Below are 72,089 nucleotides of genomic sequence, written 5' to 3'. Positions count from 1 at the left end.
ATCCCCTTCAAGCTTACAATCTAAGTGACACCATGGAAAGTGACACCATGATCATAAGATCATAGAGTTAGAGCTGGAAGGGATATTAGAGTTCATCTCTTCCAACCCCGTCAATTTATACATGAGTAAACTAAGACCTAGAGACATTCAGGGCCTTCCTAAGGTCACACAGGCTAGGATTCAAACCTGAGCTTCAGACCCCAAATTTTCCACTCTTTCTACCATACTACACTTCCACAAAGACATCCAGACACTGCAGGAACTCTGAATGAAAGGCGTTTTATTTTCGTGGAGACTTCTTTATTTTTTTTTAATGATCAGAGCAATTTCCCTCATAGATTTTCTTTTTATTTGTCTGAGAAAGTCACTCCTTCCTGCCTGAGCAAGCTCCTTCTCTTTGGGTTGCATTTTCCAGACCTGAAATAAAAGGATTGGATTTGGTGCTCTCCAAGGTTCCTTACAGCTCTCTTATTACATGACAATAACGAGAATCCCTTTGAGAGCTCCTGAACTTCTGAGTCCTCATTCAAGGGGGTTCCCATTCACTAGTGATTGTGTTGTTGTTGTTGCCCAGTTGTTTTTATCAGTCATGTCTGACCCTTCATAACCCAATTTAGGGTTTTCTTGGCCAAGATACTGGAGTGATTTACCATTTCCTTCTCTAGCTCATTTTACAGGTGAGGAAACTGAGGTAAATAGGATGAAGTGACCTGCCCAGGGTCACACAGCTAGTAAGTGCCTGAGGCTAGATCAGAAATCCTGAAAATGAGTCTTCCTGACTCCAGGTCTGGCATTCTATCCACTGCCCCACCTACCTATCGTAGTGATTAACTGTTCCATTTGAGTGATGAGCCCCAGTACCTTCTCAGCATTGTAATATTGCCTTCTTTCCTAAGTGTGCATTGCAGGCAAGGAACATTTGTGAAACTGTACAAAAGTTGATGTGGTGTCAAAAAGAAAGAGGAAAGACATTAGAGGAGCTGAAATACTCCTTGGAAGTCAAGAAACTCCAGCTGGAAAAAATAAAAGCTGTCATGAGCACAGAATTAAAGGCAGGAAGCTTTTGAATAAACTTTCTTTTTGATTCTGAAATTCATTTACAATTTATCTGACCTTTGTGTGTATGTATGGGGTGTGTGTGTGTGTGTGTGTGTGTGTGTGTGTGTGTGTGTGTGTGTAAGCATTATTATTATTTTTTTAAGAGCATAGAGACTTTCATTCCCTAACTGATAAATGGTCAAAGGACATGAATGGGCAGTTTTTAGACAAAGAAATCAAAGCTATCTATAGTCATAGGAAAAAATGCTCTAAGTCACTATTGATTTGAGAAATGCAAATGAAAACAAGCATACAGTTCACACCTATTGAATTGGCTAATATGACAGAAAAGGAAAATGACAAATGTGGGAGGTGATGAGGGAAAATTAGGACACTAATGCACTATTGGTGGAACTGTGAACTGATCCAACCATTCTGGAGAACAATTTGGATCTAAGCCCAAAGGGCTATAAAACTGTGCATATCCTTTGATCCAGCAATACTGCTACAAGTCTGTTTCCCCAAAAAACATTTGTGGGGGGGCTAGGCAATGGGGTTAAGTGACTTGCCTAGGGTCACAGAGCTAGTAATTGTTATGTGTCTGAGGCTGGATTTGAACTCAGGTACTCCTGACTGCAAGGCCAGTACTCTATCCACTGTGCCACCTAGCTGCCCCCCCCAAATTTTTTAAAAAGGAAAATAATCTATATGTATGAAAATAGTTGTAGTAGCTCTTTTTGTGGTGGCAGAGAATTGGAAATTGAGGGGATGATTATCAATTGGGGAATGGCTGAACAAGTTGTGGCATATAATTGTGCTATAAGAAATGACAAGTAGGATGCTTTCAGAAAAACCTAGAAAGATTTACATGAACTGATGTAAAGTGAAGTGAGCAGAACCAGAAGAACATTGTACATAGTAACAGTAATATTGTAATGATAATCAACTGTGAATGACTTAGTTATTCTCAGCAATATAATGATCCAAGACAGTTCTGAAGGACTCATGTTGAAAAATGCTATCCTCCTCCAAAGAAAGAATGGATGGAGTCTAAGTGAAGACTGAAGCACACTTTTTTTTTGACTTTCTTAATTTTTCTTGGTGAGTTTTCTTTTTTGTGGGGAGGGAGGAATCTGTGTTTTCTTTCACATGATTAATATGGAAATACGTTTAGCAGGATTGCAAATGCAGAACCTATATCGAATTGCTTGCCTTCTCAATGTGTGGGTGGGGGTGGAGGGAAGGTTAGGTGGGAGAGAATTTGGAACTCAGAACTTTAAAAAAGAATGCTAAAGATTATTTTTACATGTAATTGGAAAAAAAATACTTTTGATTCCTTTTTTCCAGTTCCAAAATCTCTTCCCTTCCCCCTTCCCATCTGAGAAAGCAAGAAAAACAAAACTCATTACAGATATGAAGTCATGCAAAACATATTTCCACATTAGCCACGTTCAAAAAAATAACAAGAAAGAAAGGGAAAGAGAAAAAATATTCTTCTGCATTCTGAGTCCATCAGTTTTCTATTTAGAGATAGATAGCATGTTGCATCACGAGCTCTTTGGAATTGTGGTTGGTTGTTTTGTTGATTAGTGTCTTTCAAAGTTGATTATCTTTACAATATTGCTGTTACTGTTTAGATCATTCTCCTGGTGTAACTTTGCTTCAGGCCTTTCCAGGTCTTTCTGAAGTCATCCCCTTCATCGTTCCTTATTGCACGATAGTATTCCATCACATTCATGCACCATAACTTGCTCAGCCATTACCCAGGTGGTTGGCAACTCCTTAGTTTTCAATTCTTGGCCACCAGAAAAAGGGCTTCTATAACTATTCTTGTGCATATGGAACCCATTTCTTCTTCCATAGAGCTGGGGGTACCTTTTGTGGGGTTTTCAAATGAAAAGTTAAACTCAAGTGATATACATATTTTCTTTTGTTTTTTTTCCCCCAACAGACTATACAAGTAGAGGATAGGAGGGTACATCACATGTCAGTCCACATGAAAAACCTATGGACTTCAGTGGATTATAATTTTAATATGAGCAAATAGCATGAAATGGAGCCAAGACAGTTAATGCTACCTTGGTATCTTGGCCAGTGTTGTTGGAGGTGCCATTTCCCAAAATAAGGAGGTGATAATCTTGGTAACCTTCCCTGATCACTCTACATATGAAGTATTTTGTTCAGTTCTGGAGATTTCATTTTAATAAGGACGTTGACAAGATGGAGCCCCTCCAGAGAAGGTATGATGAGAGAGCTGGAGACCATATTTATAAAAACTGGTTGAAAGTCCTGTGGGTATTTGTCCTGGAGAAAAGATTTAGGGGAAACATGACAACTACCTTCACGAATGTGAAGGGCTGTCGTGGAAAAGGGATTAGCCTTGTTCCACTTTGCTACACATAACAAAACCAGGAACAATGGGTAGAAGTTGTAGAGAGGCAGATTTCAGTTCAATGAAAGGATAATAAAACTGATAATGATAATAATAATAATTAGCAATTATTCATGACTTTAAGATTTGCAAAGCCATTTACTGTTCCTAAAGTACAGATCCAATCACATCACCTCCCCTACTCAATAAACTCCAGTGGCTCCCTATTGTCTCCAGGATCAAACACAAAAAGTTTTGCTCAATGTTCACAGCCCTTCCTACCTTTGCAGTCTTCTTATACCTTACTCCCTAACATGTACTGTTTGATCCAATGACACTGGTCTCTTAGTCATTCCATGAAGAAGAGACTCCATCTCTCTCCAGGCACTGTCTCTGGCTGTCCCCAACGTCTGGAATGTTCTCCCTCCTCCCCTCTGCCTACTTACCTCAACCCCTTCTTAATTCTCATGCCCTCCCTCTATTAATAACTTCCTATTTATCCTGTATATAGCTTGTTTTGTATATATTTGTTTGCATGTTGTCTCTCCCATTAGGTTGTAAGCTCCTCAAGGGCAGGGATTGGCTTTTGCTTCTTTTTGTATACCCAGTACATGGCACAGTGCCTAGTATGAAGTAGGCACTTAATAAATATTGTTTGATTGACTGATTATCTCATTTGACCCTCAGAGCAACCTTGGGAGATAGGTGTTATCATTACCATTAGATTGTAAGCTTCTTTAAGCCCAGGGACTATCTTTTGCCTCATTCTGGATCCTCAGCACATAGCACAGTGTCTGGCATGTAATAGCACTTAATAAATGTTTATTGACTGATCGACTTTACAACTGTGGTTGGGAGAGGATAAGTGAGTGACTCAGGATCATACAACTAATAAGTATCCAAGGCAGGATTTTAACTCAGATCATGATTCTGAGTCCAGTGCTCCACCCACTATACCATCTGCTGAACAAAGAGGTAATTGCCCAACTCATGAGTTAGGTATACTCCCTGTCACTAGAGGTCTTCCAGTGGGTGGTGAGTGGTCTCTTATTTGGGATGCTGTTTGGGTTACTCCTGTTCAGGAACTAGTCCTTAGAGATCCCTTCTAAATCATAGGTCTAGAACTGCAAGAGGCCATCTTGTCTAATCCCTTCATTTTCCAGATGAAGAAACTGAGGTCCAGGAAGATTGTATTATTCACTCAAGGTCACACAAGTAGTAAATATTAGAGGTGAGATTTGAATTCAGGTCCTCTAATACAGAATTAGTGATCTCTCCCCTATATAAGGCTTCTATGGCAGGGGCAAGGAATATGTTGAAAAAGGAACAAAGTTGGGACCAGCATTTTGATTATCTACTATTTAGTCAATTACACTATCAACTGTATCCACCCTGCATCCTCTACCACAGGAGAGGTTTATAGATTAAGTCCCAGCTGGACCAGGTGAGAGAAGGAGAATCCTAGAGACTTCATGGCAGACCTTAGGGAAATAATGGGACACAAGGTTGGGTGGAAATAATTTGGAGAAAGTCTTGACTGCCAAACATTAATTAAGAAGTTTGAACTTTATTCAGTAGGTAATAACCACTGAAAATTCTTGAGCAGAGGAACATTATTATTAGGCCTATGCTGTAGGAGGATTAATCTTGTATCAGAGACAGCATTTATTATGTGCTGGGGTAGTAGATAGAGAACTTACTTCAGACCTGGGAAGACAGGTTCAAGTGTTCCACATACTGACCCTGGGCAGGTCACTTCAACTCTTAATGTGTTAGGCATCTCTGATTTGCAGAGAAGGTATAAACTTGCTTTGGCAGAGGGAATTTCCTCACCTAGGGAGTTCTCCATACCCACAAATCACAAGCCCAGTTCCGGTCCTTATCTCTAATCTGGAGTCACAGTAGGAGCAGGGCAGTTGGTCAGGAGGCCACTATAACAGTCTAAAATGATAGACCATGAGGGTCTAGAGTGGAGCAATGACAACAAAGTTAGTGACATTAGTCTGGCATGATCTGCTGTTTTTCTTTTTTTTCCCTAAAGCTTTTGTTTTTCACATCATAGTCATTTCCTGATGTACTTCTCAGCTTCCCACCTAGTGAACCCTTCTTTATAACAAAGAAAAACACTGAAATAAAACCAAAAAATCTAAACCAACAAAACAACCATCATATCTTACAGTGTATTACCTTTCTATTTAGAGGAGGGAAGTGTGCCTTGTCATTTATTTCCAGGAACAATTAATGGTTCAGTGGATAGATCACCAGGTTTGGAGGCAATAAGACCTGAGTTCACCGACCTCAGATACTTCTTAGCCGTATAACCCTGGGCAAGTCACCTAACCCTGTTTACTTCAGTTTCCTCATCTACAAAATGAGTTGGAGAAGGAAATGGGAAACCACTCCAGTATCTTTGCCAAGAAAACTCTAAATGGGGTCACAAAGGATTGGACACAACTAATTCAACTGCCTTTTTGTATACATTAATATTAATGTAGTCATTATGTAGACTTTTCTTTTGATTCTGCTCACTTGGCTCTGCATCAGTTGATATGAGTCTTCAGGTGCCTTAATAATTTTTGTATTTAAACCATGACACAGCACCAAATTCTGGGATCATACAGAACAAATGGGAGCAGTTATAAAAATCATATTTCGGGCTCATTTGCTCTCATCTAGAATTTCCTCTGAGAAATATATATATACATATATATATATATATATATATATATATATATATGACATACATAACTATATATATCCTACATATAATTATATATATATAATATAAAATAGAATAGAATATAATTTATGTCCAGGTTTCCACTGATGTGGGTCAAAGGTCCTCAGTTCCTATGCAAGCATTCAGCTTGCTTACTGAGCATAAGATAACCTTCATTTCATCCAACAGGAAATTCAGAAAACACCCAAAGGATGACAGTAATCTATAAGCAGATAAAACTCAACTCCTTTTCAATGAGCCCCACCTCTCCCCCTCCCTTTCTTCAATGATGTTTGTAGTCCTCCAAATTCCTATGTTTGAGCTCCACTAGAAGGGAAACCAAATTTAGGACTGCTTGAAAGATAGTCCTCTAACATTTTACTGAGTTTCATTTTTATCCCAGATATTAAAATTATTTGGGGAAGCTAAATGACACAGTGGATAGAGCACCAGGTCTGGTGTCAGGAAGACCTGAATTCAAATCCAGCCTCAGACACTTACTAGCTATGTGACCCTGGGCAAGTCACTTAAGCCTTTTTGCCTCAGTTTCCTCATTTGTAAAATGAGCTAGAGAAGCTAGAGAAGAAAATGGCAAACCACTACAGTAACTTTGCCAAGAAAACCCCAAATGGGGTCACAAAGAGTTGGACACAACTGAAAATGACTGACCAACATAACAACAACATTAAGATTCTTTATGGTATGAATCTAAAGGCTTGACTCCCTTCAAAAGGAAAATGAACTTGGGGTTGCTGGAAAGGCAAAACTCTTCCCACTGGATTTACATCATCCAAATACTCATAATAGTAGTAGATGGCAGAGGCCAGGTCTTTTAGTTCCCTCCATTCTAGCTGAAGTCCCTTGCTAATCTTCCAGCTACAGGGCCATGTGCACGATCTAATTCTCTCTAATGCGTTTCCCAAGAATCACCCCTGACCTTTCTCCTTCAAGCAAGTTGAGTCTCAGACCTCTGCAGGATTCATTATTTCTACAGACCCGCAAACACTGGCTTTTTCTTTCATTATCTTTCACAAGAAGCGCTGTTGTGGAGAGGGCAGAAAGTAGGTCCTAAAGATAGAAGGACCTAGGTTCAAGTCCCAGCTCTGACACATACTGGCAGTATTACCCTTAGTAAGTCACTTAAACTCTCAGTATCTTAGGAAACTAAGAATATGAATTTGCAAAGAATGTACCAATTTACATTGGAAAAGGGAATTTCTTCATCTGAGAGTTTCCCAGTACAATGAAATCACACATCCAGTCCCTATCATCTTTGATTTAACTGATGCTTAGTGGATCATAGAATTATAGATTTGGAACTAGAAGGGACTTTAGAAATTATCTAGTCCAACCCCTTCATTTTTCAGATAAGGAAACTGAGAATCAGAGGATCTGCCTTGCCCAGAATAATGAAGGCATGAGTAACAGAGTTGGTACTTATTCCTAGCTCCTGTGATACCAAACTGAGACCCAGAGAGTCTAAGTGACTTGCCTAATAGTATGCCGGAAATCAATAGAGAGAGATATAATAAGTCATATAGCAAGAACAAGGAATGATCAATGGACAGCTCCAATCCAAAGGTATTCATCTACTATCAAAGGATCTAAAGAAAATACCCTGAAAGGTTGGGTAAATGTCCTATGTAGAACTTATGGGAAGATATGGCCAACTCACACAACCCTAAATTTGGTTTCCCTCTAGTGGAGTTCAAACCATAGGAATTTGGAGGACTACATATATCCTTGGGGAGGAGGAGGGTGAGAGGTGGGATTCACTGAAAAGGAGTTGGGTTTTATCTGTTTATAGATTACTGTGATCCTTTGTGTGTTTTCTGAATTTTCTATTAGATGAAATAAAGGGGTTGAGATCTATATTTCTCAAGGAAATATCCACATTGATGACAACACATATCTGTAAAAGTAAGCAAATTGATCAGTTGATTAATGGATGATGAAAGTCATGCTACAGGATAAATTAGGAGGTGAAGAGGCTGGTGGCAGGAAGACTAATAAAGAGGTATTTGCAAGTATTGAGAACCTGCTAGTGTGGCACCAAGTACAATGGCCAGGAGGAAATTGATATTAGAGATATTCTGAAGGAAGAATGGGCAGAATCAGTGAGGAGATACAGTGGATAAGGAGACAAATGAAATAAAGTTGACTATGGTTATAAGCCTGAGCACCTAAGGCACTGCTGACTCCACCAATAGGATGAAGGAGGCTGCTAGAGAGAGCTGAATTTCAATAAGAGATCATAGGAATTAAAGCTGGAAGGGCTAGTCCATGCAGCTTAATATCCTCATTTTATAAAGAAGAAAAGGAAGTGACTTGTCCCAAATCATACAGGTAGTATCAGAGTTAGGATTCAAATGCAGATCTTCCTGAGGTAACTGAATAGCACAGGGGATGAACTGTTGGACTTGAAATCAGGAAGACCTTGGGCAAGTCATTGAACCTCAGCCTTGCTTTCTTCACCTGTAAAATGGGGATAATAATAGCTCCTGTCTCATAGAGTTTTGTGAGAAACATATGAGATGACGTATGTACAGGAGTACTTGTGGTCACAGTCCAGGAAAGGAGTAAACACCTCGCCCCTTATCATACCTCCTTGGAAGAACTGAAAATTTACAGGTCCCTACAAGTATCTCTGAAAACAGCTGTACAAACCCCTGAAGCTTGGGACAGTACACTCTCCACATTGGAAGCAGACTCTTACCTTAACAAAGAGTTTAAAACTCAAGTAATTAGCTGGGATCATAAGCAAGCAGAGCAAAAAGAGTCAGACTATATTATCCTACTTTGGTGACAAAGAAGATCAAAATATACAACCAGAAGAAGACAACAAAATCAAAGCTCCTACATCCAAAATGATGGCTATAATTTTCATTCTGACTTCAAAACCAGTGTTCTTTCCATTACACCACACTGTATCCCTTATTGTTGAGGTTTAGAGTTGGGAGAACTGGTTCAGATGTGAAAGAATTCACTTAGACCTTCTCTGCAACCTTTGGGAGCTTTACTGATGCAAAAGCAACAGGCTAGCTCTGCAAAGAGGACTAGCAACTTACAGAGGGATAGGAGTCTGTTTTATCTTACAAGACAAGGGTGGGGATTGTCATGACACAGGATGAGGAAGATGGATGATAGGATGGGGGACCCAGGATAAGGAAGACAGGGGAAATATTATGACTCATGATGAGGGAGACGAGGCTTTTTATGGTCCAGGATAGGGAGGAAGTTTTATGGTATCTCAAGATGAGGGAAAGAGGGGGGCAGAGCCAAGATGGTGGAGTGAAAGCAGTGACTTCCTTGAGCTCTCCCCCAAACCCCTCCAAATACTCATAAAAAATGGCTCTAAACAAATTCCAAAGCAGCAGAACCCACAAAAAGACAGAGTGAAACAAATTTCCAGCCCAAGACAACCTGGATGATTGATCAGAAAGGTATATCATGCTGGGCTGGGAGCGCAGTGCAGGTGCGCAGGCCACAGTGAACCTGGAGCAGGCCTCAGAGGACTGAATCTCGGGCAGCTGTGGAGGTTTCCAGACTCCTCAATCCACAAATGCCTAAGACAACTTAGAAGGTCAGTGGAAAAAGTCTGTTTCTGTCAGTGCTGAGAGAGGAAGGCAGGGTTTCAGCTCCATTCACCAAGAGCGTGGCCCTGGGAGGGGCAGCTGCTTCCTGAGCTTCCGGCCCACAGACTGAGGGGGAATCCAGTGGCTGATCAGAGAGGGACTGCAGGGATCTCTTTGCCAGTGCTCAGGCAGGAATCTCTTGCTTTCTTGTGTGTGGATCTGGGTCACAGTTCTGGGCTGAGGTGCTGGGGTGAGGAGGAGCACTGGCGTGGTAGAGCTTGTAGTGGCTGTAGAGAGGAACCCCTCCTCACAGTTACAGGACAGAAAGGAGTACTTGTAGTCACAGGCCAGGAAAGGAGTAAACACCTCACCCTTATCATACCACCTTGGAAGAACTGAAAATTTACAGGTCCCTACAAATATCTCCGAAAACAGCTATACAAACCCCTGAAGCTTGGGACAGTACACTCTCCACATTGGAAGCAGACTCTTACCTTAACAAAGAGTTTAAAACTCAAGTGATTAGCCGGGATCATAAGCAAGCAGAGCAAAAAGAGTCAGACTATATTATCTTACTTTGGTGACAAAGAAGATCCAAATATACAACCAGAAGAAGACAACAAAATCAAAGTTCCTACATCCAAAGCCTCCAAGAAAAATATGAATCAGTCCCAGGCCTTGGAAGAGCTCAAAAGGGATTTTGAGAAGCAAGTAAGGGAAGTAGAGGAAAAACTGGGAAGAGAAATGAGAGTGATGCAAGAAAATCATGAAAAACAAGTCAACAGCTTGCTAAAGGAGACCCAAAAAAATACTGAAGAAAATAACACCTTAAAAAACAGCCTAACACAAATGGCAAAAGAGGTACAAAAAGCCAATGAGGAGAAAAATGCCCTAAAAAGAAAAATTGGACAAATGGAAAAGGAAGTCCAAAAGATTACTGAAGAAAATACTTCCTTAAAAATTAGAATAGAGCAATTGGAAGTAGTGACTTTATGAGAAATCAGACACAGTAAACAAATCCAAAAGAATGAAAAATTAGAAAACAATGTGAAATATCTCATTGGAAAAACAACTGACCTGGAAAATAGATCCAGGAGAGAGAATTTAAAAATTTGGACTATCTGAAAGCCATGATCAAAAAAAGAGCCTAGACATCATCTTTCAAGAAATTATCAAGGAAAACTGCCCTGATATTTAGAACCAGAGGGCAAAATAGAAATTGAAAGAATCCACAGATCTCCTCCTGAAAGAGATCCCCAAAGGAAAACTCCTAGGAATATTGTAGCCAAATTGCAGAGTTCCCAGGTCAAGGAGAAAATATTACAAGCTGCCAGAAGGAAACAATTCAAGTACTGTGGAAACACAATCAGGATAACACAAGATTTAGCAGCTTCTACATTAAAGGACGCAGGGCATGGAATATAATATTCCAGAGGGGCAAAGGAGATAGGATTACAACCAAGAATCACCTACCCAGCAAAACTGAGTATAATCCTTCAGGGGAAAAAATGGTCATTCAGTGAAATAGAGGACTTTCAAGCATTCCTGATGAAAAGACCAGAGCTAAACAGAAAATTTGACTTTTACAGGACTCAAGTGGAACATGAAGAGGTAAACAGGAAAGAGAAATCATAAGAGACTTATTAAGATTGAACTGTTTACATTCCTGCATGGAAAGATGATATTTGAACTCATGAGAACTTTGTCAGTATTAGGGTAGTTGAAGGAAAAAAATTATATGTATGTATATGTAGATAGATAGATGGAGGGCACAGGGTGAGTTGAAGATTAAGGGGTCATATCTGGAGAATAAAATTAAGGGATGAGAGAGGATGATACTCGGAGAAGAAAGGGAGAGGTAGAATGGGGTAAATTATCTCAAAAAAAAACAGAAAAGAAAAGTCTCTCACAGTGGAGGGGAAAAGGGGAAGGTGAGAGGGAATGAGGAATCTTATTCTCATAGGATTTGGCTTAAGGAGAGAATAACATACACATTCAATTGGGTATGGAAATCTATCTTACCCTGCAGGAAAATAGGGGGAGAAGGGGACAAGAGAGCAGGGGGGTGATAGAGAGGAGGGCAGAATGGGAAAGAGGGTAATCAGAAGTAAATACTTCTGAGGAGGGACAGGGTCAAAAGAAAGAATAGAATAAATGGGAGGGCAGGACAGGATTAAGGGAAATAGAGTTAGTTTTTCACAACATGTCCACTAAGGAAGTGTTTTGCATAACTGCACATGTACAGCCTATATTGAGTTGCTTGCCTTATCAATGTGGGTGGAGTAGGGAGGGAAGAAGGGAGAAAATTTGGAACTCAAAGTTTTAAAAACAAATGTTAAAAAAATTATTTTCACATGCAACTGGGAAATAAGATATACAGGAAATGGGATATAGAAATCTATGCTGCCCTACAGGAAAATTGAAGGGGAAGGGGATAAGAGAAGGGAGGGGGGAGAGATAGAAGAGAAGGCAGACCAGGGGAAGGGGTATTTAGAATGCATGCCATCTTGGGGTGGGGGGAGTGGTGAGAAATTTGGAACTCAAAAAATTGTGGAAGTGAATGTTGAAAACTAAAAATAAATAAATTTATATTTTAAAAAAAATAAGATAAGGGAAAGAGACTCTAGGATGCCCTCAAGTTCAGGAGGGGCCTCACAAGGTGCTGGAAAAACAACCCTTAATTAAAATGTGTTTCTTTAAAAAGCTTTTAGCTTTTAGGGCACTGTTTGCTTTTACATCATTATTACATAATGCTTTAATTTAAAGGTATCAATTTCCTAATGGAAAAAGGTAAGGATAAACAATCCTTCATAGTTCCCTTCAAACCAAGTATGAAGTGACTATATATTATTTCAACCTTTTGAGCAAGTGTTTAGTGTGCAAGAGGGCATTTACCCTATACCAGGGCTGGGGAACCTGTGGCTTCAAGGCCACACATGGCCTTCTAGGTCCTCAAGTACAGTTCTTTGATTGAAATGAATCAAGATTGGATCCAGTCAAAGGGCCACATGTAGCCTCAAGGCAATGGGTTCCCCACCCCTGCCCTATACCATGTGGGTAGACTGGAGAGGGATCAGGGAGGAATCAGCAGTGACCTGCTATCACAAAAATTTATATGTCCAGCTTTGCTGAGCTAGCTCAAACACTGCAGGATCTAAGGTCCCCCATGTCCACTAGACTGCATCATGCTTAATCCCTTTGTTTATTAAAGTTGGACAAAGTGCTGGCAAATTACCTTTTCACTTTTGGGAAAGGCTTGGCAGAGGAGAAAAACCAATGATTGCAACATCTGTTATCAAAGATGCTGGCTGGCTTGAGAAGAAGGGGAGTTAGCAAATGTTGCTTCTTTGTTTCTACAGTTAATCTTTTTTTTTTATTTCTGCTGTTAATCATTTATGAGATAACGATGCTTGACCACCCCATACTCCTTTCAATTCAGCCCTTGCTTTCCCACCCACACACTCATACATCCTCTCTCCACTTTCTTGGATCTCAGCAGTGGAAGAATAATACGTCAACTAGTGGATATTCATATAAACTCCACCCTACAGAGCTAGGGACTGGAAAAGATCTCAGAAACTCTCTACAGTGAACAATCAAGACCTCTTGCTCCAGGTCTCCTGACTCTCAACTGGCTAACTGCAGGTTAGTAGTTTGTTATGAATTAAAGGTGCCCTGGAAGAGATGAGGGCAGAAGGGTTCGGGGAGGAGGAAGGAGCAGATCATAGCTGCAGAATTCAAGTTGCCAGCAGGAGACCAGTAAGTGCTGTTGGAATGGGAGTCACCTGGTTGATTTTTCTGCCATTTTATGCAGAGGGGGGCTAAAACCCCGAAAGGTAATGCGACTTTCCAAAGTCTCCCCTGTGATATACAGGAAGCTAGGAAATCAGAGTAGCTGTCAGAGAGCCACCCCATGTAAAAATGTAGAGTTGGGGAAGTTGGTCATTGATGACCCCACCTCTCCCTTCTTCATTCTTTCCCTGTCAGACCATGCCATTGGGCCCTGCTGCACTTGGTATAAGACAAACACTGCACCACCACTCTCATGCAGCCAGCCCCTTCACCCCCAACCCCCGCCCTTGTCACAAAGTAAAATGACTTGAAAAAGGTAATTCCTATAACAGTGCTAGTAACAATCCGTTGTTCATCCAACAGAACTATTGATCTCCTATGACCTTTTTATCCCTGTATGAAGTATCATGTAGTAATCAATCAATAAGCATTTATTTGTTTATTGAAACAATTATTTGTATTTTTCTTTAAATTTTTTTTCTACTAACATATATCTATTTTTCTCCTTCCCACATTCCTCCATTTCCTCCAGAAAAAAGAAAAAACAAAACCCTTGTAATACATGTGTATAGTCAAGCAAAACAAATTCATTGATTATGTCCAAAAACATATCTCAAGCTACACACTGAGTCTATCGCCCTTCTGTCGTAAGGTGGGTAGCATGCTTCATCTTGGGTCCTCTGGATTAGTGGCTGGCCATTGTGTCGATCAGATCAACAGGCATTTATTGAGCTCCTGCTGTGTGTTAGGAAGTATACCAATGCAAAAGAGGTTTCACATTCTAACTATAATAATAACAAAGTAATAAAAGTGCTAAGGTAGGGTGCTGAGTGAGAGCAGTAAAGAGAGCATTGAACCTGGAGTCAGGAGTGAACTAGGTTCAAATCCTAGCTCTAACACTTTTTTTTGACAAGGCAATCAGGGTTAAGTGACTTGCCCAGGGTCACACAGCTAGTGAGTATCATGTGCCTGAGACTAGATTTGAACTCAGGTCTTCCTGACTCCAGGGCCAGTGCTCTATCCACAGCACCACTTAGGTGCCCCTGACAACCTCTTTAAATCTTTCTTCTCGTTTATTGAACAGAGATAATGCTGGTACTCACGGGTCAGTGAGAGGGAAATACTTGTACCCTTAAGGCATAATATAAACATAAGCTACTATTATATTCTAGGATTTCAGGGAAAGGAGAGCTCAGTGAAGTCTAGAGTAGTCAGGGAAAGCCTCATGGAGGAAGTGACTAATCCAAGATAATTAGATAATTTATTGACAAAATGGGGACTAGAACCCCATCCACTGATTTTTGACAATAATGCTATTTTTGCTACATAGCACTACCTCAGGGGATCACAAGGAATACTGCTAACTGGGGCTAAGAGTAAATGTTGGAGAGTAGAGAGAAATCTAATTACTAGGTAAGAATGGGACTAAGTTATGGAATCATATTGTTAAACTCACGTAGAAGGATTTAGACATCATGTCATAGCATTTAGGGAGCCATGGAAGGTTACTGAGCTGAAGAGTGACAAAATTAAAACCATATTTTAGGAAGGTAAATGTAGCCAGAGCAAGCTGGAAGGAGTAAGAAAGACTGGACTTCGTGAAGGTAGTTAGCCTGCTGCAGTCATCTCTATTTCAAGGATTCGTAGTTTGGCATAAGTTGTTCCAAGTGGGAAATAAGAGGAAGGGATAAATCTAAGACATATTTGCAAAGGAAGAATATGGAATTTGCAAAGGACAGATACGGAAGGTGAATGACAGATATGAGTCAAAAGTTATTTCAAGGTTTTATGCTTTGGATAACTGAAAGAACTAGTGATATTATCAAAAAGAAGGAAATGTGGAGTGTTGTTTAGAGCTAAGAGCCAACAATCAGGACTGGGGATTTGCAGCATAACAGGCCCCCCCCCCCACAATTTTCTGCAACACTATCATACTCCAATTTTGACCACCAGATGGCCTACCAAAATGGCAAAGAACCACCCACTGGACTTCCAGCTTCTGGAGGAAGGCCATGACAAACTGATCAAATTAGTTTTACCTGTATTTTGGGTTTGTTTTTGTTGAACCTGTGATTTCATTGGTATAGGGAACTCCCAGGAAGAAAACTCCCCCTATTAATGCAGAGCAGTATCTCCTGTTCAACTTAGAAGTCTTCACCTGTGGTCAAATATTGAGAGCCATGCTCTCACAGTCAGAGGTGGGATTTGAACCCAGGTCTTCTTAATTCCAGGCTGAGTTTTTTCTACTCTGGTCATGCTGGAAGAATATCTCATGCAAGTACCAGTTTTGTTGGAGGGCTTTCTTTTCTATTATCCTCAGGTTTCTGGTTGACATTTTAATCAACTCTGGATTAGAAGAAATGACTTGCTGTTCTTTCTCATTTGGATTTCTTGATCATTCTCCGGTCTAGTTCAAATTTCAGGGTTTGCAGGAATAGGCACACGGGAGTTGGGCAGCCTACCTCCCATCCAAGTGGGTGTCTTGGCAAGAAGCCTAATTTTCCTTTTAAACAAATTCAGCATGTAACTTTCTAAGCTGCCTTGCTTTTCTGTAATTCCTTCTGGCATTTCTTCTTCTGTGTTTATTTGAAAAGAAATTCCTCAATGACCTTACTCTTTTTTTTTTTGGTTCTCCCTATCTTTTCCTCTCCTTTCTCTCTCAAACCTCAAACTCATTAAGAAAAAAAAAAGGCATTGTGACAAATGTTAATAACCAAACAATACCAATTCCTACATTGACTGTGTCCAAAATGTGTGTCATATTCTGTATCTTGTGTCTATCATCTCTCCATCAGGAGGTGGTTGATGTGTTTCTTCATCAACTCCCTGGTGTTGTGGTTGGTTATTTCTTTGAATAGAGTTCTTAAGACTTACAAAGTAAGTCTTACTTAAGTCTTACAAATCTTGTTTTATTTTGCAAGGTTGTTGCTATTATATAAAGAGTTCTCCTGGTTCTGCTCACTTTATTATATGTCAGTTCATACAAGTCATCCCTGGTTTTTCTGAAACCATCACTTTCATCATTTCTTATGGGACAATAATATTCAGTTACATTCATATACCATACTTTTTTCAGCCATTCCCAAATTTATTGCTGCCTTCTTAGTTTCCTATTTTTCACTATGACAAAAAGAAACCTTATATATATTTTTGTACATATGAACTTTATCCTTCTTTCTTTGATATCTTGGGTTATAGGCCTTGTAGCAATATAGCTGGACCAAAGAGTATATAATAGCAATCATTTTAAGGGAGCTCAATTTCTGCTTGTAGATGGGTAGGATTTAGATAGGAGACAAAAGCACTGCCTAGGTGGAGGAAACTATATTAGGAAAGGCACTGAGGTAGAAGTGAGCATGAAACTTTGGAGGGAAGGGGTAGTAAGGGGACTATCCAAAATGAAGTGTTTTTAAGTATAAGGTTGGATAGGAAATGGGTATAAAGTTGGGTAGGAAATGATGAATATGTTGATGATGATAGCTCACATTTGCAAAACCTTTTAATATTTATGAATCTCTTTCCTAAGATCTAGCTCTATCAGTCAGCATCATGGACTCAGAGTCAGATGACCCAAGTTTGGGTTTTAGCTCTTTCATTAGTTTTATGTCCTTGGGCAAGTAATTTTATCTTTCTAGCCTCAGTTACCTCATCTTTATGATGAGGGGAAATAATAAAGGCACTATCCATCTCCTAGGTATTGTTGTGGAGGGTTGTTGTGGAGACCAAATGAGATAATGTATGCAAAGCATTTTGAAATCCATCCTTTCCCCCAATTCTAGAAAAATCACAGTTAGCATTGCTATCTGGAAATACAGCATGGTGTGATTGATAGAGAGTTGGGCTTCGACTCAAGAAGATCTGGGTTCAAGTACTGCTCTGACACATACTGGCTATGTGACTCTGAGTAAATCACTTAACCTCTCAATACTCTAGGCAGCTCTTTAGGAGTATAAGTTGCAGAGACATGCTTTGGTTGTGAGAGTTTATTCATCTAGGAGTTTGCTGCATGAGTGAAATCACATGTCTATCTATAGTCCTGAGGTCGTCATTATTATCTAACTTAGGGGATAGGTGTCACATAGCCAGAGTCACATATCCCTTAGGTAATAGATACTACTCTTTGTCCATATATTCTGCTTAGGACATTGTGAATACCTTTTCTCCACTTAAGAATTAAAAATTATCCTATGATGAATTTCTTTTAAAGAAGAAACTTTTTTAAATGCTTTGAAGAATTATTGTCCATGAATAAGTTCTGAAGCAGGAACAAAATATTGCCAAGAAAATGCCATTGTTTCCATTTCTATGGGGAAAGCAAATTTTCAAGACTGCAAATTATTTAAATGAATTTATATTTAAGGCTGGTACATGACATGAGAGATTAATTTTCTATTCTATAATAACTAATCTAGTTTGTTTTGTTTTGTTTGCCTGAATCAAGAGGCCAATTTCCAACTTAATTTACCAGAAAAACTTGGAAGAAACACTTGATCACAGACTTCCCAAGGGTTATAAAGGAGATGGCATATAGGAGAGAGAAATGGAAAAGATATGGTCCAACTCTATTTCAAATAATCTTGTCTTTTGCTCTGCTGGCCAGGGTGCATGGTAAGTGATGGGAAATGGGGGAAAAGGTCAGATAAACATCAATCATTTGAACATATCAGTACAACTCACTTCCAATCCCCACCATCATTTAATCATAATCAAAGGAGGACCAAATGTCTGGGAGAATCTCTCTCTAGTATTACCAAAGGGGTTTGTTGGATAGCATACTCAAATATAATAATATTACATTAGTGTTATGCAATGACTGTTTTCTACACCTTTCTTCTTAAACTCTCAGGTAGTACCCAGGACCATTCAAATCCCTGGAGTCAACCAGGACTAAAATCAGGGATTTAACTAGGAAGTTTTGTACCTGGGGCAAGTTGGGATGGAGAGGGCTCATCAGGAGTGTGCCACTGGTAGGGAGGAAGTGTTTTCCTAGATGAGGTTCTCACTTTTGTTGAAGGGGAAGGAGATGATGCCATATAGGGATAAAGCTTAGGATAGTAACATCCTTACTCTTTAAATTCCCATATAGAGTGGGAGGCAGGGAGTGAATAGAAAACAATGGAAATATTTAAATATGAAAAACCAACTGGTATTTTGATTATTTTAGCCTAAGTATTTCTGCTTATAGAGAGGAGAGGACCCAAGATGGACAGAATTCCCCCATGCCTCTGAAAATCTCTCTTTCTCTAACCCTTGACATTTTAGAGTTACAGCTGCATCATTCCTAAACTGTGGGGGAAAAAATTCATAATGAGAGAAAGCACAGTTACAGCAATAAAATTATAAACATAAAGTTCAGTTAACATTTTATTTCCAAATTGACGTTAAAAAGAAAGACTGTTAAGATTTTTCTTTAAGATTAGGCCAAAGGCTTTACACTAGGATATTTTAGAATGCTTTCTTAATATTTTTAAAACAGAGGAGAAAAAGAGAGGGCACTCATGCCTGAAGGACTCAGAGGACGATGGTACTCTTGTCAGTAACAGGAAAGTTGTTAAGATAGGAAGGTTGATGTGAGGGGATGCAATGAGTCTTGTTTTCAATATGTTGAGTTTAGATACATATGGGATATCCAATTCAAGATTTCAAAAGGTAGCTGTAATGAAAAACTAAATTTCAAGATATATAGATCTGAGAATCATCTGTGTAAACTTATGGGAGCTGATGAGGTTACTAAGCAAGATTGTATGATATGAAAATAAAAACAAGGCCCATCATAGAGCCTTGGGTGATCCCCAAGGTTACTGATGCTAAGAAGACTGAAGATTGAGAAAAATGGCATTAAATTTATTAACTTTGAAGAAAGCAGTTTCAATTGAAAAATGAGGTGGGAAGCCAGATTGCAAAATGTTTAGAAAAGAAAAAGAGGAGAAGGAGTGGCCTAGTATAGATAGTCTTCTCAAGGAGTTGAGCCATGAAGAGGAGGAGAGATATAGAATAATAGCTAACAGAGATGGACAAATTAAATAAGGCTTTTTTTTTAAGGACAAAAGTGTTAAAAAAAAAAGAGCAGTCAAGAAGTCAGTAGATTGAGAGAGATGAAACTTAGAGGAAAAAGTAGGGATGCAATGGGTAATCTGTTGAAGATGGGAGGGAATGGGATCCAAAGGTAAACACTAAAGGGTTTGCCTTGGCAAGGAAAAAGGATTTTTTTATTTTACTTTGAGATGGGAGTGAAAAAGGGGACAGTGGGAAAAGATTTCTGAATCATGTGAGATGAGGAGGAGAAAGAGGGAGTTCTTAGCAAATAGACTCAATTTTTTCAGTGAAGTGCAAGGTAAAGTCCTCATTTGAAAGGGTGGGGAGGCACTTCCACTTCCAGGAGCCAAGATGGTGGAGTAAAAAGGTAGTCGCTCTCACCCTCCCCTATCAACCTCTGAAAACCCAGAAAATATCACTCCAGAAAAAAAAAATCCTGGAACAGGTGAACTAGAAGAAAGACAGGGAACAATGGCACAGCAGCCCAGCAAATGGGTCTCCTCAGCAAAAATAAGGGAAGCAGCACTACAAAGGGCCCCAGGAGGATAAGCACCCTGCAGCATTCATCTGAAAGGAGCTGAAGAAAGCAATCTAGAGTCTTCCTAAAGTCCCAGCCTTGCTGATTCCAACCCAACACCAGGTAAGCTGTCAGAACCCTACAGCCTCCAACTGTCAACTAGGAAGAGATCCTGAAGCCCAGTTGGTACAGCAGGCAAACACCAACACCTGGACTCCCGAGTGCCTCTGTTAGGTAGGGGGAACTGGTGGAAACCGGCTCAGAAAAACACAGGTGCCTCTGCATTCTACCTGAAAGGAATCTCCCAGTGCATTAGCAGAAATGAGGGAGGAAGCATTGCAAGGGGCCCCAGGCAGATAAACACCCTGCAGCACCCATCTAAAAGGAGCTGAAGAAAGTTAAAGGAAAGGAAAAGCAGGCAACCTGGAATTGCCTGAAAGTTCCAGCCTTGCTGATTCCAGCCCAACACCAGGTAAGCTGCCAGAACCCTACAGCCTCCAATTGCCAACATAAGAGGCCCAGCACACAGAAGCTTGGATCAGTGCCCTCTGTTCCCCAGCAGGAGAGCTCAATCTCTTTAAAGGCCAGGGAATAAAGAAATCATGAGTAAAAAGAAATGTACCATAGATTCATATTATGAGAAGAGTGAAGATCAAGACAGATATTCTGAAGAGGACAACATTGTCAACAAACCCACATCTGCAACATCAAAAGGGAATATGAACTAGTCTGAAGCCCAAAAAGCCCTCTTAGAAGAGCTCAAGAAGGATTTTAAAAGTGTAACGAGAGAGGTAGAAGCATCCTTTAAAAATACAATTGGCCAATTGGAAAAAAAGTACACTGAAGAAAACAAATCCCTTAAAAATACAATTGGCCAATTGGAGAAGGAAGTACAAAAACTAACAGAAGAAAACAATCTGTTAAAAACTAGAATTGGACAAATGGAAACTAATAACTCTATGAGAGAGCAAGAATCAGTCAAACAGAAACAAAAAAATGAAAAAATAGGTGAAAACATAAAATATCTCATTGGTAAAACAACCAACCTAGAAAAATCAATCCAGGAGAGACAATTTAAAAATCATTTGACTACCTGAAAAACATGATGAAAAAAGAGTTTGGACAGTATCTTTCAGGAAATCATAAAGGAAAACTGCCCAGAAGTCCTAGAACCAGAAGGTCAACACCTGAAAGAGATCCCAAATTGACAACACCAAGGAATATAATAGCAAAATTAAAAACTTACCAGATGAAAGAGAAGATGCTGCAAGCAGCCAGAAAGAAAGAATTTAAATATCATGGAACCACAGTCAGGATTACACAGGACCTTGCAGCTTCTACATTAAAAGACCGTAGGGCATGGAACATGATATTCTGTAAGGCAAAGGAGCTTGGATTGCAGCCAAGGATCAACTACCCTGCAAAAATGAGCATGATTTTTCAAAGGAGGAGATGGATATTCAATGAAATAAGGGACTTCCAAACTTTACTGATAAAAAGACCAGAGCTCAACAAAAAATTTGATCTTCAAATACAAGATTCAAGAAAGATATAAAAAGGTAAATGGGACAGAAAGATACAAAATGTTGTTAATAAGGGCAGACTGTTTACATCCCTACAAGGGAAGATGACACTTGCAGCTCTTGAGAACTGTATTGTTATCACACCATGTTAAAGGAGTATACATAAAGGGGGTGGATATAAGTTGACTTTAATGTAATGATAAAAAAAAATCTAATCAAGTGGGTTAAATGGATCCAAGTAAGTGGATTAATCCGATCTTATAAAATGTACTGAGAAAGGAGGAGGCAAACAAGGGCAAATTACATTACAGGAAAAGGCAGAAAATCCAATAAAGCAGAGGGAAAGAAGGGAGGGAGGTGGGGCATTGTTTGAACCTTACTCTCATCAGATTTGGCTCAAGAAGGGAATAACATAATCAGTTAGGTATAGAAATCTAACTTGCCCTATAGGCAGTAGAAGGGAAAAGGGGAAAGAAAAGGGAGGGGGCATAGAAGGGAGGGAAGAAGCAGTAAGGGCAAAGAGGAAGAAAAGGGAAAGGGATACTAGAAGGGAGGAGAGACTGGAGGCAGTGTTCAAAAGCAAAACACTAGTGAGGGGTGGGGAAGGAGAAAGAAGAAAGAAAATCATAAACAGGGGGAAAAATGATGGAGAAAAAGACACAGATAGTAATCATAACTGTGAATGTGAATGGGATGAACTCTCCCATAAAACAGAAGCAGATAGCAGAATAGATTAAAAGCCATAATCCTACAATATGTTGTTTACAGGAAACACATTTGAAAAAGAGTGACACATACAGGGTAAAGGTAAAAGGCCGGAGCAGAATATATTATGCGTCAGCTGAAGTAAAAAAAGCAGGGGTAGCAATCCTGATCTCAGACAAAGCAAGAGCAAAAATAGATCTAATCAAAAGAGATAAGGAAGGAAACTACATCCCGCTAAAAGGCACCATAGACAATGAAGTAATATCATTAATAAACATATATGCACCAAATGGTATGGCATCCAAATTCTTAGAGGAGAAGTTCAGGGAGTTACAGGAAGAAATAGACAGCAAAACTATACTAGTGGGGGACCTCAACCTCCCCCTCTCTGATACTCTAACTAAAAAATCTAACCACAAAATAAACAAGAAAGAAGTTAAGGAGGTGAATAGAACATTAGAAAAGTTAGGTATGATAGACCTCTGGAGAAAACTGAATGGGGATAGAAAGAATATACTTTTTTCTCAGCAGTACATGGCACATACACAAAAATTGACCATGTACTAGGGCATAAAAACCTCACAATCCAATGCAGAAAGGCAGAAATATTAAATGCATCCTTTTCAGATCATGATGCAATAAAAATTATATGTAATAAAGGGCCATGGAAAGATAGACTAAAAAATAATTGGAAACTAAATAATCTAATCCTAAAAAATGATTGGGTCAAACAACAAATCATAGAAACAATCAATAATTTCATTCAAGAGAATGACAATAATGAGACAACATACCAAAACTTATGGGATGCAGTGAAAGCAGTTCTTAGGGGAAGTTTTATATCTCTAAATGCTTACATAAATAAAATAGAAAAAGAGGAGATTAATGAATTGGGCATACAACTAAAAAAACTAGAAAAAGAACAAATTAAAAATCCTCAACTAAACACCAAATTAGAAATATTGAAAACCAAAGGAAAAATTAATAAAATTGAAATTAAGAAAACTATTGAACTAATAAATAAAACTAAGAGCTGGTTTTATGAAAAAACAATAAAATAGATAAACCTTTGGTTAATTTAATTAAAAAAAGAAAGAAGAAAACCAAATTACTAGTATCAAGAATGAAAAGGGTGAAGCTACCACCAAGGAAGAGGAAATTAAAACAATAATTAGGAATTATTTTGCCCAACTATATGCCAACAAATTTGACAATCTTAGTGAAATCGATACATAATTCAAAAACATAAATTGCCCAGATTAACAGAAGAGGAAGTAAAATACCTAAATAACCCCATCTCAGAAAAAGAAATTGAACAAGCCATTGATGAACTCCCTAAGAAAAAATCTCCAGGGCCAGATGGATTTACATGCGAATTCTATCAAACATTTAAAGAACAATTAATTCCAATACTATATAGACTATTTGGGAAAATAGGTGAAGAAGGAGTCTTACCAAATTCTTTTTATGATACAAATATGGTGTTGATACCTAAACCAGGAAGAGTCAAAATAGAGAAAGAAAATTATAGACCAATTTCTCTAATGAATATAGATGCAAAAATTTTAAACAAATACTAGCAAATAGATTGCAGCAACTTATCACAAGAATAATACACTATGACCAGGTAGGATTTATACCAGGAATGCAGGGTTGGTTCAATATTAGGAAAACTATCAGCATCATTGAGCATATCAACACAAAACCAACAGAAACCACATGATCATCTCAATAGATGCAGAAAAAGCTTTTGATAAAATACAACACCCATTCCTATTAAAAACACTAGAAAGCATAGGTATAAATGGAGTCTTCCTTAAAATAATAAATAGCACCTCTCTCTAAAACCTTCAGCAAGCATTATATGTAATGGGGACAGGCTAGAAGCATTTCCAATAAGATCGGGGTGAAACAAGGATGTCCATTATCACCACCGTTATTCAATATTGTACTGGAAACCTTAGCTTTAGCAATAAGAGAAGAAAAAGAAATTGAAGGCATTAGAATAGGCAAAGAAGAAACAAAGCTATCACTCTTTGCAGATGACATGATGATATACTTAGAGAATCCTAGAGAATCAAGTAAAAAACTACTTGAAATAATAAACTTTAGCAAAGTTGCAGGCTATAAAATAAACCCACATAAATCATCAGCATTTCTATATATTACCAACAAAGCCCAACAGCAAGAGATAGAAAGAGAAATTCCATTTAAATTTACTGTAGACATTATAAAATATTTAGGAGTCTACCTCCAAACAAACCCAGGAACTCTATGAACACAATTACAAAACACTTTTTCACACAAATAAAATCAGATCTAAATAATTGGAAAAACATCAGTTGCTCATGGGTAGGCTGAGCTAACATAAGAAAAATGACAATCCTACCTAAGTTAATTTACTTATTCAGTGCCATACCAATCAAACTACCGAAAATTATTTTATAGAGTTAGAAAACATAATAACAAGATTCATTTGGAGGAACATAAGGTCCAGAATATCAAAGGAACTAATGAAAAGAAATGCAGGGGAAGGTGGCCTAGCAATTCCACATCTTAAATTGTATTATAAAGCAGCAATCATCAAAACTGCTTGGTACTGGCTAAGAAATAGGGAGGTGGATCAGTGGAATAGGTTAAATATGCAAGACACAGTAGTCAATAACTATAGTAATCTATTATTTGATAAACCCAAAGAACCCAGGTTCTGGGATAAGAACCCACTCTTTGAAAAAAACTGCTGGGAAAACTGGAAAAGAGTATGGCAGAAAATTGGAACACTAATGCATTGTTGGTGGAGTTGTGAAATGATACAACCATTTTGGAGAACAATTTGGAGCTATGCCCAAATGGCTATAAAAATGTGCATACCCTTTGATCCAGCAATAGCACTTCTAGGGCTATATCCTAAAGAGATCATACAAATGGGAAAAGGACCCACGTGTACAACAATATTCACAGCAGCTCTTTTCTGTGGTGGCAAAGAATTGGAAATTGAGAGGATGCCCATCAATTGGGGAATGGCTGAGCAAACTGTGGTATATGAATGTAATGGAATACTATTGTGCTATAAGAAATGATGAACAGGCTGACTTCAGAAAAACCTGGGAAGACTTGTATGGTCTGATGTTGAGTGAAGTGAGCATAACCAAGAGAACGTTGTACACAATAACAGCCAGATTGTGCGATAACTAATATTGATAAACTTAACCCTTCTCAGCAATACAAGGATCTAAGACATCTACAGAGGCCAAGTGATGGAAAATGCTATCCACATCCAAAGAAAGAACTATGGAAGTTGAATCGCTATCTTTTTTTTTCTCTTCTGTTGAGTTTTGTTTCCTTTTTCTGATGGTTCCTCTTATTGGTTTTAATTTTTACTTACAACTTCACTAATATGAAAATATGTTTAATAGGAATGTAAATGTATAGCCTATATCAGATTGTGCACCGTCTTGGGGAGGGTGATTGGGGGGAAGGGGAAGAAAAAATTTAAACTCAAAAGCATGTGGAAGTGATTGTTGATAAATCAAAATAAATTAATAAAATAATTTTTTTTTAAAAAGGGTGGGGAGATGGCTCCTTGGGAGGCTTGAGAAAAAAGTTAGAAGGTTTAGGATAGAAGCTGTAGAAATTGCAAAATTAAATTGATCAAGGATGAGTAGAACATCTGCTTTGTTGCAATGAAGGTTCAATTGAGGTAGATAACACATGTGTAGTGGGCCCTGTAAGCTTGGTTTTGAGGATTTCCCTGGCTCCATTCAACAGCAGGTGAATAGGAGCAAAGGAGACATCTGATGGGAGCAATGCAAGGTTGTGGTCTGGTTCTGTAACCAGTGAAGTGTCTCTGCAAAGGTCAGGAAGGCACAACTGGTTGTGTTAACTTGAGCAATGTTGGCAAGGTAAGCAATATGAGAGGTTAATAAAACTCAGGTGTAATCTTCCTTATTTTTAAAATGAAGTTACATAAATAGGGAAGCAGAGATGAAATTTTTAAGCTTTTTATATTCATCAACCCACATTTTTTATCCTTGGGTATGTACTATGTTTACTGTTTTCAAAGCATTGTAGTGTGTTTTATGGGAATCGATGGACACAAAGACATGACCCCTGCTCTTGAATAATATACTATTTATCCCCTGGGATGATGGCCATACCTAGGTTTTAATCTTTGGGTCTCATTTGGTTCCATGGCCAGGTTTTTGTGATCCCCCGCCCAAACTTGTGTACGCTGCCCCAGTATCGCCTTTGGAAATAGGAGGTGAAACTATCTTCATAGATGGAACACAGTTGAAATACACCTGCCGCCCAGGCTACAGCCGAAATACCTCCAAGACTATACTTACCTGTGAAAAAAATTCCTGGTATCCTACTACTCCATTCTGTGTCAGTGAGTACCTAATATTTGATTTTTGGTTTCCTAGGTTTTCTGAATATCTATGTGCCTCTCTGTGAGGTACTTTTGGGTACTATGAGAACCTTTGGCTCCTTGGGGAACTACTGAGTCAGTTACCATGTCAACATACAGATGCATTCCATTTCTGAAAAAGTCAATATATGAAAAATCATGGGGAAATCATTTGTATTGTGAAAGGGTTTTTTGAGCTACAAAATAATTCACTAATAACCTCTTTCAATACACAAGCTATTCTTTGATTGATAAAATTTTGTTCTATTTTTAAAGGCCCCCTCTATTGGGCATAACTAGCTGTCTCCAAATATTTGAAGGACATTCATGGGGAAGTATCAGGTATTTTTGCATACTTTTAGAAGGTAAACTGGGACCAAGAGGTAAATTTAAGAAGAAGATTCTAAATATTTCATCTGTCCAACTGTGGAATGCACTGCCTTTTGAGCTACAGAGTTCTGCATTATTAAAATTATGTAAAGCAGACATTATTTGATTTCTAGTTGAGGATGTTGTAGCGGATTTTCACATCAAGCAGGGGGTTAGATTAGATAATATCTAACATCCCTATAATTCTATAAGTTGTAAGACTTGTGCTCTGTTCCAAGCTTGACCTAGTTAGTTGTGTAAAATTGTACAAGTTCCTTCATCTTTCTGGATACAGATTTCCTCCTCTATAAATTGGAGGGGTCAGATTAGATAATCTCTAAGGTGCCTTAATAATAATAAAGTTCTATGAATCTATAATTAAAGTCAGATATGCCTGTATTGTATTTTTTCATGTAGTTTTTCTTTTTATTAAAAAAGTTTTATGGTTGTTCTTTTTTCTTTTAATATTTTATTTTTTTCCCAATTACATGTAAAAATTTTTAACCTTTTTTTATTGAACGATTTTGAATTCTAGTAACCAGAAGATAGCCAGGGATTTTTCAAAGGTGACTCACTGAAAATATGTCATCTTTGTACAAAGATAATGACGTTGACTCTCTGTCGTTAGGCCTTACATTGGGTGGGTGTTTCCCAGGATCAGTGATATCTTTATGCTGATCCATCTATGCTATTTCTCCCAGAATCTCTGGTAAACAAGGGTATGAATGAGTGGGTCTGTCTTGTGTTAGGGATGTTGTGCATGTAGATGGAACAGCATGAAGCAGTTTTGGATACAGAGTTGGATTTGGAGTCAGAAAGTCCTGGGTTCAAAACCTATCTCTGACCTCGTTTATAAAATGGGATTTTGCAACAGTAACTATATCACATGTAGGTTGTCATGCTCAAATGACATAGTGCATTTAAGGCTCTTTTCATACCCTAAGATGTTACATAAATGGTTATTATTATATTATGGAACAGAGTAAAACTAGCTGGCTCACATAGGATTCCAACCCATTACTTTTTTTTAAAATGAAGTATTATAGTTTAATTGAATTGAACTGACCTGAATGTAAAGAATTTTTATAACCCCTTTAAACCTTTTCTTTTTGATGTCATGGACTAACTTGGAAATCTGGCAAAGCTTACAAACCCCTTCTTGGAATAATGTGATTTTTAAAAAATATATTTATTTTATGTATCTTTTAGTTACATTTTGAGTTTTGAGTTGTCTCCCTCCTTCCCAATCCTGCATTAGAGAAAGCCAATCTTTGATACAGATATACATGAGGAAGCATACAGTACATACTTCCATATAGCAGTTCTTTTTCTGGAGGTGGATAGCATTTCCCTTCATAAATCCTTCATAGTTGATTTGAATGTTCATATTACTCAGAATAGCTTAGTCATTCACAGTTACTCTTTGAACAATATTGCTGTTACTATGAAGAATGTTCTCTTGGTTCTGTTCATTTCACGCTGCACTGTTTCATGTAAATTTTTCCATGTTTTTCCTAAAATCAATCAGTTAATCATTTCTTACAGCACAGTAGTATTCCGTCACATTCATGTACCACAACTTATTTAGTCATTCTCCTGTTGACGGGCATTCTCTCCATTTCCAGTTCTTTGCCACCACAAAAAGAGCTTCAAAAACCATGACTTTGACTTTACCAGCTGGGCACACTAACTGAACTAGTCAGCTTATTCACGGATATAACTTGGGCCAATGATCTTAAGACTTGAAGAAATTATGATTTGACAATTAGCAGCAATTTCAGAAGTCTGTTGCTATTTTAAAATCCATTTTGCTGTAGGAATACATCAGAAAAATGGATCAAAGTCTTTTTTTCCCTTTTGTTTGTCCCAAAGAAGACAATGAGTAGAACTGAATTCATTTGAAGCTTTTATTCCTCTAGGTCTTTCTGAAAGCAGAATTTGAAGATAAGGTCCTAACTTCTTCCCTGATGATTTTTTAAACTGTTATATGTTTCCAGCCATTATAAACTTTAACTCCTGCTTTATTTTTCTCATAGAGAAACGATGCCATCACCCAGGAGAACTGAACAATGGGAGAGTGATTGTTAATACAGATCTTGAATTTGGCTCCAAAATAGAATTTAGCTGCTTGGAGGGGTGAGTGTCAGGTACCCTGAAATCCAACACCTTTCTTTGGTCTGTAGAACAGAGCTCCAGGCTGAACAGGACAAATTAAATTGCCAGGAAAAAAAATCCTTACATTAGAAAGTAGAGCTTATAATATGTAGACTTACGAATACCTAAGGACATCTTAGGGCAACCATTCTAGCAGTTTGAAAGTGAAGGTATAATTTGTTAATCAATAAGTAAGTATTTATGAAGTCTTTACTTTATACTAACCACTGGGCTTGGTGCTAAGGATACAAATACAAAAATGTCACAATGCCTGTCCTCAAGGGGTTTATATTCTGCTAGGGAGAGACATGTTCACAAATGAGTAAATACAAGATGTATACAAAATAAAGACTCAGTGATTGGGGGGGGAGGGGAGCACTAAATTAGAGGAACTGAGAAAGGTCTTTTTTCTTTTTTTGGCTAAGTAATGGGGCTGAGTGACTTGCCCAGGGTCATACAGCTGCTGTGTTATGTGTCTGAGGCCAATTTGAAAACTCAGGAACTCCTGACTCCAGGGCTAGTGCCTTATCCACTGCGCCACCTAGCTGCCCCTCGAGAAAGGTCTTTTGAAAGAGGTGATATTTAAGCTAGTCCTTGAAGGCGGAAGAGTTCCAAGAATCAGAGGTGAGGAGACAATGCATTCTGAGCACAGGGAGATAGTATATGCAAGTGTTGCAGGTGGGGACATGAAACTTTTCATTTTCATTCTCGTTGGAAACCTGTATTTATTAGCTCTATACTTTGCTTTTGTTTTGTGTGCTGTGGAAATTTATCTAATACAGACAAGAGAGCTTATGGTGGAAGTGGAAAGAACACTTGATTTGGAATTAAAGGACCTGGATTTGAATGCTGGCTCTGCTACATCTTGCTGGTGTGACCTTAGACAAGATGCTTTACCTCTCTGGGCCTCAGTTTCTCATCTGTAATATCAGAAATAGGTTGTCCTTGTCAGTGGTGTCAAAAGCAAATGGAATTGGAATACTGTCTTGGAAAACCACAAATTAACATTATCTATGTTGTATTATATTTTTATGTATCTTGTTAAGCATTTTCCAATTATATTTTAATCCAGTGGTTTCACTATGGAGTGTTTCAGGTGGCCAGCTGTGGTCCCTTCCAAATCTCAAATTCTATAATTCTGTATGTTTTCTTTTATTATACAGTGAGAAGTAGAAAACTTAACTTTTCCCTTTATGACTCTGATATTAGAAAACTCAGAGCTAATACACATCAGTCAGAAGAAGTGGCTTCAGATTCTGACTTTACAAATTACTATGTGTATAGCTCTTAGAAAATCACTTCATCTTTCTCATATATGACTGTGTCACTTCTCAAAAAGCATCAATGACTCTCTGGCCTCAGTTTCCTCATCTGTAAAATGAGGAGGGAGAATGATATGATTTGTAAGATGCCTTTCAGTTCTAAATTCTGTTATTGGAAACTAAACACTAAAAGCTGACCTCTCAGGGACCCAGTACATCCACGACTTTGCTCCTTTCATTGACTATTGTCACCTTTTGTTCTGTTTTAACTTTATATGCAAACGCAAACCCTTTTTGGCAGCAGGTCAGATATAACTTATGAACAAATCATGATAATCTTGATGATATTGTGATTGCTGGTTACACTAACAATGTTTATTCCAGGCAAAATGGTGATAGAAGGACTAGGCTGGTGGGATGGAGTCTGAGATGAAAGAATGAACCAGCAGATATCAAGGTCTAATTATAAATTGAGTCTAGTAATCAAGAAGTCAAGGCATGTGGGAGGAGTCAATGTTTAAGCACAGTTAAAAGCAAACTGGAGGTCTAGAATCCAGGAAGTCTTCAAGTTGAGAGGGGAAATAAGCAAATATCAGCATTCAAAGATAAGCAGAAGCAAAACATCCAACATGTTAGCTCATTCAAAGAAACAACAATCACTACTCTGACACTCCTGAACTGGCCTAATCCCAAGGACAGAAAGAACCTATTTACCTTTTGCTTTTTTTTATATTAAGTAGGAAGTGATCTCAGATTACAGAAAAGTGAGGAGTTAAGAAAAGGATGCAGGGAACACAGCTACACGCATAGTCCTCTTTTGTTCAGGAAGGAATTATTTCTCCAGACCCCATATAGGGTCAAGACACACAGTTTAAGAAGTGCTAAAGGGGTCATGAGTGGAAAAAGTTTAATAAGCCCTGCAGGAAGCCTATCTTATTTGTACTAATGAACTACAGCCAAGTTAGGCAAAGTTGCTGCTGGTATCTAGTGAGGCCAGATGCTAAAACCAAATTGCTAAGGTATCCCTTATGGCTGAGTTATGCTTGTGGAAGGAAGGGTTTCACTGATGCTTTTGACTCTACTCATTCAGATACAATTTAATTGGATCATCGACAAGTCATTGTGAGATTTTCGAATCAGGAGTTGCCTGGAGTGATCCTCTTCCAGTATGTGAAAGTAAGTCAAGCTCTTTCCTAACTTGCTCTTGAACCTTCTTATCATAAAAGCTCTTGTATTTTCATGAGTCATTCCCAACTCTTGCCTTCCCCTCACTCCACATTTTCAACTGGTTGCCAAGCCTTCTCAATTCTTTCTCCACAACCTGTCTCACACCAGTCCCTTTTTCTCTATTTGGATGGTTACCACCCTAAACCAAGTTCTCATTACTCTTGAGTGATTGCAATAGCTTCCTGTTTGATCTCTCCTCTCTCTATCCACACAAGAGCCAAAAGGACATTCTTAAGGCTCAGAGGTGACCACATCATTCTTCTCAAGAAGCTTCAGTGCTTCTCTGTTGACTCTAAGATCAAATACAAATTCCTTTGTTTGGCCTTTAAAGCCCTTCACAATCTGAATCGAACTCATCTTTCTAGACTTAGTTAATAGAAATCATAGAGAGAAATAGATTAGATAGATATATGAACAGTTAGATGATAGACACAGATAGATAGATGATAAATACATTGATATAGACGGATGAGTAGATATAAATTAGATAAATACAGACAGAGATAGACATGCAAATAGATGATGGATAAATATATAGGTAAATGATAGCTAAATATATATAGATAAATTATAGATATACATAAATAATAGACAAATATATAGATAAATGATAGATGATATGGATGGATAAAACATTTATTGAGCACTGGGGATACAATTTTTTAAATGATGATGCCTACTTTTAAGGAGTTTACATTCTAATAGGTAAAGATAAGTGGAGCTGGAAAAGGGGATGGAGAAGATTCCATTGGGGATGGAGGGTGAGTCATTCATTGAAGAGAAATGAGTCAGCTGCTGAGGAAGTAGAACAATCTGGAGAATGAATTGAACTGGGAGTGAAGAGAGAAGCATGGCTGAAGGGAGAAGGAAGGAAGTATTTACTAAATGCCTATGTGCCAGGTACTGTGCTTAGCACTTCACAAATATCATCTTATTCAATTTTGTTGTTGTTGTTGAGTCATTCAGTCATGTCCAACTCTTTGTGATGCCACTTGGGATTTTCTTGGCAGAGACACTGGAGTGGTTTGCCATTTCCTTCTCCAGTTCATTTGACAGATGAGGAAACTGAGGCAAACAGAATTAAGTGACTTGCCAAGGATCACACAGCTAGTAAATGTCTGAGGCTGGATTTAAATTCAGGAAGATGAGTCTTCCTGACTTTAGGCCTTGTTCTCTATTCACTGCACCACCCAGCTGTCCTCCCATTCAAAAGCCCCTTCAAGAAAGGGAAATCCCAGGGACTCACCATCACAGGGGGCAGGCCTAAGGGCAGAGTTATCCTAAGGAGCTCAAGTTAGCTAGTAGGAAGGTAAAACAGTCCAGAGAGTGAGTTGAGATGTGGAGGAAGGGAGGAAATCGAGTGAAGAGGTAACAGTAAATGCCTTCCCTGATTCTGTTTTCCTCCCTCCTTGTATCCAGTTATAATTTGTCCACCACCACCACAAATCAGCAATGGAAGGCACAGCAGCAGAGAAGATGGCATCTACAGCTTTGGCTCTTCTGTGACCTACAGATGCAACACTCCGTTCTCACTTATAGGCAAGGCTTCTGTTTCCTGTACTGTGGTAAATGAGACTATTGGCACATGGAGTCCACAGCCCCCTATTTGCAAAAGTAAGTGACCAAGCCTAAAAGAAGAGCAACACGTTTAAAGTTTTATTTATTTTTTTTAATGGAGGATGGAAGTTTGAAGAGTGGGTACTAGAAACTCACTTCAGTGTAGTAAATTTGTATCCATTTAATGTTAATTGAGCATCAGCAAGTTGCCTAATGCTAGACCAAGAACTAAGGGGTCAACGGGATAAAGTGAGAAATAAAATTTTCCCTGCCTTCAAGAAGCTTAAAGGCTGAAGGGATCCATAAGAGGGCTGGCACTAATATTTATTTGTGTAGCACCTTCTCTGGGCTCATTCCCACAGTGTGCACTGGCACTGGTAAGTTGTATCACCTGAGGATCCTAAGGTTAACCGTATGGCTGGCTAACCTAACATTAGAGCTCATGAGTGTCTATTGGCTGCCCTTCCCTGTAATGACCAACCAGCAGATCAGTTAGTTTTTAGTAAAGGTATCTGCCCAAATGTTAGAGCAAGAACAATGTTTCACAGCACTTCCCCTCAAACTTGGGACATACTCTCCCACATCAACGCATAAAGTCCATGTTGGGTAAGACTGGGTGATAGTAAGGCACTCATACAGAGAAGGCAAAGGTCTAAGGTAATTCACAACTCTGGACCTGCAGTGTCATGTGGACCTTTCATTCTCTGGAAGTCTGCTGAAGGGTCTCAGGTACAGATGGGTGATTCCGCTTCTCAGCTGCTCTGGCTTCTTATCGAGTATCATGTCTCTGCTCAGTAGCTGACCTGGTGCTAGGCCTGCAAGAAGCTCACTGAGGTGTAAAGCTAGTTCCTTACAGAATTGGGCTGTTGCTGGGCTGGGCCAGGTAATTAATTTTCACTGGTCTCTTGTTTCTGGCCTGGACCAGGCAGGTTACTTTGAAGCTGCTGACCACTGGGCTCTTCCAAGAGTTTAGTATGTCTGCTAGACTGATTGATACTCTGGGCTCTCTGGACTCAGATAGGTAGGTAGCTGCAGTCTCTGGCGTAGCTAAGTGTCACAACACTCTTTTAATTTTTTTTTTAATTTTTAGGAAATTGGGGTTAAGTGACTTGCCCAGGGTCACACAGCTAGTAAGTGTCAAGTGTTTGGTCTGAGGCCGCATTTGAACTGAGGTCCTCCTGACTTCAGGGCCGGTGCTGTATCCACTGAGCCATTCAGCTGCCGCTACAATGCTCTTGTCAGCAAAGGCAACATCTCTTAGACTAAAATTGACAGAAACTTTCCTTCTTAGACTCCCTCAGAGAAAGACTCTGAGCTTTGTCAGGCAAGAAGTGGAAGAGGTCTAACACTTCTTTCTGGTTGAGAGGTGGCATTTTACTTCAGTGAAGTTGCAATTCCTAGATTCCTGCTGGGTCACCAGTAGAAGAGTGGCTGAGGACAAAGGTAATAAAGGCCTCTGTCCTGGGACAAGCTCATTGTCTCACTGCCTCTTCATTTACAATGGGCTATTCAAGCTTTAGACCTCCTCTAAGGAATAGATGGAGCATTTCCTTTGCATCTGAAAAGTTCTTTCCCCTTAACAAGTTGGTGTCTTTGGCTCTTATGACCCTCAACCTTTTTGAAGTCTAAATTACATATTCTTGCTAGTCTAGAAGATTATTGACTTCTTAGCTCTTAATTAACACAAAATCACTCTGTCTGATTCTAGAGGACATAGGCAATTCCTTCCCCTGCTGCACCTCAATTTTCTCATCTCTAATCAGAAAGAATATTAACCAAGTATGACTATGCTGGACCATAGCGCTATGGTCAGAATGATGGAGGAAGTGTAGCTATTCTTTTGTTCTAAGTTTCTTAGAGCTTGATACCAGGCAAATATTTGGAGTTATAAAATATTCTTACTGTGCCTCATGAGCTGTGGAATCGTAAAGTTGGAAAGGACCTTAGAAATCGTAAATGTCACAGGTTCCTAACCTGGAGCCATGAACTTCTTGTTGTTTGTTTGTTTGAATATTTCAGTAATTATATTTTGATAGTATTGCCTTCCTTTGTATTCCTATTGTCGACCTGAAAGTTGGTTAAAGAAGCAACAAGCTAAGTGATAAGTAAATTCATATTGTTTATTCCTTTAAGTTAACGACATGTACATGGAGCCAGAGCTTTAGCTCTGACTGAATTAAACAATTTTAGGAGGACATTGAAACTCTGACTCAGGATGTCCGTGTTACTCAGATTTATGGTCTCCATATGATGGGGTGTGGCCCAAGCCAAGGTCTTTGCCCCTTGCCCTAAAGGGAATCTGGCTCCCCTTTTGTCTACAGACCCCAGCTCTTATCTCCCCTTGAAAGCCCTAGCTTACCTTTAGATCTTATTCAGATGCACCTTCAACCCTTTCCCTGAATAGAATCTGGCTCCTGTTTGTCTACAGGACCGGGAAAACTCTTAAACCTTCAAATTTCCCAATTGACTCCCCTCATCTCCCTTTGAAAGCCTTAGCCTTACCTTTTAATCTTATTCAGTTCTGGCTCCCTTTTGTCTACAGCCCCAGAAAAGCCTTCCTTTATCTCCTTTTGAAAGTCCTAGCCCCACCTTGATTTTATGCAGATGCCTTTCAAGCTTCTGCCTTCCTGTTCCCTCCATTAGCTATTCCCATTGTCTATTCAATCTCTCATACCTCCCTAATTAGAATTCTTACCTAGACCCTTTTCCCAATCCAGTTCTCTGGCCACCCAAAGTTACTTTAGTATTTAATATCCACCTTGGCCCTCATTCAGATGCTGAGAATCTCAGGCCCACAAGGCTGAGAACCTCTCATGCCCGCTTGTCCTTACGGGTGTCATCCGTCCTATATGTTTTACCACTAATAAACTTTTCCTCTGGCTGAAGAAGATTTGAGTTGAATTCTTTCAGGCAGGGCCCAGTACCGTGATCTTGGGGTCCCAGCACCCCAAAACCCCTAGACCTCTTCACATATATGTTTAACTATAGCATGAGGAAGAAATTTTCTTCATTGAATAGGTTGTAAATACAATAAAGTAGGAAAATGTTAAAGTGTCCATTAAAATTATAGATCCAGGATATTTGCGCTTAACATAGATAAGAAAAGTCCCGCCATTCAAGGTAGCATCCAGGTCTAAGGTGCCTTAGTGATCATAAACAGAAGAGTGCTCTTGGTCAGCTTCAGCTGTTGACACAGGAAGGGGCATTCTTAGTTCACTCAGAGAATAAAGAAAAGCATGTCTATAATGTTGGAGTGCTTCTCCTAGTTGATTAGTTCGGGCTTTGGCCCTTATTGGGGTTCACATGATCTTGAGTGATCATCACTATGTATTTTATTTTATGCTGTTAAAAACATCATTTTAGGAGTCCATAAGCTTCACCAGATTGCCAAAGGGGCCCATGACACAAAAATGTTTAAGAACCTCTGCTCTAGTGCAACATTCCCATTGTACCAAGTAGGAAACTTTCTAACATGTATCTCCATGAAACATTAGGTACTTCCAATTATGGCTTTGCTAATATGATTGTGTTGTTATGCCAGGTAATTTGGGTTGAGTAAGTCTCGTTTTTCTTTCTTTAGAGGTCTCCTGTAAGCAGCCACAGTTTCCAAATGGGAAGTTAATCTCAGGTCTTGGACCCATCTATACATACAAAGATACTATTTTGCTTGAGTGCAACAGAGGTTACGTTCTAAATGGCACCAATGTGATTCACTGTGAAGATGACAGTCTGTGGCATCCTGATATACCCACTTGTGTGATCAGTGAGTATGGACACATTCTAAGCCTACCCAGAAATGCAGGCATTGGAACACATGTTGGTATCAACATATACTTTGTCACAGTACAGTTTTATTTTATTCCAATTATCAGAATACTAGGTGGCTGATTTTTTTTTTGCAAGGCAATTGGGATGAAGTGACTTGCCCAAGGTCATACAGCTAGTAAGTATCAAGTGTCTGGTCTGAGACTGATTTGAACTCAGGTCCTCCTGACTCCAGGGCCAGTGCTCTATCTACTGTGTCACCTAGCCACCCCTAGGTGGCTGATTCTCAAAGAGCTCCACCTTCCCCTGCTGTAAAAGAAAAGTAAATTCAGCTCTGTTTATAGAGTTGCTTAGGGCAAGGGGCTGCCAACATAGCAAATGATAATAATTATTATTATCATTAGTATCAGCATTTAATAGTGCTTTAAATTTTGCAAGGCGATACACACGTATATACGTCTTTGATCTTCACAACTACCCTCAAAGGCAATTGCTTTTATTATCCCCATTTTATAGATGAGGAAGCTAAGGCTGAGAAAGGTTAAGTAATTTGCCCAGAGTCAAACAACTAGCAGAGGTCTGACACTGGATTGGAACTCAGGACTTTCTGGCCCCAATTATCCACTATAACCATCTAGTGGCCCCTTTTACTTTGCTTCATATCATTTTTGCCTCCAATCCAACCCAAAGAACCTGCCATTCAAAATGTAGGAAGCTGGAGCTCAATAGATATATCATGGAAATCATGATTTCAGTGATGTGGACATTGTACTTGGTGTCATTCGTTATACAAGCATGACATCATCAGGTGAGGCTTCAATTGTGAATGATCACAGGATATTTGTTCTTGCCAGGTCTTTATCTGAAGGGTAAGAGAGGAAGTTCCCAGTGACAATCACAGTTGGTGACTAGGCAGACACCTTTTGTCCACTCTCACCATCCAGTTAGGAAGCACTCCAAAGTCAATCTCATATACCCGGAAACTTTTACCAATTGTCTTTACTGCAGGGTAATTGGCTGGTTAAGTGCTTTCACTTGAATATAAGATCATTCAAAGATAAGTTAATTTAAATGGATTTATTATTTTTGCTATCAAGAATATAATAACATAACAATAACAGCTAGTATTTATATAGTACTTCAATGTTCACAAGGCCCTTTACATATGTTATGTCATTTGATTTTCACAACAACCCTGGGGGGTAGGTGGTAGTATTATATCTGTTTCACCAATGAGAAAACTGAGACACAAAGAGATTAAGTGACTTACCCATGGTCACACAGTGAGTGTATGAGGCAGGATTTGAACTCAGGTCTTCCTGACTAAGTATGTACAGTGCTTTGTGTACTATACCCTCTAGCTTAAGAGGAAAGATAATATCTCTCGTCTAGTTCTTTCAAAGATTAGAAACCATTCATCTTTTTCAATCTGAACACTCTTCCAATAACTGTGCATACCATGTAGCATTGCCATATGTGTGTGTATACATACATACATACACATACATATCTACACATACATATCTACATATATATATATATATTCAGTTCACTGGTGGAGATGTTTCTGTACCAGTCTCCAGGGTTCCCTCCTACCTCTTTGCAGGGTTTAATGAGAATACATTTTATCCCACAGCGAAATCTTTCAATCCCTCAATAGTTCCCTGTGTCCAATTTTTCCTTTCCCAATTACCTCAAAGAGAATTTCTGACAATTTCAACGGTATCTTAGATCATCGCCTAAGTTGGTTTCCACCTTGTCATCTCTTAAAATGACAGGCTATTATTTTGTCATGGTTGGCCTCCATAATAGCTATTTCTAATGCTTCTCTTATGATCAGATGCCTGCATTGAAAAACCACTCATTGAAAATGCTGAACTTATATCCCATCGAAGAGATGAGAATATGTTCTCAGTCGGCACTGTATTAACATTTGCATGCAAGCGTGGATACAAAGCTATTCCAGATATATTATTTACTGCAACCTGCCAAGAAGATTTTAGCTGGAGTATGAATGAAGGATTTTGTAAGAGTAAGTACTTTTTAATAACTCCAATTTCATCTATGAAACTCAGCATTTAGAGAGCCAGTCGGTCAAAGATGTAACTAACTCTCCCAAAAGTATATTTGGGAATACTCTGTTTTTTAGAATTGCATTAATTTTTTAGAGTCTTAGAATGTTAAGGCTAAAAGGGATATTAGAGGTCATCTGAAAGAGCTATTAGAAGAGGGAAACATGGTACAGGGGAAACATTGTCCCTGAAGTTAGAGGACCTAGGTTCAAATCCCATCTCTGACAATCACTTGTGACCTGTATCACCTTCCTGGATGAAAGTTTCATCGTCCATAAAATAATAGGGTCAGACTAGAAGTCCTCTCCAGTCCCTTCTAGCTCTAGCTATATGATCCTATGATCTAACCCAACCTTCTACTTTTGTACTTGAGAAAACTGAGGTCCAAACTCCAATGAATGGGCTTTGAAAATATTTGTCTATGTAAATAGAGGTACATTCTTTGCAAAGAGGTGGTCTTGACTAGCCTATTGAGAAGTCAGTTTTTCAATAGTAAATATAACCACAATTTTTGAAAAAGCCATTGTTTTGTTAATGTAAATTCTGAATTACAATTTTTTTAGAGTTACAGAAACAGGGTTTTAATATTTTAAGGAACCAAAATCCTCTTTTGATGGTCCATCATAGCATGACACATAATATCTGTCAGGTTCTATGAAACTGAAAAGACTTCAAGTTTGAGCAAGGTGATTTTTTAAAAAAGATCTTTGAAATGCTTTATATATTTTATTTCATTTGATCCTCACAACAGCTCTATGAAGTAGGTAATATTATCTATATTTTACAGATGAGGAAATTGTGCCTCAAAAAAATTTAAGTTACTCATAATCACTCAATAAGCAAGTGTCTGAGTTGGAATTTGGCCTATATTTTGTTTGTTTGTTTTATAGAAGAAGTTAGTTGCATTGAAATATAACCTATTTGTCCTCCAGGACTCAAGTCTGGGCCCTTTTCTATTCTCTCTTATACTATTTCCCTTGGTGACTTCACAAGCTCACATGATTAAAATTATCTCTATGCAGATGACTCTCAGATCTAGTTGTCCAGCCCTAACTTCTCTCTTTTTTTTTCATGCAAACCATAATTCTATATTAACCATGCTGCAAAAAAGCAAGAAAGTAAAGAAAGTAAAAAAAAAACAGTCTGCACTCAAAGTTCATCAGCTCTCTCTGTGAAGGTGGATAGCATTTTTCATCATGACTCTTCTGGAAGTGTCGTGGATCATTGTATTGTTCAGTTTTTCACAGTCAATAATCATTATAATATTGCTGCTACTATGCACAATATTCTTCTGGTTCTGCTCACTTCACTTTGCTTCCGTTCATATAGATCTTCCCTGGTTTTTCTGAAACCATGCTGCTCATCATTTCTTATAGCACAATAATATTCCTTCACCATCATACAACACAACTTGCTCCTCAATTGGTGGGCATCCCCTCAATTTCCAATTCTTTGCCACCACAAAAAGAGCTGCTATAAACATTTTTGTACATAAAAGCTTTTTTTCTTTGATATCTTTGGGATACTAGTTGCAATATTGCTGGGTTAAAGAGTATGCGCAGTTTTATAGCCCTTTGGACATAGTTACAAATTATTCTCCAGAATGGTTGGGCCAGTTCACTATTCTACCAACAGTGCATTAATGTACCTATTTTTCCACATTCTCTTCAGCATTTGTCATTTTCCTTGCCATGTTAGCCAGTCTAAGGTGTGAGGTTTCACCACAGAGTTGTTTTAATTTTCATTTCTCTAATTAGTGATTTAGACACTTTTTCATTTGATTAACAATAGCTTTGATTCTGAAAACTTCCTCTTCAAATCCTTTCACCATTTATCAATTGGGGAATGGATTTTATTTTTATAAAATTGGCTCAGTTTCCTATGCATTTGGGAAATGAGGCCTTTATCAGAGAATCCTGCTCTAATTCTTTTTTTCTCTGTCTCCTGCTTTCCTTCTAATTTTGGCTGCATCGGTTTTATTTAGGCAAAGTCTTTTTAATTTCATGTAATCAAAATTATCCATTTTACTTCTTGTAATTCTATCTATCTTTTGTTTGGTCATAAACTCTTCCCTTATCCATATAGCTAACAGGTAAAAATTTCCATGCTTCCCTAATTTGCTTTTAATATCACCCTTTATGTCTAAAGCATGTACATGTTTTGGCCTTATCTTGGCATGTGGTATAAGATGTTGACTTACGCCTAGTTTCTGCCAGACTGCTTTCCAGTTCTACTAGCAGTTTCTGTCAAATAGTGAGTCCTTGTTACCAAAGTTTGGATCTTTAATTTGTCAAATACTTGATTACCATAGTCATTTACTATTGCTTATTGTGTATCTAATCTGTTCCACTGGTCTACCACTCAGTTTTTTATTCAGAGCAGATTGTTTTGATGATAATTATTTGTAATATAGTTTGAAATCTGGTACTACTAGGCTACTTTCCTTCATATTTTTTTCATCAATTCCCTTGACATTCTTGACCTGTTCTTCCAGATGAATTTTTAAAATTACTTTTTCTAGCTGTACAAAGTAATTCTTAGCTTGATAAGGCACTTAACAAATTAATTAAGGTAGAATTGTCTTTTACATTATTTTGGCTCAGCCTATTCATGAGCCATTACTATTTCTCCAATTGTTTAGATCTGTCTTTTGTGTGCAGTGCTTTGTAATTGTGTTCATTAGCTCCTGGGCTTCTCTTGGCAGATAGATTCATAAGTATTTTATACTATTCCCAGTTATTCTAAATGGAATTTCTCTATCTTTGGATATCTAGCATATCTAACTTTTTCTAAAATTCGATTTATCTCTTTTTTTTCTTTAAAAAAATTCTTTTCTTTTTAATTTTTGAGTTCCAGATTCTCTCCCTCCCTCCCATCATTTCCCCACCCACTGAGAAAGTAAAATATATCAATTATACATGTGAAATCATGCAAAAGATATTTTCATTGTAGCCATAGCATACAAAAAGCAAATAGTAAAAATAAAGCAAGAAAACTGTACTTCAATTTGCACTCAGAATTCTCTCTCTGGAGTGGATAGCAATTTTTTTTATCATGAGTCCTTTGGAATTGCCTTAGATCATTGTATTGATCAGAATAGCCAAATCTTTCTGGTGATCACCTTTATAACATTACTGTTACTGTGCACAATGATTTTCTGGTTCTTCTCACCTCACTTTGCATCAGTTCAAATAACTCTTGCCATGTTCTTTTTTTTTTCTGACAGCACTCTCTTCTTACAGCACAATAATACTCCATCACAGTCAAATGCCAAAACTTGTTCAGCCATTCCTTAATTGATAAGAATCTCCTCAATTTCCAATTCTTTGCCGCCACAAAAATAGTAACTATAAATATTTTTGTACATATATATCCTTTTCCTTTTTCTTTGATCTCTTTGAGATATAGACCTAGTAATGGTATTGCTGGATCAAAAGGTATGCACAGTTTTACAGACCTTTGGTCATAGTTCCATATTATTCTCCAGAATGGTTAGGCTAGTTCACAACTCCACCAACAATTCATTAATGTACCTATTTTTTCTCATTCTTTACAGCATTTGTCATTTCTGATAGGTGTGAAGTGATACCTCAAAATTTTAATTTGCCTTTCTCTAATCAATAGTGATTTAGAGCATATTTTCATATGATTATAGATAACTGATTTCTTCTGAAAATTTCCTGTTTGTATCCTTTGACCATTTATCAGTTGGACAATGACTCTTATTTTCATAAATTTGACTCAGTTCCCTATATATTTGAGAAATGAGGCCTTTATCAGAGAACCTTGCCATAAATTTTTTTTATATTATTTTATTGCTTATGGTATCTTTTGATAGTTTACCTGATTATCTTTTTTCAGTTAGGTCTGTTTTTACTGTGGTTTATCTGAGATCATAATTGACACCCCTGCCTTACTTCAGCTGATACATAATAGACTCTGCTCCAGAACTTCATTTCAACTCTGTGTGTGTCTTTCTATCCCAAATGTGTCTCTTGTACACAACATGCAGTTGGATCCTAGTTTCTAATCCAATCCACTATCTGCTTCTGTTCTACGGGTTAGTTCATCCCATTTACATTCACAATTATGCTTATTAACTGTGCATTTCCCTCCATCCCATTTTCCTCTGTTTATCCTCTCTCTTTTATCCTGGCCCTCCTCAAAAATCTGTCTTCCTTCTGATCACTGCTTCCCCCAATCCACCCTCCCTTTTATTGTCCCCTCCCCTATATCTTTTATCTCCTTCCTCTCCTGTGTCTGAGTGTGTATTCTTCCCTCTTTGAACCAATTCCAATGGAAGTGAGGTTCAAACACTGCCTAGCACCACTCTGATTCCCCCCTCCACTGTAAAAGCTCTTCCTTGTACACGACTTTTATGTGGGAAAATTTCCCCCATTCTACATCTCCCCCCTTCTCCCAGAGCATCCCTTTTTTTCATCTCTATATTCTTTTTTTTTTTTTTGGCAATCATACCAATATAATCAACTCACATTCATGCTTTTTCTCTATGCAGACTCCTTCTAACTACCCTAATTACCCTTCTTAGAAGTTACCTGTACCATCTTCCCACATGGTAATGTAAACAGTTCAATTCTACTGAGTCCCTTAAGATTACTCTTTAATGTTTACCTTTTTATATCTCCCTTGAATCTTCTGTTTAAATGTCAAATTTTCTGTTCAGCTCTGATCTTTTCATCAGGAATGCTTGGAAGTCCTCTATTTCATTGAATATTCATTCCCCTACCAGCACCCCTTCAAAGGATTTTATTCAGTTTTGCCAGGTAGGTTGAAATTCTAACTCCTTTGCTCCTCAGAATATCATATTCCAAGTCCTCCACTCCTTTAACATAAAAGCTGATATTTGATATTAGAATTGTTTTTTTCTGGCTGTTTGCAATATTTTATCCTTGACCTGGAAGCTCTGGAGTTTAGTTATAATATCCCTGGGAATTTTTATTTTGGGATATCTTTCAGGAAGTGATTGGTGCATTCTTTCAATTTCTATTTCACCCTCGAATTTAAGATATCAGGGCAGTTTTTCTTGATAATTTCTTAAAATACGATGTTTAGGGTCTTTTTTTATCATGACTTTTAGATAGTCAAATAATTCTTAAATTATCTTTCCTCAATCTGTTTTCCAAGTCATTGTTTTTCCAATGGGAAATTTTATTTTTTTTCTATTTTTTTCATTCTTTTGACTTTGTTTTATTGTTTCTTGAAGTCTAATTGAGTCATTAGCTTCTACTTGCCCATTCACATTCGCAGTTGTGATTACTATGTATTTCACTCCATCCTATTTTCTTCTATTCATCTCTCTCTCTCTCTCTCTCTCTCTCTCTCTCTCTGTCTGTCTCTCTCTGTCTCTCTCTTTCTCTCTCTCCTGTACTTTCTCAAAAGTCTGTTTTGGCTCGGTGGAGCCAAGATGGTGGAGTAAAAGCAGTGACTTGCTTAAGCTCTCCCCCAGACCCCTCCAAATACCTATAAAAAATGGCTCTAAACAAATTCTAAAGCAGCAGAACCCACAAAAAGACAGAGTGAAACAAATTTCCAGCCCAAGACAACCTGGATGGTTGATCAGAAAGATATATCATGTTGTGCTGGTAGAGGAGCACAGTGCGGCTTGGGTGCGCAGGCCGCAGGGAACCTGGAGCAGGCCTCAGAGGACTGAATCATAGGCAACTGTGGCAGTTTCCAGACTTCTCAACCCATAAACACCAAAGACAACCTAGAACGTCAGTGGAAAAAGTCTGTTAATGCGGTGGTGAGAAAGGAGCGTGGGGTCTCAGATCTAGTTCCTGAGAATGTGGCTGCCTCCTGACTTCCGGCCCACAGATTGAGGGGGAATCAGGTCACTGATCAGAGGCATATTGCAGGGAGCTCTCTGCTGGTGCAGGAATCTCTTGCTTTGCCCGTGCTTGGATCTGGGTCACAGTTCTGGGTGGTGGTCCAGGGGCGAGGAAGAGTGCTGGCATGGTGGAGCTTGTAGTGGCTGTGAAGAGAAAACCCTCACAGTTCCAAGACAGAAAAGACTACTTGTGTCACTCATAGACCAGAGCACAGGCCACGAAAGGTGTAAACACCTCGCCCTTATCATACCACCTTGGAAGAACTAAAAATTTACAGGTCCCTAGAAGTATCTCTGAAAACAGCTGTACAAAACCCCTGAAGCTTGGGACAGTACATTCTCCACACTGGAAACAGACCCTCCCTTAACAAAGAATTTATAACCCAAGTAATTGGCTGGGATCATGAGCAAGCAGCACAAAAAGAGTCAGACTATATCATCTTACTTTGGTGACAAAGAAGATCAAAACATACAATGAGAAAAAGACAACAAAGCCAAAACTCCTACATCCAAAGCCTCCAAGAAAAATATGAATTGGTCCCAGGCCATGGAAGAGTTCAAAAAGGTTTTTGAGAAACAAGTAAGAGAGGTAGAGGAAAAACTGAGAGTGATGCTAAAGGAGACCCAAAAAAAATACTGAAGAAAATAACACCTTAAAAAATAGCCTAACCCAAATGGCAAAAGAGGTCCAAAAAGCCAAAGAGGAGAAGAATGCTCTAAAAAGCAAAATTGGCCAAGTGGAAAAGGAAGTCCAAAAGCTCACTGAAGAAAATACTTCCTTAAAAATTATAATGGAGAAACTGGAAGCTAGTGACAATTGGAGAAATAAGGCATTGTAACACTAATCCAAAAGAATAAAAAAATAGAAGAGAATGTGAAATATCTCATTGGAAAAACAACTGACCTGGAAAATAGATCCAGGAGAGAGAACTTAAAAATTATTGGACTATCTGAAATCCATGATCAAAAAAAAGAGCATAGACATCATCTTTCAAGAAATTATTGGGGTGGCTAGGTGGCGCAGTGGATAGAGTACCGGCCCTGGATTCAGGAGGACCTGAGTTCAAATCCAGCCTCAGATGCATAACACTTACTAGTTGTGTGACCCTGGGCAAGTTACTTAACCCCATTGCCCAGCCAAAAAGAAAGAAATTATCAAGGAAAAACTGCCCTGATATTTTAGAACCAGTGGGCAAAATAGAAATTGAAAGAATCCCTATCACCTCCTGAAAGAGATCCCCAGACGAAAACTCCTAGAAATATTGTAGCCAAATTCCAGAGTTCCCAGGTCAAGGAGAAAATATTACAAGCAACCAGAAAGAAACAATTCAAGCATTATGGAAACATAATCAGGATAACACAAGATTTAGCAGCTTCTACATTAAGGGACCACAGGGCATGGAATAAAATATTCCGGAGGGAAAAGAAGATAGGACTACAACCAAGAATCACCTACCCAGCAAAACTGAGTATAATCCTTCAGGGTAAAAATGGTCATTCAATGAGATAGGGGACTTTCAAGCATTCTTATGAAAAGACCAGAGCTGAATAGAAAATTTGACTTTCAAATACAAGACTCAAGTGGAACATGAAGAGGTAAACAGGAAAGAGAAATTATAAGAGACTTATTAAGGTTGAACTGTTTACATTCCTGCATGGAAAGATGATATTTGTAACTCATAAGTCCTTTGTCAGTATTAGAGTAGTGGAAGGGAAAAAATTATGTGTGTGTATATATATAGATAGAGGGCACAAGGTGAGTTGAAGATGAAGGAGTCATATCTGGAAAATAAAATTAAGGGGTGAGAGAGGATTATACTGTGAGAAGGAGAAAGGGAGAAGTAGAATGGGGTAAATCATCTCACGTGAAACAGACAAGAAAAGGCTTTTACAGTGGAGGGGAAATGGGGGATGGTGAGAGGGAATGAGTGAATCTTATTCTCATAGGATTTGGCTGAAGGAGGAAATAACATACAAAATGGGGTAAGGAAATCTATCTTACCCTACAGGAAAATAAGGGGGGAAGGGGACAAGAGAGCAGGGGGTTGATACAGGAGAGGGCAGACTGGGGGATAATCAAAAGCAAACATTTCTGAGGATCAGACAGGGTCAAAAGAGAGAATAGAATAAATGGGGGATAGGATAGGATGAAGGGAAATATACTTAGTTTTTCACAACAGGACTTCTGTGACTACATATCTATAACCTGTATCGAGATGCTTGCCTTTTCAAGAGGGTGGGTGGGGAGGGAGGAAGGGAGAAAATTTGTAACCCAAAGTTTTAAAAACATATGTTAAAAATTAAAAAAAAATTTAAAAATAGTTTGTTTTGCTTCTAACAATTGTCTCCTTTGATCTGCCCTCCATCTTATCACCCTTCCCTTTCTCTTAGCCCCTTCCTCTCTTATTTCCCTGTTGGGTAAAATAGATTTCTATACCCAACTGCTTGCAAGCAGCCAGAAAGAAACCATTCAAATACCATAGAGACACAGTCAGGATCACACAAAATTTAGCATCTCCCACAGTAAAAGAACAGAAGGATACACAGACAAATGGAATTTACCTATAATATTCCTAGGAGTTTTCATTTTTAGATCTCTTTCAGGAGGTGATAGGTGAATTCTTTCCATTTCTATTTGGGCATGGTGATTTTTGTCTTCTGTGTAAGCTCTATCCTTCCTAATTTGAGAAAGTCTCATTGCCAAGTTGGCTGCAGGATAATATACTTCTTGGAATGTATTACTTATTTACCTTTTTTTTTTTATTACATTGTAAAAGATGCTACAACAATTTTCTTTTATTAATTTTCTTCTTTTGGGGAAGGATCTCTATGACATGCCCTTTTCCTTCTTTAATTCTATCTCAAATTTAAAACAACAACAACCTTGTAACAAGTAATCCTAGTCAAAAAAGGCACAAATTGGTGGTCTTCAAATGTGTATCTCAATCTTTACCTCAAGTCCCACAACTGTCTCTCAGGTAGTGGGTAACTTTTCTCTAGCACCATAAGCTACTTGGGGTCCACAAAACTCCTGAGTCCTGCCCAAACCAGATTAAAATGTACTTGAAAAATATTTAACAAAATAAATAAAAATTCAATAAAATATAGATAATGTTCATTTGTGGTTATCTAAGTTAATATGCAGCCAACAGCAGGCATAATTATGTTTGGTTTAGCGACCCCTTTTTTTAATTTGAGTTTGATATCACTGTTTGAGTAGTGATTGGTCATTGTATTGATCAGAGTTTTTAAATCTTTCCAGACTGTTTTTTTTTTCTTTACAAAACTTTAGTTATCATATAAATCATTTCGGTTTTGCTTACTTCATTCAGCATCAGTCAGTCAGTGAGTCAACAGTCAGTATTAAGAGTTTACTGTGCGCTAGGCACCAAGCTAAGGCCTGAGTATACCAAAAATGAAGGAGTAGGTAAAAACCGTCTCTGCTCTCAAGGAGAAAATGAGAGGGAGAAAACATATAAATATCTAAATACATACATAAATTATATAGAGAATGTTTGAAGGTAAGCAGAAAGAAGAAAACATTATTTATATACAAGTCTTCCCAGGTTTCTCTGAATCCATCCCTTTCATCATTTCATTTTCTCATATACCACAATTTTTTCCGCCATTCTCTTATTGGTGGGTGCCCTCTTCATTTCAATTCTTTGTACAACACACACAAAAAAAGTGCTGCTATAAACATTTTTATAAAGATGGATCCTTTTTCTCTTCATTTGATATCTTTTGGGACATATACACAATAGTGACATTGCTGAATCAAAGAGTATTTTTGAGGGTTTTTTTTTCCCCAAGGTATTTTCAGAATGGCTAGAACAATTAATTCATAGCTCCATCAACAATGAAATAGTGTGCCCGTCCTCCCATTGTCCCACTCCAACAATTGTCATTTTTTAATTATATTTACCAATCCGGTAGGTGTAAAGTGAAATCTCAGAGTTATTTTAATTTGCATTTCTCTATCACTGGTTTAGTACATATATCTATATCTATATCTATATCTATATCTATATCTATATCTATATCTATATCTATATCTATATCTATATCTATATCTATATCTATATCTATATCTATCTATATCTATATCTATATCTATATCTATATCTATATCTATATCTATATCTATATCTATATCTATATCTATATCTATATCTATATCTATATCTACGTAACTTGATCATTTGGTTTCTTTTTTTGAGAACTACCTGATTATATCTTTTAACCTCATGTATAAGAACACAGCTCTGGTCTTACATATATTCCTTTTTAATCTTGGATGCCAGACCTTTATCAGAGAAGCTTGCAACAAAGACTTTCTCTCAGTTAACGCTTTCCTTTTTCATTTTAAGTGCCCTGGTTCTGTTTGATTCAAAACTTTCAAATTTTCTGTAAGCTTTAATTGTTCATTTTGTGATTTTCTCTATCCCTTATTAGGTAATGAATTCTACCTCTGTTCATAGTTGTAAAAGATATTTCCTTCCTTGCTTTTTAAAGATGCATCCATTTGGTGCTTATTGTGGTATATAATGTGAAAGACTGATCTAAATCTAATTTCTGCTACAATGCATTCCATTTTCCCAACAGTTCTTGTCACATCATAAATCCTTGCACCAATCTTTAAATTTAGCAAACACTGTGTTACTTTGTTCATGTATATTTTGTACCTAATCTGTTCCACTGACAGACTCTTCCATTTTTTTAACTTGTACCAAATGGTTTCAATAATTACTGATTTTTAGGATAGTTTGAGATCTGGGACTACTAAACACCTTCCTACTTTCCCCCCATTATTCCTTCTCAGATTCTCGACCTTTTGTTCTTTCAGATGAATTCTGCTATTGTTTTTTTTTTTCTAGGTAAATACAGCAATTTTTTTTGGCAGTTTGACTGGCATGGTACTGACTATGTTAATAAATTAGACTTTTTAGTATATCATATGTATTACATACACATGACATAATTATAAACAATGAATATTTCTCCAATTATTTATCAAGTAGAACTTTCTTAGTAATTTATATCTTCTAGTTTATCAAATACTGGATAATTGAGTTCCACTGTTTCTGATTCTCCCTTATGTAGTCTCTTCCATTGATCTACCACTCTATTTTTTTAAACCAATACCAGCTTTTATGTCATGTAATCAATTGATTGTGGTGTTTTAATTTCTTATTCAACCTGTCACTCTTTTTTGGTTCTATTAGATGGTTTAATCCATTCACATTTAGAGCTGTGACAGTTAGGTTTGTATTTTTCTCCATTTGTCTCTATTTTTTTTTCAAATTATGATTTTTCTTTCACTATAAAGATAGTACTTTGTCTCTTCAGTTATTTTAGCATAATCTACTTTAAGGCAACCATATCAAATTTATTTATTTATTTTTAGTTTCCAATATTCAGTTGCATAAGATTTTGAGTTCCAAATTTTCTCCCCATCTCTTTCCTCCTCCTATCCCAAGATGGCATGCAATTTCATATAGGCTCTACATATACATTCATATTAAATGTATTTTCACATTAGGTCATGTTGTAAAGAAGAATTAGAACCAATGGGAGAAAATACAAAAAAGAACAAACCAACAAAAAAAGAAAAAAAAAGAAAGAGCAAATAATATGCTTCAATCTGCATTCAGACTTCATAGTTCTTTTTCTGGATGTGGACAGCATTTTCCATCATGAGTCCTTTGCAGTTGTCTTGGATCTTTGCATTGCTTGAAAGAGTTAAATCTATCAAAGTTAGTCATCACATATTGTGGCTGTTACTGTGTACAATGTTCTCATGGTTCTGCTCACTTCACTAAGCATCAGTCCATATAAGTCTTTCCAGGTTTTTCTGAAGTCTGCTTGCTCATCATTTCTTGTAGCACAATAGTATTCCATGACATTTATATACCACAATTTGTTCAGCCATTCCCCAACTGATGTGCATCTCCTGAATTTCCAATTGAGCTACCATCGATATTTTTGTACATGTGGGTCCTTTTCTCATTTTTATGATCTCTTTGGGATACCGACCTAGGAGTGATATTGCTGGGTCAAAGGATATGCACATTTTTATAGCCCCTTGGGCATAGTTCCAAATTGCTCTCTAGAATGGTTGAACAGTTCACAACTTCACCAACAATGCATTAGTGTTCCAATTTTCTCACATCTTCTCCAGCATTTATCATTCTCCTGTTTTGTCATGTTAGCCATTCTGATAGGTATGATATGGTACCTCAGAATCATTTTGATTTGCATTTCTCTCATCAACAGTGATTTAGAGCATTTTTTTCATAAGACTATAGATAGCTTTAATTTCTTCATCTAAAAACTGCCAGTTCATATCCTTTGACCACTTATCAATTGAGGAATGACTTGCATTCCTATAAATTTGACTCAGTTCTCTGTATAGTTTAGAAATGAGGCCTTTATCAGAAACACTGGTTGTAAAAATTCTTTCCCAGTTTTCTGCTTCCCTCCTAACCTTGGTTGCATTGGCTTTGTTTGTGCAAAAAACTTTTTAATTTAATGTAATCAAAATTATCCATTTTGCATTTCTTAATGTTATCTATCTCTTGGTTGGTCATAAATTCTTCTGTTCTCCATAAATCAGACAGGTAAACTATTGCTTTCTCAGTTTGCTAATAGTATCAGCCTTTATATCTGAATTGTGTACCCATTCTGACTTTATTTTGGTATATGGTGTAAGATATTGGGCTACACCTAGTTTCTGCCATACTATTTTCCAGTTTTCCCAGAAGTTTTTGTCAAATAGTGAGTTCTTATCCCAGAAGCTGCAGTCTTTGGGTTTATCAAACAGTAGGTTACTATAGTCATTGTCTACTGTGTCTTGTGTATCTAATCTATTCCACTGATCCACAACTCTATTTCTTAGCCAATACCAAGTAGTTTTGATGATTGTTGCTTTATAATACAATTTAAGATCTCACATGGCTAGGCTACCTTCCCTAACATTTCTTTTCTTTAATCCCTTTGACATTCTGGACGTTATGTTCTTCTAGATGAATTTTGTTACTGTTTTTTCTAGCTCTATAAAATAATTTTTGGTAGTTTGATTGGTATGGCACTGAATAAGTAAATTAATTTAGGTAGAATTGTCATTTTTATTATATTAGCTCAGCCTACCCATGAGCAACTGATGGTTCTCCAATTGTTTAGATCTAACTTTATTTGTGTGAAAAGTGTTTTGCAATTGTGCTCATGTAGTTTCTGGGTTTGTTTTCACAGGTAGACTCCAAAATATTTTATAATGCCTACAGTAACTTTAAGTGGAATTTGTCTTTCTATCTTTTGTTATTGGGCTTTGTTAGTAATATGTAGAAATGCTGATGATTTATGTGGGTTTATTTTATATCCAGCAACTTTGCTAAAGTTGTTTATTATTTCAAGTAGTTTTTTACTTGATTACCTAGGATTCTCTAAGTATATCATCATGTCATCTGCAAAGAGTGATAGCTTTGTATCTTCATTGCCTTTTCTGATTCCTTCAATTTCTTTTTCTTCTAATATTGCTAAAGTTAATATTTCTAGTACCATATTGAATAACAGTGGTGATAATGGACATCCTTGTTTCACTCCTGATCTTACTGGAAATGCTTCTAACTTATCTTCATTACATATAATGCTTACTGATGGTTTTAGGTAGATGCTACTTACTGTTTTAAGGAAGACTCCATTTATTGCTGTGCTCTCTAGTGTTTTTTTTTTTAAAATTAATTTATTTTGAATTATCAACAATTACTTCCACAAGCTTTTGAGTTTTAAATTTTTCTCTCCCTGCCTCTCCACCTCCCTCCCCAAGATGGTGCACAATCAAATATAGGCTATACGTGTACATTCCTTTTAGACATATTTTCACATTAGTGTTGTTGTAAGTAAGAATTAGAACTAATAGGATGAACCACCAGAAAGAGGAAACAGAACACAACAGAAGAAAAAAATAGCAAATAGTATGCTTCAATCTGCATTCACACTCCATAGTTCTTTCTCTGGATGTGGATAGCATTTTCCATCAAGTCTTTTGGAATTGTCTTGGATTGTTGTGTTGCTGAGAAGAGTTAAGTCTATCATAGTTGATCATTGCATAGTGTTGCTGTTACTATGTACAATGTTCTCCTGGTTCTGCTCACTTCAGTCAGTATCAGACCATACAAGTCTTTCCAGGTTTTTCTGAAGTCAGCCTGTTCATCATTTCTTATAGCACAATAGTATTCCATTACATTCATACACCTCAACTTGTTCAGCCATTCCACAATTGATGGGTATCCTCTCATTTTCCAATTCTTTGCCACCACAAAAAGAGCTGCTATAAATATTTTTGTACATGTGGGTCCTTTTCTCATTTGTATGATCTCTCTGGGATATAGCCCTAGAAGTGCTATTGCTGGGTCAAAGGATATGCACATTTTTATAGCCCCTTGGGCATAGTTCCAAATTGCTCTCCAGAATGGTTGAACAGTTCACAACTTCACCAACAATGCATTAGTGTTCCAATTTTCCCACATCTTCTCCAACATTTATCATTTTCCTCTTTTATCATGTTAGCCATTCTGATAGGTATGATGTGGTACCTCAGAGTTGTTTTGATTTGCATTTCTCTAATCAATAACGATTTAGAGCATTTTTTTCATATGACTATAGATGGCTTTAATTTCTTCATCTGAGAAGTGTCTGCTCATATCCTTTGACTACCTATTGGGGACTCTCCAGTGTTTTTAATAGGAATGAGTGTTGTATTTTGTCAAAAGCTTTTTCTGCATTTATTGAGATATTCATATGGTTTCTGTTAGTTTTGTTGTTGATATGGTCAATCATGTTGATAGTTTTCTCAATATTGAACTAGCCCTGCATTCGTGGTATAAATCCTACCTGGTAACAGTGTATTATTCTCATAAATTGCTATAATCTTTTTGCTAATATTTTATTTAAAATTTCTGCATCTATATTCATTAGGGAAATTGGTCTATAATTTTCTTTCTCTGTTTTGACTCTCACCAGTTTAGGTATCAGTATCGTATTTGTATCATAAAAAGAATTTGATAGGACTCCACCTATTTTCCCAAGTAGGCTATATAGTATTAGAATTAATTGTTCTTTAAATGTTTGATAGAATTCACTTGTAACTCCATCTGACCCTGGAGATTTTTTCCTAGGGAGTTCATTGATGGCTTGTTCAATTTCTTTTTCTGAAATGAGGTTATTTAAATATTTTATTTTCTCTTCTGTTAATCTAGGCAACTTATATTTTTGTAAATATTCATCCATTTCACTAAGATTGTCAAATTTATTGGCATATGTTTGGGCAAAATAGTTTCTAATTATTGTTTTAACTTCCTTTTCATTGGTGGTGAATTCACCCTTTTCGTTTTCGATACTGATATTTTGGTTTTCTTGTTTTTTTTTAAAAATCAAATTAACTAAAGGTTTATCGATTTTATTGTTTTTTTCATAAAACCAGCTCTTAGTTTAATTTATTAGCTCAATAGTTTTCTTAATTTCAATCTTATTAATCTCTCCTTTGGTTTTCACTATTTTTAATTTGGTATTAAATTGGGGGTTTTAATTTGTTCTTATTCTAGCTTTTTTTAGTTGCATGCCCAATTTATTGATCTATTCTTTATGTATTTTATTCATGTAAGCATTTAGAGATATAAAATTTCCCCTAAGAACCACTTACACTGCATCCCATAATTTTGGTATGTTGTCTCATTATTGTCATTCTCTTGAATGAAGTTATTGATTGTTTCTATGATTTGTCATTTGACCTACTTATTCTTTAGGATTAGATTATTTAGTTTCCAATTAATTTTTATTCTATCTTTCCATGGCCCTTCATTACATATAATTTTTATTGCATCATGTTCTGAAAAGGATGCATTCTATATTTCTGCCTTTTTGCATTGTACTGTGAGGTTTTTATGCCTAGTACATGGTCAATTTTTGTCTAGGTGTCATATACTGCTGAGAAAAAGATATATTCCTTTCTATTCCCATGCAATTTTCTCCAGAGGTCTACCATGTTTAACTTTTCTAAAATTACATTTACCCCCTTAAATTCTTTCTTGTTCATTTTGCAGTTACATTTATCTAGTTCAGAGAAGGGGAGGTTGAGGCTCTCCACTAGTATAATTTTGCTGTCTTTCTTCCTGTAACTTCCTTAAACTCCTCTAAGAATTTGGATGCTACACCACTTGGTGCATATATGTTTAGTAATGCTATTACTTCACTGTCTATGGTGCCTTTTAGCAGGATGTAGTTTCCTTATTTCTTTTAATTAGATCTATTTTTTGCTTTTGCTTTGTCTGAGATCAGGATTGCTACCCTTGCTTTTTTTACTTTAGCTGAAGCATAATATATTTTACTCCAGCCTTTTACCTTTACCCTGTGTGTAAACAAGGCAACCATATTCCTACTTGTTCTCTTCTTTTCATACTCAAGCTTCCCTGACCTTTCATTTGTTTCCTTTTCCCCTAGTTGTAGAATTTTGCTTGACTGGGTTCCTTTTTTTTTCTTCCTTTAATTATCTAATCTTTTTTTTCTCTCAGTTAAGTAGTCAAGAATTCCTTTTCTTTTTCTCCCCCTCAATATGTTTTTGTTTCATTTTCATTTTCTGTGCCTTTTTCTAAAGAGGATTTTCTTTCCTCTTTCCCTTCATTATTCATGTTCCTTTTTTGTTTATCCTAAACATTTTCCCCATGATTCATCATCCTTATACTTGTTGATTACTTCTTCAGTCTCTATTCCTCATGGAATGTAAGTTTCTAAGGTATATATCTGGGGTTGCCTCTTCTAAACAGTTTCTATTTGATTACATTATAGTTCTTGCCCACCCCTTTTTTTTCTTATGTGCCTCACTTTTAGAAATACCAATTTCTGCGGGTGATAGCCAGGATAGAAGTATCGCCTTATGGTAGGAATTTTCCTGTTAACCTGACTGTGCAGGTCATTATCCATTGCGTTTCCCATCTCTCTCTCTCTCTCTCCTTGCCTCTGCTCCTTCTCTGGGATCATGCTGTCTCACTCCATTTCCACTTACAGAATGTCTGTCTTCCCTCAGGGGAGCATTCTTCAGTAGATCCTCTTCTCACCATTAAAACAAGATTTCCCCCTTTCTTTTCCCATTTCATCCCTTCCTTTGCCTCCTCACCCCTTCTCCTGTAGGACTTCTTCAGAAACTTCTGGGGTTAGTTTCCCTTCATTGTTGACTTTTGAATTGATTAGGGCACATCATATATTCCCCTCTTTTTTCCTTCTCTCCTCTCCCCTTTATGTACTCTCTGATTCTGCAATTTAGTGCCACAAAAAACACTGATTCATCTATAGATGGGATGTTGTGAGGTTTATTCCATGATATTTCTGTTTTACTTTGGCTTTCACTGGTGTTTCCTTGCATACTTTTAGAAAGAAATTTCTTAATTATCTCTGTTATCTTTTATTATTATTGTCATTGATTGTGGTATTTATTTACAAATTCCTGTATTTCTGTTGTCTAGGGTATTTAAAAAACAAAGAGTTTGTTCAAGTCTAGACAGGTAGGTGCTACACTGGCATAGAACACTGGAGTCAGGAAGACTTGAATTCAAATCTAGCCTTGGACACTTATTAGCTTTGTAATCCTAGACAAGTCACTTAACCTGTTTGCCTCAGTTTCCTAAACTATAAAATGAAGATAATAATACCTACTTCTTAAGGTTGTTATAAGGATGAAATCAGATACAATTTGCAAAGTGCCTGGCAAATAGTAGGCACTTAATAAATGCTTGTTTCCTTCCTTCTTTCATTGTAGGAATACTTTAAACATCTCTTTTTATTAAATATCCATCTTTTTTTCACTAATGGTTAGGCTCAGGTTTGCAGGGCATGTTATCTTCGGTTTCATCTTCAGCACCTTTGCTCTTTGGAATGCATTATTCCATTCTCTCTTAAGTTTGTGACAGGTACAGAATAGTCAGTCTTATGTTATTTGAATTTCCTTTATATTTAAAGGTCTCTCTCTCTTGGTAGCTTGCAGAATTTGTTGTTTGTCATTGCAATTGTTCAATTCAACTACTGTGTGTCTTAAAGTTTACTACCTGGGAATTTTTTTTTTCCCTGGAGGCAAATGGTAGATTCCTTTAATCAGCACTTTGGTTTCTATTTTTAGAAGTTTCAGGCAGTTTTCTTGTATTCTTTCTAGCATTACAGTTTTCACGTGTTTTAACTTCTCATATTCTTCTGGGAGACCTATAACATTTACATTGTCTTTATGCACCCTGTCTTTGACATCAATATGTTTTACTTGCATGGAGAACATGTTTTCTTTCAATGTCATTGCTTTTTGCTTCTTTTCTTCCAGATTATCTTTCACTCCAATGTATTTGTATTCTCAATCAATTGCTCTAATTTTTGTTCCTTGGTGAGGTTTAACACTATGGTTTCAAGTAATTTTTTTCTGCTGACTATTTCTGCTTATGCAGGCCATAAATTCTGCTTTTACAATTCTTATTTCATCTTTTACACAACTCAGGAATATCTTGCTGTGTTTCCATGCTCTTTTGGGGCTCTGCAGGGTCCTCAGTCTCATTAGGGGTTGATTAATTTCCTTTGTCTTGCAATATTTATTCAAAGATGTTTGGAATCTTTGAACTAATCAAGAGGCCATATTCCCTTTGGTTATTAACATCTTCTCTATTGGCTTATCTGCTAATGCTCAATGTCTTTAATTGAGTTTTCATCTACCTGACATCTTTGGCAATTTCAATCTTTTTCCACTTTTATTCTCCTATTAGTACTTTCTGGCTTTTCCCCCTTTGCTTGTAATTTTCTTGGGGTCTGGACCTCAAAGTTGTCTCAGCCTCCTCCCAAACTAGACAATTCACATTTCAATGGCTTCAGTCTCTACCCCAAGTCAGTCAGTCAGTCAGTCAATAAACATTTATTAAGTGCCCATCATTGCGCTATGTCCTGGGATGCAAATAAAGGCAAAAGATAGTCTCCCACCCTCAAGGAGCTTACAGTCATATGGAGGAGACAATATGTAAACAACTCTGTGCAAACAAGCCACATACAGGCTGACCCATTATAATTAACAGCAGAATGACTATTTATTAGGAACTAGAATTAAGAGAGATTCAAAAAGGCTTCATGTAGAAGGTAGGGTTTTAGCTGGAACTTGATAAAAATCAAGGAAGTCAAATGCCTTTTGCAGGAACAGAACTGGCCCCAGCTTGATTCTAGGCTACTTTCCCTTAGGCTTAGTATATTAATTATAGTACATACTATACATGCTGGAGCCCTGCCCCAGTTACCTCTGTTCCTCAGTTCTCTAACTGAATACTGTTACAGAGCAGAGCACTGCCACACTGAAGTCCCAGTCAGGGCAAGCTTCTGCCTTTTGGTTTTCTAGGGCCCCAGCAGGTAGCAGAGGAGAGAACTGAATCCCATTGTAAGCCCATGGGTCATTTTGTGTAGTCCTGCCAGATCACAGCAACCAATAAGAGAGAGTGTGCTGAGCCTTCTCTGCTTTTTCAGTTCATTGGGTTTTTACCTCATTAGGGTTCTAGGTGTCTTAGAACATGAGACAGCTAAAATTTCTTTATTCCATAGAATTTAGAGAGGTTTTAGAGATTGCAAGGATTGGAAAAAGTGTCTAGTCCTCCATCTTGTTGGTCATATGACCCAGACTTGTCCTTTAAGCCTAATGTAGTTTCCCTACTCATTTCTTTTTCTTTTTTAAGGCAATTGGGGTTAAGTGACTTGCCCGGTGTCACACAGCTAGTAAGTGTCAAGAGTTTTCATCTAGCCAACTGTTAACAAATTCTAAATTAGGAAGGTTCAAATTAATATGGTTAATATTTCAGACACTATCTAAGCCTCTGTAGGGATTAATTCATGGAATCCTATTGATATTGACATAATCCATTGTAGGTTGATAATCCCTGATGATGCATTTTAATGAATCCATAAGAAAATTTTATCATTAACTTATTAATTTTATATATCAGCAGATATATAGACTAGAGCAATCTAGCCAATTTTATCTTTTAAATAGCAATGTGCTTTGTAAACTTTATAATCTACTTTTTCTTTTTTCACTTGATACAGATAAAATTTCTACAAAGCATTTTTATAGTAATTATACAGCTATATTTTTATAAGCTCTTATGTTAAAATGGCAGAATTTTGAAGGTGAGTTTCCTTCAATTTTCCATCAAAAGGGAAAAATCCAAGCCCTGAATAAATAGATTGATTCTCTTCCTGCAAAAAAGGCATCAGTGTCACATAAGAGCCTAAAGAGGAGATTTTTCTTGACTTGATGAACATATTTATAGGGAAATGCCTGGGTGAGAAAAGTCTGGGAATGGGATACTAATGTACATTGAGTACTGTCCATGTAAGTTGTATATCTATATGTGGTATGTATAAACAGGAAGCTTGAGGAGAGGCTTGTATATGTGGCTAGAATCTTGCCCACCCCTCTACAAAGGAGACTATAATTTCTACCTTGCTAGAGGCAGGAGAATGGATAAATTACTGAATCATTCCAACCCAAATATGGAAAAATCCCTCCTGGAAGGGCACATGAGGATCATTTGTTCACCCTTGCTTTCTATCAATAAATTCATTCTGCCATGCTGGTTCACAGTAGGGGTGGCTGTGAGCAAAATATAGACTCAATCCTGGTGTTCCCAGTTTATGAAATAAGATGGGGAACCACAAAGGGTCAGAGCAGGCATACCAAGTTCTTTGGCTACTCTCAGAGAAAGACCACAATGGCAGTAAATAGGAAAGCAATGCTTCAATCTCACTCTGGGCACAGACAGCCCAGAGGCAAATGGCACAGTGAGCCCTGGAGCAAACCACTCAGGAGGGTAGAGAGGCAGGTGGTGTGAGGATGGGGATGGATAGTGGGTGGAGGCAGGAAGTGTGGGGAGGAGAATGGGGAGAGGAAAGTCACTTATGCAGCCTTGTATTAATGTGGGGAGCACTTGGACACATGGACCCACAGCAGGCAGAGGAGTACTTGGGGCAGGAGTTTGGGTCCTCTTTTTTAGGATTTGGGTGGTAAGAGACCAGACTAACTCTTTGCCATGCCACCTTTGTCTTAGTTCATTAACATATCAACATCATCTCAAAGTTTTCAGCAACAGGTGGGTTCATTAGCATAGTGCTTTGCTGGTGTTTTGGTGTCATAAATTAGAGAAGCATCTGAGGCCTACAGACCAAGGTCAGTTAGCAGTGGTGGACTGAGGAGCCCTTACATGCAGGCCAAGCTGGCTTCCCCTCATTTAACACACAGAGTCAGGATGTGGCCTCAGCTAATTTATTTAGGAGGTATTTGCTAATGGCTCCTATGCTCCCCTAATATATGAGATAGTTGTTTGTAAATGGCATCTATGTGTCCCTTTGCAATCTTACTTTCCATTATTGTGACCTTATGCTAGCTACTTATAACCTTAATTGCTATACTAACTTGGGGGGTTTAGTCTGAGGGACCAGAGCAGTATGCAATTTCAACACAATGGGCCATGGGACTTACAGCTGGTTCTGTGAGAGAGAAGAGTTATATCATTTCTGCCCCCCCCCACCTCAATACTACTGCCTAGAAGCATGGTTTTTTTTAGGTTGAAAAATTTGCTTTCCTGGCTACTATGTCTTAGAGAGGAGGAGGACCCCATGCTTACCCACACCAGTTTGATCCCTACTCCTGAAGTGGCAGTTACAGAAAAGATCATCATAAAATGTGAAAAGCAAATAAATGCATTTATAGAAGCAGATTGCAAACAGAAATCAGAAAAATTCTACAGGTTAAAATATTTAAGAAAATACATGAGTGAATAAACACCTTAGATGGAAGTGAACTCAGCTCTCACTCAGCTGAGCAGTGTGTGTGTGTGGGGGGGGGGTGATGATCCTGATCTCACCTAAGGGGAAATTCCTTTAAGTCTTTAGGAAGGTAAGGGCGAAATCAGGGACGTGTAGAAGTGCTGTCTTTGCCTAAATATATGCCTCCCAAAGTCTGCTTCTCCACATATGTCTCGAGTCAGTCTCCAAGAGACTCTGGAACCAGCCACACATGTGCTCTCAAAGCTAGGATGAAGAAAGTCTCAGAAGTTTTCACACCAACTTCAGATAGGTACGCAGCAAGTCATCATTCCTCCCCACCAATTTGTAACTCAGGTTACACAAATAAATAGGATAAATACGACTTTGTAATGATTTAGTCTTTACAACACCTACAAAGAGGCAGGTGAAATCAAAGCTATCTAATTTGGCTAATGAATAAAATGATTTTAACTCAGACACTTTGTTACTGAGACTTCCAACAGGAAAATGAAAACAGATGGACAACTTACATTAGAACAACAAATCAAAGGCAGACTTTGAAAAGAATCCAAATGTCATAGCACTTCATTCCACTGCCTTCAATCTCTTTGAATTGTAGGTGGCATTTTTTTTGAAAATGGAAACCAGATCCTCAGCCCTTGAAATATCCTTACAACAATTTCATTACTTTCTAATTTAAATCTAGTTGCCTACTTAATTTCAACAAATCTTTTTTCTTTCTCAGAGATTTGTTGCCCAACACCAGTGACTGATGGAGAAACCCTACACTTCATCAATGACTGCAAATACACACCATGGACTACTTTTACCCTTCAGTGTAAAAGTTCCCGAAGAAAAAGTACATGCCAACAAGATGGCACTTGGAAACCTGTAATATCCATGTGTGAAAATGAAGAAGAACCTGGTAAGCACAATTGATTTCTAAGTCACAAGGCAGTGCTAGCTCAGTCACATTTTTTTAGATTTTATTAATTTCTTCATAGTCAGGGTGACCTTGGAACAGTTTTTCTATGTAGGAAAAGAGGAAAAGCTTCTTGACAAGGAAAAGTTTGCTTGACATGGAGTATTTGTAGTATCACATTAAGTTCTGGGCACCATATATTAGGAAAGCCATTGTTAAACTAAAGTACATCCAGAGGAAGTCAAGAAGGATGTGAGGGAACTGGAAAGCATACTATTTGGTAATTGATCAAAGGTTGGGAGTGGGTCTTTATACTGGAGAAGAAAAGATTTCAGGGGCTGCTTTCAAGTATTTGAAGAAATGTTTGTTACATGGAAGAGCTAGGCTTATTCCTCTTTGTAGAAACAAGAGTAATGAGTGAAATTTTCTGAAAGGAAGATTTTGGCTGGATATAAAGAAAAAAATCCTAACAATTAAATGTCCAAAACTGGGATAAGCTGTTTGGGGAGGTAATTCTCCATCACTGAAGGTCTTCAGATTACTTGTTATCCTCTATCTTAGCATAACCTTCTCTAATTCCATCTCTCTCTCTCTGCCTCCTAAACCCATTTTTTTTTTTGCCATCCCTGAGACCTTCAATCCCTCTACCTCTCAGTGTTTTCTCAGGCATTACTCTTGTTCTGACTTCGCTTTCCTACCTCTCCAACCTTCACTCTGTGGTTGGCCAATTCAACCTCTGTGTGCTTCTCTACTCTTGAATCACTTGACCATTTGTCCTATTGCCATTCATTCCTTGCCAGAATTCAGCCCTGAGTCATTCCCATTGTCTGACTGGGCCACACCTCAGGTGCTAGCTAGAGAAAGTCACACTCCTGTGTTGACTGGACCAATTATAAACTCATGGCATCCAATTTCAGCTGGGCTCACGCTTTTGATTCTTTTGAATCTTTTAATTCCCTGTCTCCCTCCTTACAGAAACCTGTCTCAAGCTTCTACTTCTCCTACTTTTTCTCAGTTGAGGACCTTGCCTCTTTATTATTCTGAATATTCAGTGTGACCTCTCTTCTTCCCTTTTCAATTCAAAGCTTCTTTACATAATCCTCAATTCTATCCTCCTCCACCCCAGTCTTTGATAATAAGGTGGCCTTTCTTCTGGCCCGGGCAACCCTGATACATGTTTCCTTGATTCCATTCTCTCTTATCTTCTCCAGAAGAACACAACCTCAACATTCCTGCCTAACCCACTCTCTAATCTTCAAATTTCCTAATCTATTGGCTCCTTTCCTAATGCCTTCAAAATGCACGAGTCTCCTTCATCCCTTAAAAAAGAAAAAAAAAAAACCCTTCACTATACCCAGTCACACCCTCAACCTATCATTCCATAACTTTCCTCCACTTCTCAGCCCACTAGGGGTGATTGTTTACACTTGCTGCCTTCACTTCCTTTCCTTTCACTTCACAACTCTTTTGCAATATAGTTTCTGCCTACGGTCAATCAACTGAAACTGCTCTCTCCAAAGTTACCTTTGATTGCTTAATAAACAAATCTGATTGTCTCTTCAGTTCTCATCCTTATTGACCTATCTGCTGCATTTAAGACAGCTGGCCGCCCTCTCCTCCTCAATACCTTCTCTTCTCTAGGCTTTCCTGATTGACCTTCTCCCTTTGGCCCCCAACTGCCTGACCACTCTTTCTTAGTCTTCTTTGCTGGTTCTTCATCCAAATCATATCCTCTAACTGGCTGTTCTCCAAGGCTCTGACCTAGACCTTCTAGTCTTTCTCGACACCTTTTCTTTTGGTAATATTAGATCCTATGGATTAATTACCATCCCTATGCTGTTGATTCCCATTCATATATACAGCTATAGTCATTCCCCTGAGCTTCAGTCCCTCATCACCAATTGACTATTGAATATTATAGTAAATGTTCAGTAAATTATAGTAAATTTTATATTTTTCTAATCAATAAGCATTTCTTCCCTCTGCACTGCCCTCCCCCTATCCACTCCCTCCATACACACACTGGAAAAAAAAGAGGGGGAAAGCTTATAATAAATGTGTATAGTTATGCAAAACTAATTCCCACATTGGCTATACCTATGGTTCACTTCAAATCCTGGAGAAATTTCAAACCTTACATATCCAAAACAGAGCTCATTTTCTTTCCACCAAACTCACCCTTCTTTCTAATGTCCCAATGTGGGGTGTGGCCCAAGCCTGAGGTCTTCACCCCTTGCCCCAAAGGGAATCTGGCTCCCCTTTTGTCTACAGGCCCAGCCCCTCATCTCCTTTGAAAGCCTTAGCCTACCTTTAATCTCATTCAGATACCTTTCAGTTCCTTCATTATCTATTCCCATTGTCTATTCAATCTCTTAGACATTCCAATCTCTGGGAATTCTCACCCAGACCCTTTTCCCAGACCATTTTCCCAGACCCTTCCCTGGTCACCCAAAGTATATAAGATCTACCCTGGCCCTCATTCGGGGCTGAGAATCTCAGGCCCACAAGGCTGGGAACCTCTCATGCCTGCCTGTCTTTACGGGCGTCACCTGGCGTAAGTGTTTTATCACTAATAAACTTTTCCTGTGGCTGAAGAAGATTTGAGTTGAATTCTTTCAGGTAGGGCCCGGTACCATGATCTTGGGGTTCCAGCAGCACCCCAAAGTCCTAGACCTCTTCACTGATGTCTACTGAAAATATACTCATTTTTCTAGTACCCCAGGTTGGTAACAGAAAGGAAGGAAATAATGAATTAGTAAACACCTATTAGTAAGCACCTAGCACTGTGTTAAGTGCTTTACAAATATCTCATTTGATTCTCATAACAATCCTAAGGGGAAGGTAAATGCTATTTTCCTTCTTTTACTGTTGAGAAGACTAAGACAGATAGAAGTTAAGTGGCTTGCCCCAGTCACACAGACACTAAGTGTCTGAGGCTAGATTTGGACTCAGGTCTTCCTGACTCCAGGCCCAGTACTCTATTGAGTGGGCCATCTAGTTTGATATCATTCTGTATGCCTCACTCTCCTCCATCAGCATATCCAATCAGTTGCCAAATCTTGTTATTTCAACCTTCACATTTTTTTTTACCTCTATCACTTTTCTCCATTCAACTAATTTATATTTATACAGCTCACTTCAGGCTTTCATTGCCTCTCGTATAGATGATTGCATCTGCTTCTTAATTGGTACTGTGCTAGGCATCAGGAATAAAAATAGAAAAGCTCAACAGTTCCTGCTCTTAAGGAGCTACCATTCTATTAAGGGAGGCAATAGCCACATGTGTGTAGGTAGATATGAGATGTATATAAATAGAATACAAGTTAAGCTTGAAGTGGAGGGTCATATATCTAGGAAGTGGTAGAGACAGAATTCAAACCCAGATCATCTGATCTTCAGGCCTGCTCTTCTGCTGCTAATTTGACTGAATCAGAGACAGGCTAATGGAAATGCTCATGGATGGCTGAGGGCTTTAAACCTCTTTGATTTCCAGTGCATTTTTTATTTAGCACCACAGAACCAAGGAAGAAATCTTTAGCATTTCACCTGCTATTAAAGATGCTACAATTATCAATTATCAAAGTCCTAATGTTACTAAAATCCCTTATTTAAGGCTATGTAATGGTTTCACCCCATACCACCACCCTACCCACATGCCAGCCATACACCTATAAGTTCTTTAATTAGGCATGTAAACCATCAGTTTGCATGAATATTTTTCCCTAAGAGCTCCAGTCCAAAGAATTAAAACAAAAATGCATTCTTGCAGGATAGGAATGAATGCTTAGAGTGTTAGAATTTACTCAAAGTAATTTTAAATTTAAATCTTAGGTGTCCTCAGGTTCAATATTAATGTCTACCAAGGATAAAAGCTGTGTAGTATCACATTCCTGTGCCTGATACTATTTGTGTGACTGTGGGAAATTCACTGGCCTTCTCTGGGCTTCAATTTCCTCATCTGTAAAATGGAGGAAAGGGAATAGGCAGACAAAAGAGCCTCTAAGGTCCCTTCCAGCTCTAGAAATGTGGTCCTGTCATTTATCACTCAGCATAAAAGGATGATGCTTTGAGAGCTGGAAAGGAGCAGAGCAGCATCCAGTCCATCCATCCCCAAAAGGAATCCCCATGACAACACAGCGGACAAGTGAATATCCAGCCTCATGTGAAGGCCTCCTAGGAGAGGCATCTCACCACCTTTTCAGACATCTAACTCCGCCCTTGGACAACTTGAATTGTTAGGAAGATTTTCTGACACCAAACCTAAATTTGCCCATCAGTGACTCCTATCCTTTGTTCTGGTTCTACGTTTAGGGGCCAAGCAGAACAGATCTAACTCTTCTTCTAAATGGCAACGTTAAGATTTCAGGCCTCTTAAGTTAGGCATCCTAATAGTCCTGTGCCTTGCTGGAAAGCAGAAAGGTTTCAGTGACCTTTGAAGTTTAAAAAAAGTGTTACAAAAGGCACTGGGGTGAGGGAAGAAGGAAGAGTGTGTTTTTGTCACATCAAGCTCTCTCAACTAGCAAATATTTAAGATGGACCTATTATGTACAAGGTAACAGGCACTACGGTTTGGTGCAGGGATTTTTGGTGTTTGTAATTTCGTAAATGCCTTGCAACAATAACAAAAATGTGTTATGAACTCACAGGTTAATTTAATATACTGATGTACTTAATTTAATTTTAATTTATTATATTTATTATTAGTACTAATTTAATATATTAACATAATTAAAGCACCATTGAAGAATTTTTAGTTCAAATCCTTTGGAACAGTGTCACAAATTCCCAAGGGGTTTATAGACCACTAAATGGGAACCAATGGCATTGTGGATAGAGCCAGGAGGGCCTGGGTTAAACTCCTACCCATAGTGCATACTAGTAGTATGACCACAGGTAAGTTACTTAATCTTCCAGTATGTCATGCAACTAAGACCCTAAGTTACAGATGAGTTGCTGATGGGTAGAGGGAGTTTCCACAACTGAATTTCCATACAAGGTCAGATAGGCTTCCTACTCCCCTCCCACCTCTCCATCAATGTGCAGGGCACTGTGGTATTGCAGCAGTAATAATAAACAGGCTTGCCTTCAAAGAGTTTAGATTCCACTGGGAGGATGCATGTAAACCAAGGAAGAAGAGAATACTAACATCTCAGGGAATCCAGAAAGACTTCCCTAATCATTCTAATCCTTCTGCAGCCGTAATCTGGGGATGATGTAGGAGGAGACCTGCTGAATGGAAAGGATAAAGACCTTTTCTAGATCCCCCAGCTCTTATTCTTGTCAGTGATAAGTAGAAAACTTAACCGATCATCATTCTCTGTCTTTCTCTTCTCTCTTTCTTGTCATTCTAGGTTGCAGTTCACCTAAGACCATCGCAAATGGGAACTATACAATAACTGCTAGATTTCTTAGCGTTAGTGTGGAGTATTCATGCAATGATGGATATGTCCTCATTGGGAATGCAATAAATACCTGCCAGCGTTCAAAATGGTCACATGCTTTCCCTTACTGTCAAGGTAATTCCAGCCTTGCTTAATGGGAAGGAAAAACCAAGAAGGATCTTGTAACAATTTCTTCACCTCCATGTGATTACACTTAGCACTGTGCCTCTCACAGTGTCCTTTGGGGATGTGACAGGATTGGAAAAGGTACTGGCAGGAGTAGGTGTACAAGGGAGCTCTTGGTTTAATATCAAATTTCTTTTCTTTTCTTTCCTTCTTTTTTTTTTTTTGATGGGCAATGGGGTTAAGTGACCTGCCCAGGGTCACACAGCTAGTAAGTGTCATGTGTCTGAGGTGGGATTTGAACTCAGGTCCTCCTGAATCCAGGGCTGGTGCTCTCTCTGCTGCGCCACCTAGCTGCCCCTAACATCAAATTTCTAAGAAGTATCAGATATTTGCCTCAAAGTCACATGTAGGGCCATTATGATATGATATAATGTATATCATGTGTAATACATATTACTTTTTAAGGCTTCATCCTTTATTAGGTAGTAATAGACAATAAATGTTTGTAGGTTAAATTTAAGAGTTGCCATTTGAGCCAAAACTATTCCACAGAGTATGGAGGCAAGAGAGATTCAGATGCTGCACAGAGTTTGCTCATAAAATAGAATAGATGTGATATATTCTAATAATATAATATGTATTACATCCTATATTAGACACAAATATAAAACTATATGTATATATATCTTTATTTGTTTTTGTTAGCTGTGATCAGAGGTAGGTTAGTTCCTATTTAACGAGAGGAAAATGAGAAGGGAAAAGGAAATGAGCTGCCAAAGGTCATTTAGAAGTCAAGCTGATAAGGTGAAGTGAGATAAGAAAGCTCCTAGTCTTCAAGGATGCTTTAGGTATCATATTTCCTTGCGCTTTCATTACTTTACCTTATTCTTTCCATCCAAGAAATGTAAACTACTCAATGAAAGTGTTTTTGTTTTAGCTCTTTGTCCAAAACCAGAGATATTAAATGGAAAAGTGTCTTCAGAGAAGACTCAGTATCACATCAATGAAAGTGTCGATGTCCAGTGTTCCCCTGGCTATTATTTGGTTGGCCCTCAAATCATCACTTGCTCAGAGAACAGACTCTGGATCCCAGCGGTACCCAAGTGTGAATGGGTAAGTAATACCTATGTAGTTAACTTCTTGACCATATGACTCCTCAGAGAAATATAGGACAACAGGCAAGATCACGAAGTGTGAAATGCCCTCAGGAGAAGTAGTAACATAATGCCCACACCAAAGAAGGTATATCAATTATAACTAAAAAGTGATATATTTGGTGATGTTAATTTCTGAGATGTTTGAAGTCACAGGAATTACTTCTTTCATCTTTGAAGCATCTTATGGAGTTGGGAGTAGATAAAGTGTGTGTGTATGTGTGTGTGTGTGTGGTAGCTAGAAAGCCTCTCCCAGGGCACACTGACACTTTACCACAACCAGTCCATGAAGTAACAAAAGCCTTTAGAATACCCTGCACTAAAACTAAATCTATTCTTCTGATTCCTTTTGTCTTGTGTTAGCTCAGGGTCTGATAGTCCAGACAACTACTAATCTTGGGGATTTAGAAAATTCCTTTTTAATTCTTGCTAAATTCCTAATTGTAAACCTGTGTCCCCAAAACCCATTTCAGGGATTCTGGAACACCATTCTCTTAGGAGCTATTTAGGAGGAGTGGCTAAAAATCACCTGCTCTGAAAATCCTTTTTTATTAGCATGCAAATAAAGTTGGGGCAAGAATAAGAGCTAGAAAACCACCACTAGGCTTATACTCCAAAAAAATCAAAGAAAGAGGGAAAGGACCCATATGTACAAAAATAGTAGTGGCAGCTTTTGTAATAACCCCAAACTGGAACTAAGGGCTTGCCCTCCTATTGGGGAATGGATTAAACAAGTTGTGGTATATACAAAGGTAATGAAATTTTATTTTTGCCATAAAAAATGACAAAGAGTTTCAGAGGAAACTGGAAGACCTCTATAGACTGATGCAGAGTGAAGTGAACAAAAGTCAGGGAATGATTTTAAAATAACAACATTATAAATAAAAATAACTTGAAAGACTTTAGAATGCTTATCAGTGCAATCGAAAACCACACTTCCAGAGGACTGAAAAGGAAGCATATGACCTACCTCCTGTCAAAGAGGTGATTAGAATTAAAATGTATAATGAGACATACATTTGGAGCCAAAGTGGAAATATGTTTTGCAGGACTATGCATATTTGTTACAAGGATTTTCTTATTCTTTTTTATTGTTCAGTTGCAGGGGGCATGAGGACAGAACTGGGAGGGAGAAAATAAATGCTAGTAAAAAAAAATAAAACTTTAAAAATCGAACAAAAGCCAGGTGAAGCAGGATAAATCTGAATTTTATCATGCTGATGATTTTTGTGCTATGTACCTGCTAGCTCAAATCTCAGCACTCCTCTTACAATATACAAAATGGAAAACTCAGAATCTCGGAAAGAATGACCTAGCTCATCCTGACTCTGAGACTCATGTGCTTCTCTCCAAGAAGTGGAGTGGCCTCTGCCTCCATTTTGGTTGGTTGGTACAACTACTAGCACCAGTTTTCCCTCTCTCCCCTTGCTCTTGTCCTTAGATCCAACTTGAAGTATTGCCAATATCTTCTTCAGTTATAACTATCTATTACTGTGTCTTGGTTCAATCCTCAAAAGAAATGCTACTCAGATCCAAAATAATTCCTGGTCTTTCCTGATCTTCAGGACAGGGAAAGTCTTGGCATAGACCTTAAATAATCTCACCCTTTCCCCTAACTGGAAGCCTTTCTGAAACTATCTATTTATTTCTGTTTTTTAGGAATTCCCTGAAGGCTGTGAGAAAGTTTCAGCAATCTACAAGTTTATGCAGTGTCTCCCAAATGCCCAGGATGTGAAAATGGCCCTAGAGATACATAAACTAACCCTGGAGATTGAGATGTTGGAACTAGAGATAAGAAAAAAAAAGGATGCTAATCAGAGCCATCATCACCATTATGTTCCCCACAAAAAAGAAAAAGACCCATAAACCCACTTTTATGATTGAAGCTGTTCTGTAGGTACTCATCCATAGGAATAGATGGCTGCACTGGGAGAATTTGCTAATGTATTTTATACTGTTGAAAATGAGAAATTGGTGATAATTTGACCTGTAGTAGTCCAGTCTCCTAGACTGAGCAGCATAGCTGGCTACTATAAATAAAACCCTTAGAAAATCAAATTGCATTTGCTGTCATTAAACTCTCCTCTGTTATAGGATGGGAGGCCCTTCCTCAAACCCATAGGGAATTAAACCCAATCTTCAAAGTCATTTAGAGGGGGTAGTGTGACATAGTAGATAGAATGCTGGATTCAAATCCTGCTTCAGACACATACTGGCTGTGTCACCCTAGGCAAGTCTCCTCATTTGGGTTCATTACATTGGTAAAATCACAAGTCCAGTCTCTATCCTTCAGTGGTTATGTGGCTCTAGGAGCAACATGATATCCTAATTTGTAACAGGCTCTTGTTCATCCTGTACTAAGGATGAGGTAGGCTAGAGAAAGTCACTTAGAATTTCACTCTGCTGCTAAATACTGCTTTAGGCTTCCAATTGTAGGTAAGCAATTTGATCCTATGCAGGGCTCTTGGATAGAGGAATTGGCCACAAGAAACACTAGTAAGAACAACAAGAAGGAAAAAAAAAAGGTGGGGGGGAAGGGAGAAGGAAATTTACGTGATAACTTTGTATATTTAAAAGGAATAGCAAGTTGTTCATAGTGGATTTGTGGTTTCATGTGCAATCATCTTTTTTCTTTGTATTATGTTATGGAAATGCTTGGTTTAGTCCATAAATTAAAATTTTAATTAATTGAAAAAATTTTTTTAAAAATTTAAACTTTTTAAAGAAAGAATAACCAAGGTGATGATCATGTTTCCATGCTTTGCAGGAAGTATGAAAAGTGGGTAGTATTTTGCAGTATTCTGCAGAGAATGCTTGATGCTTGTCTTTTCTGCCATGGTCATGTAATTTTTCTTTTTGGTCCAAATACAGTTCTTCCAAAAAGACAAAGGGGCTTGAAGATCCTCTCCCCCCTTTACTCACTAGAATCCAACCCTTAACAAAGAAGGACTTCCATGTAAAAATAAAGAAGAGAAAGGATTCCAAGAATTAGAGAGGAATCCTGACCAGTCAGGAGGCTGGCAGGCAGAAGAATGTCATGGAGAGGAGAAAAGGGAGCTAAGGAAATAAAATAGGTATGAGGCTCTTCTGGAAGAAGAGGGAGGAGGAAGCAGTTGCTTGCCCTCCAATCAACCGATTCGTATTTATTAAGTACAGACTATATACCAGATGATACAAAGACAACATTGAAACAAGCCCTGTCCTCAAAGATCTGCCATTATATTATATTAGGGAAAACAACACGTACAGATGTATGTAGCACAGTGCCTGGAACATAGTAGGAGTTTAATAAATGCTTATTAACTGATCAGCTTTTGGTGACAAGCACTGTAAGGCACCATATGTATAATAATCCTGGAAAGAGAGGCTTATTGTGAAAGGCTTTGGTGGTGTGATTTCACAGGTACCTTCCGAGAAAGAAGAGATAAGTAGTGATAATTAGTGAGTGTTAAGGAGAAAACCACTGGAACAAAGGGAAGGGCATTTACATAGTGCCTACTGTGAGCCAGGAACTGTGTTAAGCAACCTCTACAAATGTCTCATTTTACGTTCACAACAACCCTGCAAGGTGTTATTATCATCCACATTTTACAACTGAAAAAACTGAGGCAGATAGAGGTTAAATGACTTGCCCAGGGTCATGCAGATAATGAGTTTGAGACCAGGTCTGAACTCAGATCTTCCTGACTCCAGGCCCAGTACTCTGCCTACTGTGCCACCAGCTCAGTAACAATAAGGAG

General features: G+C 38.0%; 2 protein-coding genes across 4 annotated transcripts in view; both read left to right on the top strand.

The window, feature by feature from the left end:
* The window catches only part of C4BPB (complement component 4 binding protein beta), a 13,664-nt gene extending 12,568 nt beyond the window's left edge, over positions 1-1,096 (top strand). For both annotated transcript variants that reach the window (XM_021003228.1, XM_021003227.2), the window contains exon 6: positions 897-1,096. In XM_021003228.1, coding sequence (XP_020858887.1) covers positions 897-1,067 — 171 coding nt within the window. In that variant the 3' untranslated portion in view covers positions 1,068-1,096. The remainder of the gene's footprint in view (positions 1-896) is intronic.
* A 12,047-nt stretch (positions 1,097-13,143) lies between these two features.
* C4BPA (complement component 4 binding protein alpha) lies at positions 13,144-70,407 on the top strand. 2 transcript variants are annotated; one of them, XM_078156353.1, is made up of 13 exons: positions 13,144-13,348; positions 14,028-14,147; positions 17,937-18,103; positions 26,475-26,666; positions 29,090-29,189; positions 31,560-31,645; positions 33,116-33,310; positions 36,834-37,016; positions 38,859-39,050; positions 61,512-61,691; positions 67,040-67,204; positions 68,133-68,308; positions 70,009-70,407. In XM_078156353.1, the coding sequence occupies exons 3-13, from the start codon at positions 18,016-18,018 to the stop codon at positions 70,213-70,215; spliced, it is 1,764 nt and encodes a 587-aa protein (XP_078012479.1). In that variant the 5' UTR covers positions 13,144-13,348; positions 14,028-14,147; positions 17,937-18,015; the 3' UTR covers positions 70,216-70,407. The 2 variants fall into 2 exon arrangements, with proteins under 2 accessions (XP_078012479.1, XP_078012478.1); XM_078156352.1 differs by lacking the exon at positions 14,028-14,147.
* Positions 70,408-72,089: the final 1,682 nt, after the last annotated feature.

The sequence above is a fragment of the Phascolarctos cinereus genome, unplaced genomic scaffold (assembly GCF_003287225.1).
Source record: "Phascolarctos cinereus isolate Bilbo 61053 unplaced genomic scaffold, phaCin_HiC Scaffold_5;HRSCAF=322, whole genome shotgun sequence".
NCBI lineage: Eukaryota > Metazoa > Chordata > Mammalia > Diprotodontia > Phascolarctidae > Phascolarctos > Phascolarctos cinereus.
The sequence above is the reverse complement of the archived record's forward strand: the minus strand, read 5'-3'. Positions and strand labels throughout refer to the sequence as shown.

Bases quoted from the DNA above. Each gene is read 5' to 3' on its own strand.
- C4BPA (XM_078156352.1), top strand. From the start codon at position 18,016: ATGGCATATAGGAGAGAGAAATGGAAAAGATATGGTCCAACTCTATTT. The intron at 26,667-29,089 runs GTGAGTACCTAA...TTTTTCTCATAG, and splicing joins TACTACTCCATTCTGTGTCA to AGAAACGATGCCATCACCCA. The intron at 29,190-31,559 runs GTGAGTGTCAGG...CTACTCATTCAG, and splicing joins GAATTTAGCTGCTTGGAGGG to ATACAATTTAATTGGATCAT.